Below are 72,089 nucleotides of genomic sequence, written 5' to 3' on the forward strand. Positions count from 1 at the left end.
GTCCCAGAGAATTAACAGCTGAAGTAGAAAAGGAATTGATAATTGTTGAGGAGAAATTATAGGAGGCACATGTGGATAGGGTGAATCCAAATCTTAACTGCATTCTAGTCATATTGCCTTCCAGAATTTCTCCTACAGGAATTTTAATGCAGGGGAATGATGTTATCTTAGAATGGATCTTTTTACCACATAAACCAAGTAAAAATTAAAAAAAAAACTTATGTGGAAAAAGTCTCTGAACTAATTATAAAAGGTAAATTAAGACTTCATCAATTAACAGGTACAGATCAGGCAGAGATTATAGTGCCTTTCACTACTGATGAAATAAAAAAGTTATGGGAAGACAATGAAGCCTGGCAAAGGGTTTGTGCTATTTTTTGGGGGGAGAAATTAATAGCAATTATCCCAAGAGTGATAGACTTAACCATATAAAGAGAACTTCTTGGATTCTTCCCCAAATTACATGTGATGCCCCAATAACTGGAGCCTGTACCTTTTATACTGATGCAAGTAAATCAGGGAAGGCAGGATACAAGTCAGAATTAAGTAAGGTGGAACAAAGCCCTTATAATTCTGTACAGAAGGCAGAATTATATGATATTCTCATGGTACTAAGGGATTTTAAAGAACCTCTTAATATAATTACTGATTCACAATAGGCAGAAAGAGTTGTCTTACATATTGAAACCACTGAATTTATACTAGATGATAAAGAATTGACTTCATTATTTATCCAGGCGCAGGACATAATCAGGAATAGGCTTTGTCCTATATACATAACACACATCCGATCCCATATGGGTCTGCCTGGTCCTGTAGCACAAGGTAATGCAGAAATTGATCAATTATTGACTTGAAGAGTGTTGCAGGCCTCAGAATTTCATAAAAACCTCATGTCAATAGCAAAGGTTTAAAGAAAGAGTTTTCTATTACATGTCAACAACCTAAGGAGATTATAAAGAAATGCTCTACTTGCTCTTTCTATAACCAAACACTGCTATCTGCAGGGACTAACCCAAAGGGTACTCAACGGAATGAAATCTGGCATATGGATGTGTTCCACTTTGCAGAATTTGAAAAATTAAAATATGTACACCACACCATTGACACTTATTCAGGTTTTCAATGCGCAACTGCTTTCAGCTCAGAAAAGGGTTATTCAGTAATCACACATTTATTAGAAATTATGGCCATCATGGATATATCTGCAAATAGATAATGGTCCAGCATACATCTCTAGGAAAATGAAACAGTTTTTTGCTTATTATAATATTAAGCATATTACAGGTATACCACACAATCCTACAGGTCAAGCAGTTATAAAAGATCAAATCAAACTATAAAGGATATGTTAAACAAACAAAAAGGGTGGTAAATGACCCCAGTAATAGATTACATAATGCTTTATTAACCTTGAATTTTCTTAATGCTCGTGAGAAAGGGATAACAGCAGCAGAGAGACATTGGGCCACAGAAGTCTTTGGAATTAAGTCAATCAGTTTATTTCAAGGATGTGTTGACTTCAAAATGGAAGCCAGGAGATGTGCGATGTTGGGGAAAGGGTTTCGCTCTTGTTTCCACAAGAGAAGAAAAACTATGGATACCATCAAAATTAATAAAGATTCAGTTTGAAAAGGAGAAACCTTGTGAAAAAGGGAAATGACAGCTCATCCACAGTGGTGACAACCATACAGATGGTAAGGAAACCTCATAAGGGTTGGGTCAGGGTTCTGTTCTTGTCTTTGCAGGAAAATATTCATCTTGGAAAATTAAAGAGACCCTGGATATTTTGGAAGGCAGCTATGCTCACCACTATACCACCAACGCGAGACCCTGGATATTTTGAATGCTGACAGATGGTAAAATAACTATCCACTAAGGATAAGTGAGAAAAGGAATCACAATTTTTGACATCAGGTAACTGATACACATACATTTAAACACACATACATATGTATATATATACACACATATATATGTATATATATACACATATATATGAACGACTCTATAGAAGTGGTTTTAAAGTTAGACAATGCTTATGTCCTTCTCTAAATCCAAGCATGCTGTTAAAAGAAAAATTCAGAGTTTCTGTCTCATGTCAAGAACCATATAATATGGGACAGAGAAAAAAGAATTTAGAAAAACTTTACATTTTTTCATATATATTTTTGTCTCTATTGTACCTTTTATTGAATAATATGTGTTTGTATCTGTCTATAATTAATGTTTACATTTTCCACAATGAACAATGAATTTTCCTGAAGTAATCTTTGAAGTTTCCAGGAAGAAGATGGGACCCCACAACAACAACTCCACCTGGTTGATATGATGTCATGATGCTGATAGTGCTACTACAAGACCTGTTTTTGGTACCAGCTGCTTAAGATGGTTCCAACTTGGTTAGCTGAAGTGGTGCACTTTTTTACAATGTTCTGGTCAGACCTCCCAATAGGAAGCTCAGAAAAACCCTACCAAATACTCAGAGACTATTTGCAATTATACTAGACAGTAATCTTAGAACTTAACCATCATTTTATTTTCACAGAATCCCATAGAAAGAGCATCCCCCCATGGCAGCTGGAAGTAATTCTAGAGGACTATGTCCCCTCTCTCAACAAAGTTTGTCCTCAGCATTAGGGACATCATTTAGGGGTTAATTATAATAGTATAAAGTTGGGGGATGGGGGAAGTTTTATAGGCTCGGGTATATCTTTGAAAAAAAGGGGGAATTGGATGGGATAATAGATTAGTATGAGCTTACTCACACTAATAATAATAATAATAATAGTGAGTACTAGAGTGAATACTTGTGAGTTATTATGTATAGGCAATTGCATTGGTATAGATTCCTGGCTATTGATACAAAGTTAAATTCCATTAAATATTGTATGCATGCATGCTTCTACCTCTGTTTAAAACATTTTTTATATATTGATATATATTTATTATATTGCAATGTACATTTCCACCTCTGATCAAGATACTTATATATTGTTTACATTTTGAGGACATTTGTTGCACAATTGTTTATTGTATAATATTCTAATATGAAGTATTAAGGATTGTAGATCAATAGTCATCTATGTTTGTCTTACTTAGACTAATTAGGTTCTTTAGATACATAGAGATTATATTCTGCATAGATTGGTAATCTTCAACCGCTTCAAAGAGCTGTAGAATTTGGCATTTAAATAACTTAGGGTTCTGTTGAAGTGAGACAAGATTGCTTCTGGCAGCACAGATCTACTCCGGAGAGAATGTCCATTTAGCTGACCTTTAGACAAAGAAATGCCCATGCCTCAACCACTGACAAGATACATTGTATCCAGAAATGGATAAAGAGGACTGTCAAATCTTTTCAAGACAGGCCAAATTTCTTGTCTCTGAAAATGATCTGTCAGTTATTGTAGACCTTATCCAAAGCTTCCACGTTGCAAATGAGACTTTGGGTGATTGCCTAGGTAGCAAATTGTCTCTGTTATTTGTTGCACATATTTGGAAGTTGCTTGATTGTACTTCCTGCTTACTCAAGGAATATTATTTCCCTTCTCAGATCTTCGATGGGGTTGAAGACTAGATCGTGTGGGACCCTCACCTCTATTCTCATAGATGCGAAAAGAAATTTCCTAACAAAATGTTTTAAAAATAGAAACCCAGACCAGTTTGCTCCCAGGAAGATAGTGGCCTTCCCTTCTCCCCCCGGAGAAATTCCAAGTACAAGGCCACCTGATAGTAAAGATGGCAGAAGCGACCTAGCCCTGGAAACAAAGAACAAGCAACTAGCTAAAATAGCAGGATAGGAAAGAGCAAAAGACTTTGCAACTGTGCCAAAACAACTCTGAAAGACTTTCTTGTAGTTTTTCCTTAAAATGATTAACCCCGTAGAAAGAGTTCAGCTCCTCCAACCTTGCTGCATATGAGGGTATCTGGATTGGCTCCAAACTGCAGTTTGATTTACGCTAATTAGCAGCAATAAACCATGCTTTTTCAATCCAATCTTCTTGTTTCTGCTTGCCTCTCAGGCGGGGGGGGGGGGGGAGTCTGGGCACAGCGGACAGTTGTGGTTACTTTCCTTTTATGACTTGGCCAAGTTATTTATTATACAAGACTTAAACTAGTTAGGAAATGATTGAATATATTTGTTCTTGTTGTACATAATTTTGTATTAGGCTTAGAACTCTCTTATTTAAACAAAAGGGGCAGGTGCTGTAGGAAGTCTTACAGCATGTGGTTACCCGCCCACTGGGGCATGGCCTCTTATACTATATATGTCAATGTAGAGCATACGTCCAGCCTCTTTTCTGACTTCTCTGTTCTGGTTGCAGATTTTGATTCCTGATCTCCATTCAGTCAGAGGATTCTGATTTGTGAGTCTACCCCTAAATAAATAACCATCTATTTCTCAATTCTGAGCTAGTGTGGGATTTCTTTTAAGCATCCTTCTTCAGGGTCTGAGTTTTGTTATGGAACTCACTATTGTTGTGTTTATCCATGCCGCATGCCGACACACATGTATATTGAATGGCCATAAAATACACTGCAGACAGATTTAAAAAAATCTTACTATCAAGCTATATAAATCTGAGGAGTCATTTTCACTGTCTCTGGGAATGGGGATGTGACACAATCTTCTTACAGTTCTTTTCCAATTCTGATCATTTCCACTCTGGCACAACCCCATGAGAGACACAATGCTAAGTCCAGAAGGTATGGCTGCTGCTGTTGTTCCCAGAAGTCCATGAGCACCTGAGCTGATAATAACCGAAGGGACTTTCTGGATTCAATCATACCATTCTCAGGACAGAGAGTTGAAAGAAGCAACAGGGAATATGTACAGGGCTTGGTCCCCAATGATGCTCTTCCTTTCTTTCCACTGCCCGTTCTTATGATTCTCAGGTAGGTGAAGTGAAGCATTGGTGCTCCAAAATCAAGGCTTAAGATTCTGTTATTAGCATAGAAATCCCAGAACTATAATATTGCAGACTGAAGAAGGAAAACGTATGCCTCCCTCTCCTCTTGTGTCCTCTCCTCTCTTTTTGTTTCCTCCCCGCTCCTTTCTTGCCTCCTCTTTTTCTTTTCCCTCCCTTCTTTCCCCTTTACTCTTCTTTATACTTTCTCCTTTTTTTCTATCTATTGCTCTTCATCTAAGAAGCATCACCTGCTTTCTGCCTCAGATATTTCTCAGAAAGAGTAGCTAATGAGACTATATTATGAATGCCAACTTTGTGAATACAATATCCACCTCCATTATTTTCTAAGAGAAATCTAGTATTTAGGATGCATCAAACGACATTAGCAAAGTAGTGTTCATAAAGGAGATGTAAGCCTAGAGGGCTAAGGGGAAGAAGGGAGATAGCACTGCTTATAATAATCAGCCATGTATCATAAACGATGGCACCTTCTGCTCATAAACCAGTAAAATGAGTTTTTCTTCAATATTTTTGTTATCAATTAATATCCTTTGTACAATATATTGAGTTTGCCAGTGTTTTTTTCTACAGGTCTATATCCTGTGCTTTTTTTTCAATACATTCTCCTTGAAACTCTTTCCTGCCCAATCCTCCTGTTTCCCTTTCTGTATCTCTCTCCCTCTTTCATATATTTTTCACATCAAGAAGTTTTCGTATTCGGACAATCATATGATTCTTCTCTTTCTGTGTTCGGTTTCCTTTGGAAGATGATTAGAATGTGTGTGGCTAATTATTATGTAATTGGTATATACAATGGGTCTATATACAGTTGTGGAATCTATATACAGTATTGGGTACTGGGGAGCTACATGCAAATTTTGAATGATAGCAGGCAGACTGGGTACCTGGAGTGACAAGGAAGAAAATTTTGAAGATTAAAACATCAAGTACTGACCAGAAAGTCTTATTTTTGGTCTTATAATAAGATTCTATTAAAGGTTTTAAATCAGAAAATTATGCTTTCATATGTACTTTCTAAGTGTCCTCTTTTAGAATAGAGGTGAATTAAAGAGATGCAAGAGGTTTGAAGAGGCTGTTGTCATGGGCTAGTGATGTAGTACCATGGATCTGAGGCAGGGGCCGCAAGTGGAATGAGGTGGAGACAGCTGCTGGAAGAAACACTTTGGGCCAGTAGTTTTATCGAGCATCGCCTGATTACCATAGTAGGCAGTGGAGAAGGTGTTGCCCAGGCAGTGTTTGGAACTGAGTCTCGGCTTTGGGTGTAATGGTTGTTCAAAGACAGAACCTCACACATGAAAGCAATGTTATTGTTCAGATAAGTGACTATTAATTCCATAGCTTTCAGAAATTAAGTACAAGTTGATTCCAAACTGTTAAGAATTTTTATGAAATTACCTTCAGTAAATAGTAATGTTCAGGGAGAAAAATTATGTCATGAGCTGAATGGGTAGAAAAATGAGAAAGAGATAGGAAGGGAAGGAGAAAGTGTAAGCACAGCTAATGAATACCTGGACAGTATTAGTATGAATAAATATTTTAAAAGACAGTGTCTTGCCATGAGCTTAATGATGTCCAGGACTTCCAGTTTCCTAATCCCAATCTCTGAGTGACCAGTTATGAGCCACTTCATCTAGCTTGTATAGCTATCTTTCTGACCATTTATCCCCCATCTGGATAAATGGATAGATAAACAGAGGTTCAGTTTCATTAAAATGTAGAGAGAGAAAAAGATCGTGTTCTGAAGAGTAAGTGTTTTGCCTCAAAAGAGGGCATAATAATTGAAGTCATTGAAACCAAGAATTTTATCTTGGTACTAGAAAAGCCAGTTTTTCAGTATATCAATAAGATGAGTTCATAGTCTCAAAAGTAAAGAAACGTAATAGACACTGGTGAGAAGAAGGGCAAATATCTATTTCCAGGTAAATTCAGTGGGACATGAAAGAGTTTCCAGAAGGTTTGTTTTTCGATGAGAAATAAACTTGAGTGCTATCAGAGTGAAGATTTCTCTAAATGACGACCTATGGGAAAGAAAATAATATTGGCCTCAGGCCATGCGAGAAATGCCTATTTGTCTTCTTTATAGGGCAGAAGTCTAAGCATCTAAAAGGGAGTCCCATGATGGCAGGTGAAGCCCACAACAGCTCTGGGTTGCCTCCCTTCATCTTGACAGGACTGCCAGGGCTGGAGACCTCTCAGCATTGGTTGTTTCTGCTCCTTGGCGTACTCTACACCATCTCCATAGTGGGCAATGCCCTGATACTTTTCATCATCAAAGAAGAACAGAGTCTGCACCAGCCCATGTACTACTTCCTGTCTCTGCTGTCAATCAATGACCTGGGTGTGTCGTTCTCCACACTGCCCACAGTCCTGGCTGTGTTTTGCTTCCACTTAAGAGAAATCAGTTTTAATTCTTGTATGTCTCAAATGTTCTTTATCCACCTCTTCTCTTTCACGGAGTCTGGAATCCTGTTGACCATGAGCTTTGATCGTTATGTAGCCATCTGTAACCCACTGCGCTACTCCACAGTGCTCACTGATGCCCGGGTGGTATGGATGGGCATGTGTGTTTTTCTTCGAAGTTGTTGCATGATTTTCCCATTACCTTTCCTCCTGAAGAGGTTGCCCTTCTGCAAGGCTAATGTGCTCTCCCATGCCTACTGTCTTCATCCAGATCTGATTCGCCTGCCCTGTGGTGATATCACCATTAATAACATATTTGGTCTCTTCATAGTCATCTCTACCTTTGGACTTGATTCTGCTCTCATTCTCCTCTCTTATGTGCTCATACTTCACCCTGTACTGGCTATTGCCTCTCAGGAAGAAAGGTTGAAGACCCTAAACACGTGTGTGTCACATCTGTGTGCTGTGCTAATCTTTTATGTGCCCATGGTAGGTGTGTCCATGGCTGCTCGTTATGGGAGGCATGCCTCACGGTATGTGCATACACTTCTGTCTCTTGCTTATCTGTTTGTTCCTCCAATGCTCAACCCTGTTATCTATTCCATCAAAACCAAGGAGATTCGTAGAAGGCTTTCCAAAATCCTGCTGGGGACCAAGTTTTGAGCTGGAGAAGGAAAGGTCAGTGTTGCTTACCCTGACTGCACTGCCTTGTTCTCTGAAGACATGCTTTGACGTGGATTTTTTGTTTGTTTGTTTGTTTGTTTTTGTTTTTGGAGACAGGAATAGGGTTTCTCTGTAGCTTTGGAGCCTACCCTGAAACTAGCTCTTGTAGACCTGGCTGGCCTGGAACTCACAGAGACTCGCCTGCCTCTGCCTTCCAAGTGCTGGGCCTAAAGGCTTGTGCTACAACCATCCAGTTTGACCTGGAATTTTAACCTCTGTCTCTGTCTCTCTCTGTCTCTGTCTCTCTCATATTTTTAATTGGGATTCTTGCTATCAGATGTTGTATGTATGATAGCATCATTGTGGTTACAGTTCACACCAACAGGCTTCTGATCCCAGCACTCGGGAGGCAGAGGCAGGCGGATCTCTGGGAGTTCGAGGCCAGCCTGGTCTACAAGAGCTAGTTCCGGGACAGGCACCAAAGCTACAGAGAAACCCTGTCTCAAAAACCAAAAAAAAAAAAAAATTGTCATAATGAGAATTAGATTGTTTTTCCCAGAGTTTAGTCAAGAGACATTAAATTTTTTGTTTCTTTTTTTCCTTATCACAATGCACACAAAATATGCATAAATATTTTATACAGTATGGCATCCATCTGGCCTTTAGGACTAGATAAATATTATTTCATATAAATCATATTGAAAGTTCTCACATTTAGTAATTTTGAAATTCAACTAAACTTTTTATTACTGTTTAAATCATATGTAATTTTATGTATGGTATCCATTAATAAAAGAATTGAAATGTTAAGAATGTTGTGTAACAAAATACATGCATTAAGCAGGATGATGATTTGATTTAGGAGATGACAAAATAATGTACTACTTTATGCTATAGATGCTTTAAAGAAGCTAATCAGTGGGTATGAAAAAGAGGAAAATTTATTTAGTTTCACCTTTAATAAACTTTAAGATTAGTCCAATTTCTAGAAAAGGCAACCCAATTTAAAATGAAACTTCGACATTATATGTCTTCCCATGCCTGCAATGTAGTGTGTGTGTGTGTGTGTGTGTGTGTGTGTGTGTGTGAGAGAGAGAGAGAGAGAGAGAGAGAGAGAGAGGAGAAACTGTAGAGAATATATATATATGTTTTATAAACACATATATACGTGGAGTACAAAGTGATATTGTTTCATCTCTCAAGTTGCTGCCCCTATTTCAGCCCCCTTAATAACATAGACTACATACATGATAGAATTAAAGTGCACCATGTTTTTAGAAATCTCTCAGTGTACTTTCTCATAATAGCAATATAGTGAAAGGTATGTGTAGGAAATTGTAGATTTAAAGGAATATCTCCTTCATAAACCTAGGCAATGTTTAGATGCACATTTTCCTAATTCATGATTTCTTGTTAAAATGTATTTTTAATTTCCCTGCAGATGATGATGGGCTGCTTTCTCTCAGTCTTTGAGTCTCTCACTTATCTCAATTATTTGTGACTTTCATTCTCCAAGTGGAAATTCTGTTTCTAAGGGGACACATATTGAAGTTATTTTTATCAGAAACATCCAAAAGCACTAAAAAGCATCACTATCATAAAGTGAGTAATTTTTGTTTTACAATATTTTATTAATTCTTTGAGAATTAATATATACACACAATGCGTTTTGATAATATTCATCCCTCTAACTTCTCAATATTCCCTAGGTTTTCCCTCTAACTCCTCCCAGATCCGTTCACCATCCCAACCCTCTCTCAACTTCATGTCTCCTTTAAAAACAGATTTTTATTTTTATTTGAGGATTTTTTACATGGGAACACTGTATTTGTATTATTTCCACCCTTCACCTTTCAATTCCTCCTGTGTCTCTCCAACTACCCCCTTTTGAGTTATGACCGCATCTACACACACACACACACACACACACACACACACACACACATATTGTACACATATAGGTACACACACGTACATACACTTCTGACTGAATCTAATTAGTGCTACTCTTGTTTGCTTTTGCTTTGGATTCATTGCTTAGGATTGGGGTCGCAACCCTGAAAACATGAATGCATACACAAATATTGGTTCTCTCTACCTCAGCTGCCATTAACTGCTTGAGGCTCTTCATCTACAGGAAGGTGAAAAAATATTCCTTCATCCAAGTTTGAATGTTTATACCTGTTGTCTTTTCAGGAGGTGTTTTGCTGGCAAATATTTTTTTGAGAATTCCTGAGAATGACTTGCCCGTCCAGCAAAGACAGTATTGTACAACCACTGCCCTTATACTCATTCACTTACAATATTTTCACCCCCTTTCTATGATGCTCCCAAAGCTTGAGCTGTAGCAGTTGCATCATCAATGTCCCATTTGACTCTGGGAACCCTATGGTCACTTATTCTCTGCATTTTGACCAGTTGTGTGGATCTCTCTAGAAATATCTATCTCCCTCAACAAGGTCGAGAACCAGCCTTGACAAATTACCACTTGCCAGGGTAGAGGTATGGGGATAGAAATACAAGTAAGAGTATGAAGACACAAAAATAATAAGTCAGAAAACATAGAATATTACTGGTAGAGAGTTTCAGTGAATACTAAGATTAACCACATTTAATTTCCAATTGCTTAAAATACCCCTGACCCCAAAGGTAGGAGTAAGATAAAAAACTGCATTCACATGATACAAGGAAATGAACAGACCAGTTGAAGTTTGTGGGCTACATCCATAGTTAAACATTCTGTTGCTAGAACAAAACAAGTCACTTTCACAACCTAGACCAAGACATTCTTTAGGCAAACCACTCTCTAGGTGGAATGCAATGTTATCTCCTTAAGGGAATTGGAGCTTTAGTTGGATCCTTAGATTTTTGTTTGAGATAGAAACGTATCTGTGTCTGTAAACCTGAAATACAAGGTCTGGATATTAGCCACACCTGTTGACAATAACCTTGAGAAAGCAGAACTCTCTGATCTAAATCTAGGTGGGACCTTTGTTTGAGGTAGAAACACAATAACCTTGAAGGACTAGAGGTAACTTTCAACTCTCTGACCTTTGGTCAAGGTGGAAATAGGCTCTCATTTTTGAGCCTCCTCAAACAAGATGCTTTTTTGATGAGAGGTGAGAATTGCAATTATCCATGGGTATAAGAATAAGTGTTTTGAAGTTAGTTGGAAACTGTATCATGTTGGTTATACAGTAGTTCTAGGTTTTTTTCTAGGGCCCATGGTCATTTTAGCTATGAGTTTGTAAATTTGTTGATTGTACCAGGCAGGAGTTCCCTCCAGTTGAGCAAGCAAAGACAGTTGTTGGTTGCACTGAAGATGCAAGTGCTGCTAGGTATATTTTTCAGGTCTTGATATGCTTGAGGTTTTCAGTCTTCAGAGGTAGCTAGCACCGTTGATAGCTTTTCTCACTTGACACCTTTCATAGCACCTTCCAAGTATTGTATGAGCTAGCCTTCAGGCAGGAGACTTCCAGATCAGTCTCAGCTTGATTTCTCCAACTCCTCTGCCTCAAGTAAGAAGTATCTTCAGCAATAATATCTTACCTTGATGTGCTGGCAGGCAACCAAGAACAACAGCAACAGTTTATATATTTTGGTGTGTGTGCACCTTGTAGTCTACCCTGATAAACAGCATGGACGGAACATTTTCTTGACCGATACTGGGTTTTTGTTAGATAGCCTATAGCTCTGTATCTATATGGTGTGTGTGCCTGTGTGTATGTGTGTGTATTATCCCACTGTGAGAACATAACTGTATTAAAACTGTGTATATAAGCTATAAATGTATTTAAAGTTAGCATGTAAAATAATATGTTTCCCTAGGCCTTTCCTAAGCATCCTTAGTGCTATTTATCCTGTTTTCTTTCATCCTATTATTCTCTTATTCTTCCCAGTTAAGAATCCCTTCATTTCCCAGTATTCCCTTTCTTAACTCCTTTTTCCTCACCTCTCCAGAGCTCTTCCCCCTCCCCCAATGGGCCTTTTCTCCTTTCCAGGTTTATGTAGTTACTCCAAGCTACACAAAAACCTAAAGATTCAGATCTAGGATCTGCAAATAAAAGATAATCTAAGACATTTGTCTTTCTGGGCCTTGATTACTTTATTCTGAACATTATTTTTAAGTTCCATCCATTTATGTGCAAATTTTATTCTTCTTTACAGCTGAATAGAATCCCAGTGTGTGTATATCCCACATTTTCATTATCCGTTCATCAGCTGACAGCTTTGTAGGCTGGTTCTGTTTCCATTCTCTTGCGAGTAAAGCAGCGTAGGCACTGAACACAAATGTGCAAGCACCAGGGATCATGAGGTGTCGCCTTTTAGGCACTATCTGAAAGCCTTGAGAAATGTGAATCGCTGGTTTATATTTCGATCCCCATGAACACAGCTTTCCTTTAGTCATTTTCTCTTGCTGTTGTTGCGGAAATAACACTTGTTTTCTCTTTGATTTTAAATAGGAAATAAAAGGAGAAACAACTCATTTTTTGTCAGTTCCATTCATTTCCATCTGCTATTGGAAATGAGAAAAAATCCCACTAATTAATTTCCAATGATGATAATAGAGAGACTTTGTGTAGACTGTTTACTTCCTTGTTGACACCTATACTTTTGAGTGGTGATTGTTCTATTCCTTTGACACATGTACTTTGTAATGTTATTTAATGTTGAAAGGAAAACAAGCTGTGATTTCTAGTGCCACAGGTTCAATTCAGTACATAAAACAACATACCTGTTCATTTGTACATTTTATTGATACATATTCATTGTACATACAGGTGAATTTCATAACGATACTTGTATAAAAGTAGGCCATAAGTGTATTTTGAAAATACTCTCTCCTCCCTTTTCTTTATGCTCCTCCATTGAGTCAATGCTCATTATTTCAGATTTGTCTTTAGTTTCATGTCCTATATACACATTTTATATATCTATACAAAATATATTCACAAACAAAAGAAAACATGATCATTTTATTTCTGAGATTGACTTAGTTTAACAGTCTATTTTTCAGTTGTATTAATTTTCCTGCTAATGACATATCTTCATCATTTTCTACAGATTAATGAAGATTTCTCCCTTCCTTCCTCCCCCATCTCATATATATCAATCATATTATCTTTATCCATTCATAGGCATATTCCATATCTTTGCTATTGTAAATAGGGATTCAATAAATAGATGTGCAATCATCTCCATGCTATGCTCATTTTGTCCTTCTAAAGGTCCAAACCATAGGAAATAAGTTAAATGTTCTTAAACATTAGAGGAGTACAATTTGGAAGAATGGGGTTCCACTTCACCCAGTCAGAATGACTGATACTAGAAAACAAGTAGCAAATGTATAAGAGGCTGTGGGGAACCCTTACATGCTTCTGGGGGGAGCATGTAATTTAGTGTAGGCACTATGGAAATCAGTACAGAGGTTCCTCAAAATATGAAATTTAACTATCAGGTGGCCTTTCTCTGCCACTCTTGGGTATACCTAAAAAACTCTAATTCAACTGCATTGTATAGCAACAGTCTTCTAAAAAAGTCAACTTTTGAGAAATTGTTTTTCAGATCTTCAATGATTTTTTTAAATTAAAAAGAAGCCATATTTGAAATTCTAATGGATATGTACTAAACTCCAGAAAGCAATGCATTAGTGAATGAAATTCTGTGGTGAGTGGACCAGTTCTGACCCTTTGTGATTACTTTCTTGATGATGTCCTTCAAATTTCATTTTAGTTCATATCAGTGCTTTTAGTTGTTGATAGTATATGTTTACTTATACACAGCCACAATTTTTATCTTAGATATAAATTTTATATTTAAAATTAAATTCTCAGGTGTAAGACAGTTCAATAGTTTTATAATTCCAATAAGGAAAATTTCATTATATAAAATTATATTTAAATATAATTAGCATAAAAGGGTTTAAAATACGTGCCTTTCTGTTACCCTAACTTCTTTACTGAACAATCTAGTATTTATCTTTTTTTTTTTTTTTTTTTTTTTGGTTTTTCGAGACAGGGTTTCTCTGTGGTTTTTGGAGCCTGTCCTGGAACTAGCTCTTGTAGACCAGGCTGGTCTCGAACTCACAGAGATCCGCCTGCCTCTGCCTCCCGAGTGCTGGGATTAAAGGCGTGCGCCACCACCGCCCGGCTCTAGTATTTATCTTAAGTGAAGAAAATGAATTCATAAGATTTCTTCATTGATGTATACTTGGGTGGCGTACATGTTTACTTCGTTGGTGTATGCTTGAGTGGAGTACATGTTCACTCTTTTATCCTCTAGCTCTGATAAGGGCATGGACAGTGAAGATGATTTGGATGTGCATCAGGATAATTTACATCCAAATCCTGATGTTGTAAATCATCATAATTTGCTATTCAGCAAACTTTTCAGCCTGAGTCTCTATTTCTCCCTTATAAAGTTTGGTTGTGGTATATGACAGCCCAGAACTCTTCTAATTTTAACACTTTCAATTAAATTTATGTCTTAGAAGTCAATCTGTGTTCAGAGAAAACTGGTCTTTCTACTATTCAGCTTCATTGCTGGGGAGAAAAATTAGCAAGTTTTCCAACAGTTTCAAATCTCTTGCTGTGTGATTTGGATTATAAATGCTCAAATCTATGGGAATTTGTCCTTCACTTTACAAATAAGAAATCCAAAAACCAAAAGAATTAAATAAACTTAATGGCATTAATTCAAGAAGGAACTCAGTTTTTAGAATGTATTTTTAAATTTATTTTTTTAATTTTCATTTTATGTGCGTGAATGTTTTGTCTGCACGTATGTACGCATGCCATGTGTGTACCTGGTACCCATGCACACAAGAAGAGGCCATTGGATCTCATGTGGCTGGAGTTACAGATGGTCATGAAGCTGCTCTATGGGTGTCGGCACTAAACTAGGGTCATTTTTAATTGCTGAACCATTCTGAGGAAGCTAGCTTTGAATATAGGTCTGGCCACATGGCAAAAAATTGTCAAGCAGATTCTTGTCTTTGAAGACTTAACAGTTAGTCAGGTGGCTGTCCAGACAGACTGGGAAGTTTTGTCCTGTTTCCTGACACCACATAACTAGACTTTTACTGGTCATGTTATTCCTTTCTTGAAATCTGTTTGAGTCATGGCACAGTTAACAGAAAAAAATCTCTCTTCTGAGAGTCAGGCGGAATCCATGGGTCTGGGGTTCTTCCCAGATCTGGTAGAGTTACAGGATAAACTGTTTCTGAGTCTCAGCTCCACCAAATGAAGAGCCGAACATGTGGATTGCTCCAGGATCACCCCGGCTTTTACTCTCAACTTCTTTGATACCTTTAGGTGGGAGAAACTACAGAGCACAGGGGAGCTCTGAGTTTTCACACTTCCGTTGCTCTGGCCAGCTCCCCAGGCTGTCCTAGCCAGGCCCAAGGGACCCTTAAGAGACAGCTTCATAGATCCCAGAGCAGGAAGTGAATCTAGACTAACACATAATGAAGAGCAGAGCTGTGTTCTGAGGATGTAGAGTGTTTGGCGTTGCTCCTCTGGGCAAGCATCTTGACCACCTCTTTTCTCATAGCTACTAGATAAACCCTGAAGATGAAAGTGAGAACCTTAGCCCTTCTCTCACAGGGATGCTCAGGGACTGCTTTCCTAACTCTGGGATCCTGATCTACCCTGAAGATGTAAGTGAGATTGTAGCCCTTCTCTCACAGGGATGCCCAGGGACAGCTTTCCTAACTCTCGGATTATGATCTCCACTGAAGATGTAAGTGGGGACCTTAGCCCTTCTCTCACAGGGATTCGCAGGGCCCGTATTCTGAAGTGACTAGCACACAGATTTCAGGAAAGGCTGCCAGTTCAGTATCTAGCTCTAAGAGATTGCGACCCCACTATTCTGTCCTGATTCTCCATTTACAGTACAGGTTCTCACATAGAGCCTCAGAGAGGCATCTAATTTGATTGTTGGGCATAAACAGTTTTGATTGGGATCAGTGCTTCAGTGTGAATAACTCCATTATTCTTATTAGGTGATTAGACATGAATGTTACAAAAGAAGAGAGCCTTTGATTGGGAAACTGGTAGGAATTAGGATAATAGTTTGGAGACAAGACCAGGTATTCTAACTCTCCAAGAATCTGGTTTCATTGCTACTTTATTATCTGTATTTATTCAGCATGTGACTTGCACTGGAGACCCAAATATTCACATTAAGTGATCTATTCTGTATTAATTTTCATATTATTTAAATGTAGAAACAATTTATTAGAAATTTAAATTTACAGTTGATATTTGGGAAAGTGAGTTCAGATTAATTTACTTGTATCAAGAATTTTACACTTAAAATGTAGGTGTTAATATATTGCTATTAAAGCAGTTTATCAATTTAATAATATTTTCAAAAGTTTAAAACTAGAACTAGTTATCTCTGAATCCTAGTTTGGGGATTTGTACATCAATTTACCTGCAGTGAGGATAAAATATGTGAGTGTACTCACACACATGCGTGTACTTGTGCGTATAAGCACAAATTTTATTATTCTATGAGGAAAAATAAAATTATGTCATTTTCAAGAAAATATATGTACTAAATACAATCATATTAAGTGAAATAAGTCACACAGGGCAAGGAAAATATTACATTATCTTTTTTAGTGGATTCCTTAGCCCATGTTGCAGGCTTTCAGATGCAACTGCTATGAATGTGGCCTGAACAGCATTTGTAAGCCCTTCAAATCAATACAGCATACAGTTCAGTTTGAGAATATTTGACCCAAGGAAACATATGAACATACAGAAAACAAAATCAAAAGCAACCAGGAGTGGCAGAGAGTGAGGATATTGAATTCCAGTGAATAAATGAGGGGCTCACACAACAGAGAGAAGATGAGTTATTGGGATATTTGAATTCAGGAGAAAGACAGACAGACAGCTTAGAATCTAGCCAAAAAGTGTCATAACTTTCATAGAAGAAAATAATTCAGCCTTAATGTATTAAGAACTGAATTCATTGAGCACTTGCTGTATGATAATGTCTAAAAACCAGAAGCAAAAAAGGCCAGGTCACACAGATGTAAGCATCTATATATAACCTGGCATAGGCAGAATAAAGAATAATGTTTTAAAAAGAGTCAAAGGAAGTCTCCTCAGAAAGGGAAAATTTCTTTCTACAACCTTCCTGGTGTTTGGTGTTGGAGTCTAGGCATCATTTCCCTCCTATCCTGAGACACTTCCTGGCCCCCCTCTTCACTTTTTCCATACCCTAATCTCACTTCACTCTGGTCTATCTCCCTACAGTTGTTGGGTAGCTACTCGGCAATCCTGATGAGGAGCTTCCAGACTAACACCTCAAGCACCCTTAGCTTCATACTCACGGGCTTTCCAGAGATGGAGAGTCTGGAGCACTGGCTGAGTGGCCTCCTGCTGCTGCTGTATGCTATCTCCATTGTAGGCAATGTCCTCATTCTCTTCATCATAAAGGAGGAACAGAGCTTGCACCAGCCAATGTACTACTTCCTGTCCCTCCTATCTGTCAATGACCTGGGGGTGTCCTTTTCTACTTTGCCCACAGTGCTGGCTTCTATGTGTTTTCATATTCCAGAGATTGCTTTTGATGCCTGCTTGGCCCAGATGTTCTTCATACACTTTTTTTCCTGGACAGAGTCTGGCATTCTGCTGGCCATGAGTTTTGACAGGTATGTGGCCATCTGTAACCCTTTGCACTATTCCTCAGTACTCACTGACGCTCGTGTGGCCCACATGGGTATGTCTATTGTTGTCCGCAGCTTCTGCATGGTCTTTCCACTTCCTTTCCTACTGAAGAGGCTGCCCTTCTGTAAGGCCAATGTTCTGACTCATTCCTACTGCTTGCACCCAGACCTGATACGCCTACCTTGTGGAGATACGACCATCAATAGCATGTATGGGCTGTTTATTGTCATCTCTGCCTTTGGTATAGATTCAGTGCTCATCCTTCTCTCCTATGTGCTCATTCTGCGCTGTGTGCTGGCCATTGCCTCCCGAGAAGAGAGACTCAAGACACTCAACACATGTGTGTCACACATTTCTGCTGTACTCATCTTCTATGTGCCCATGATTAGTGTGTCAATGGTCCACAGATTTGTAAAGCATGCCCCAGAGTATGTGCACAAGTTCACATCCCTGGTATATCTCTTTGTGCCTCCAATGCTCAATCCTATTATCTATTCCATCAAGACAAAGGAGATTCGCAGGAGGCTGCACAAGATGCTGTCAGGCACGAAGTTTTGATTGGAGATGCACTTTTTGGAATACCACATAGCTTAGGAATTTTTGTTTTTGTTGATGTTTGAATGTATCAAGATAGTCTGTGGACCTTTAAATATGTATATTTTTAGCTACATTTGGGAGTACGCATTGCTTACAAGACATAGCCTAGACTCAATCTGCAACTCAAAATACCATGTGACTAACTAATTAGTTCATAGTTTCCTGCAAATTAATTCTCTCCAATCAAACAAGAAAAAGGCTCTTGAATTAGATCTTGTTTGTTCCGATATACCACAAATACCTAAATTTTCCAGTAATATAAAAGTAAGTTCACTCATAAATATAATGTATACATACATACACACATATCTGATGTTATCTGGTAAAAGAAGAACTGTTTTGGATATCTTTAAACCTTAAACTTTCGAGTTATATAGTAGCAATTTGACCATGGTGACATGTGCTATCATCACTCAAGCATAACTAAGAGAACGATTAACTTTCTCCTAAGAAGCTAATAGGAACACTGAGTGGAAGATGAACTAATATTAGTGACTAGCGGATGAGGAAGTTCCCTTCATAAGCCACGGCAGTGTGGTCTACAGTCTACTGCCATATGTGTTTATGTTCTACAATGAGTAGTGCCTCCAAAAGACAACAGAGACCCATACAGATGCCAGGGAAATCACAGGATCACAGCGGTGAAAAGTCCGAAATCTTCTAAGATCCACAAATATGAGCACAATCCATATGACACAGGCACTGGTAGAATTAAGTACAGTGGGCTGGAGAATTCCACCAAACAGTGAACAGGGGATCTTGTAAGTCAAACTTGTAGAAGAGCAATGAAGAAATCAGATACTTTGGGAAGAAGTCTTTTAAAGGTAATATCTCTTTACATTTTCCTGGTAAGACGGTGAAATAAGTTTTAGAAAGCAAAGCTATGTGGGCGAAGTAATAGGACAGTGACCTACACAAAAGAGAGCATACACTTGCATTGTCCCTAAAGGCCCCCTTTGAATGCAATTAAGTGACAGAAATGTAAAATAAAAACCTACATATGACACAATGAAGGTAACAGAGATATAGATATGTTTATTTCCAACTATAGGCAAATATATTTCAAGAAGGAATTTGAGTAGAAGGATTTGCTACAGATTGATAAAACAAGGAGAGAAGCTTACTGGTTTCAAAGTCTCAGAGACATGAGATGTCTAAGTACTGTCATCATCGCCCCAAGTCTCTGCCAATCTCAAAGATGCTTATCAAATGAGCTCTTTTAAAAGAATGCACACTAAACCTGAAGTAAAGCACATTAAGTGAAAGAAAGAGGGCTCTGTGCAAGACAAAGAAGGCTCTGAAAGAGAGTAGCAGAAGAGTATAGGGAGTCAGGTAGAAGAGAGTGCTACAGTTTTGCAAGATGAAGGCTGGCTTGGAAGCAACAGCTGTAGATTAGGCTGGAGCAGAGATGAGGTGGGGCATCCTCCAGAGCACAGAACACATTCAGCTTGGACTCAGAAACATGCTACAGAAGAAACGGAAAACAAAACCAGCCAAAATTCTTCTCTCCCAAGAGTCTTTTGGGTCATTGCAGAAGCCAACTTTCTTAGTATTTGGAGAGAAAGAGGGAAAGAGAAGGCAATTCTATACCCATATATATGCATATATATACAGATCTACATATATACACATTTGCATATATACATGCAAATATGCAAAATGCCAAGGATGACAATGAACTTTTGGCTTTTAATTCATACTGCCAGGGTTGGTGTTCCCTCTTATCTCTCTTTCTGAAATTATGAACCATGTTTCTGAGTTCAGTATTTTTCAGATTTCTAAAGTTGAAATTTGTGACGAGCATGATGGTTTAGTAGGTAGAGGAGCTTGCACACAGACCTGATGACCTGGGTACAATCCCTGTATCCAACAAAGTTTGGTAGGACAGAACCAATTTCTGAGAGTTGTCCTCTGGCCTTTGTTCACCATGGCACTGATATGCTTGTGCTCACACACACACACACACACACACACATATACACACAAAATAAATACATAAATACAGGGAAAATAATTGAAGCTCAAGTTTATCTATGCAATTTAGTTACATAATAGGGCATAAGAATGATAAGTGAGTACTTGAATTATATTTTTATAGGGGAAGAACTGTATCCATATTGAGTGTGGAAAGTATTTGCCATTCATACTAAAAAATATGTATTCTGCTTTGCTACTCCTTATCAAATAAAAATCTACTCCATAAATAAGAGATTTTTAATTTTTTCCTGAATTAATATATTTTCTGTTACTAGCAAAATAAATATTTTATGTAGTGTGCCAACTTCTAAATAATTTAAGAACCATTAATAATATTTAACTGAGAAACTTCATTATTTTGAAAAAGTTTATGTCTGATAATAAATAAAACAATATTGTCCAATTTGTATCTGTTTTATTTCCAACAATACGTTTCTATAATTGGAAACATTTATATTATTTGTAAAAGGTTTTGTAGATATTTGGATTCTAAATACTGAGTTGTATTTCTTATGAAGCATAATGATAAATCTCCATTTTTGTTGAATAATTTTTGCATGAAATATTTCCAATCTACTATCTGTCACTCACTTTGGATATATCTGCTTAGGAGAAATTTGTTTATTTTTAAAAATTATTTTACTTACTTTTCTACATCTTCAAAAATTGGCTTTGTGTTAAGTTGTGTTCAGTATAAAAAAAGCCATCGGCCATGTATTAAGCTTTAACTTTGTCAATGTTTGAGGATCAGCTCATCTCAGTTAACAATAATAATAAGAATTGGATGTCAAGGCCGGGCGGTGGTGGCGCCCGCCTTTAATCCCAGCACTCGGGAGGCAGAGACAGGTGGATCTCTGTAAGTTCGAGACCAGCCTGGTCTACAAGAGCTAGTTCCAGGGCAGGCTCCAAAACCACAGAGAAACCCTGTCTCAAAAAACCAAAAAAAAAAAAGAATTGGATGTCAAGACCATAAAGACTGTGATGTAGTTCAGGAGCAGAGTTCTCATCTAGCATGGACCAGTCCCTGGGTTCAATCTCCAACACCCAGGAATCTTGTTTCTCTCCACTTGTATTTACCTTTAATATATAGTTTTTTGGTATTCAGCCTTTGTTATTCCTTCACATAATGTCTGTGGAGATTTACTTCACCGGTGACATCATTTCACTGAAGTTACTCCCAAATACCACATGTTCTCGCCTTATGCGGAATTTGAGGAAGTGACTCGGATGTAGCCCCCTCATTACTAGAGGTTGTGAAGGGGAGGGTGGGTAAAAGGCATACAGCAGGAATGCACTAAAATATCACATCAAATTGTATTACTATGTATAATTAATATTTGTTGATAAAAAGAGGAACATAAAAGAAAATAAGAAATGTGTATGTAAATAAATAAAAACTAAGCACTGGAGTAGTTGACAGACTGCATTCTTCCTCTAACTCTTCATGTAGGATCTTGCCCATCTTCCAATGACTAAGTCATATCGTCACAGTCTTCACACCAAACCTGGTACATTGTAGGTTTCAGTAAATATTATTGAGTGAATAAGTAATAGATGAGCTGTTGTATTCCTTTAAATGAAAGAACAAAGTTCATAAACAGTATACTTTACCCTCAGAATCCATTCCCTAGTCTCCATAGTGCTTTAATGCTGGGGTTACATGCAGACTGATAATTCATTTCTGTGCTAGAAAGAATGAGCACTGAAAAATCCTTTAGACAGAATTTTCTGAGCAACGTGCTGGAAGCAAATGATGTAAGACTCAGGTTGTCTGCTGCTCAGCTCTGCCTTTTGAACTTGTACTAACTGAGACTCTGAGCCTGCCGCCTGCCATGCCCCAGTGTTTGGGTGAGTAACACCTGCATCTAGAGATTAATAGAAGCTGTCTTGAGATTCTACTTTACATTTGAAGAGTGTTGGAGGTTTAAGAGAATTGCTATTTAATAGCAAGCCTTTAAGTGCTGCCAACTGGAGTGCAAGTTATACAAGTACAGATAAAAATCAATAAACTAAACATTCATTTAATTATTTCTTTTATTTTATCACATATATTTGATGAACTAATCCTCTGTATATAATGGAAAGAAAGGGCAAAACCTTTTTATTTAATAAATATGAACAAGATGCACAGGCAGCAACAGATAGATCCCTTCACAGCTGAAGGTGAAATAGGATGAGAGAGGATTCTGAGTTCATGACTCAGAAAACATATCCAGTTGGTGATGGAGCAGTGTCCGCTTGATGAAGAAATGCCCTTCAGGGGCCCCTAACTTAACTTGGAACATGAACCCGTTGTGTCCTGCTTTGTTTATTACCTTATAAAGCCATGGTAGTAAAGACTGCTTCCAGGCTAGCTGGACTGTGTCTGCAGCAGCAAAGTTGTGGTATCTGAGAAGAGCTAGTCAGATCTGCAAACCACTTCTTGACTCTGCTTCAGGTTACAAAGGAAATGACACTGAGAGTTAGTCACTGTTGGGGCGTGGCTGCTGTCTTCTTGTGAGAGTCATTTCTGAAGAATCTCTCCTTCCTTGAAATCCTGTGGAACTCCCTGCAATGTCACTTTGGTTTCTTATGTTCGGTGTTGGCTCTTATTTATCATAGAACTTTTATGAATCTTAACTATGAGGCACAAAGATCAAGAATCCTGTGCAAACATAATTGCTCCTCCTAGCTTCTGTTCTTATCGACCAACTCAATCCTTGCTATGGAGATGAGATATGTATCCATGAGAAGTCGGGATGGAAGCGTGACTCCCATACTTCCACATACTTTCTGTAAATTAGAAACTTGTCTTCTCAGTATTCTTAGTTTGAACAATGTCTAATATTTCATTTTCTTAAGTTAAAACTATGTCTAATGGGATTTTAAGAGAAGTAAAGGATTTGTCTTTTAAATATTTTTCCTGGGACTAAACTAGATATTTTGTTATTTCGATATGGAAATAAATGTTGGGTTCAAAGGAAACATTGCAGTAAAACAAGTATAAAACCCAGTGGTGGTTGGTTTAGCTCTGTTTAGGGTTGTAGTTGTGGGGGGGAGGGCTACCTGTGGCTTTGACAATAACTATATGAGTAGACCCAACATCCAAAATAAAGCAAAACAAAACTCTAGATCAGACAGCGAGCTGATTTTATACAATGTAGTTCAGACAGTGAACTGATTTTATACAATGCAGGTCAGACAGCAAGCAGATTTTATATAATGCAGATCATACAGCGATCTGATTTTATACAATGCAGATAAGTGAGATGTTAGTCTTTCATTTAGATGCTGCACTTGGGTGGGAAGCAAACATAAATTTAATCTCAAAGATTTATGTAACTCTGGGCAATTCATTCTCTGTGCCTTATGAGATTAATATGAACATTAAGGAAGTCAATGCACACAAAGATTTTAAACTAGAACATGGCACATTTAATGACTCAGTAAAATTAATTGTTACATTAGGAAAATTTGCTATCTTTATAAAAATAATTCTGAGTTTAGGCTAATCTGGAAAACATTACACAACTACTCAATTGCCTCCAAGATTTACCTTTCTGGGGGTGACACACATGTTAGCTAAATGCACTCATAGCTTTGCACCTTCTTATTTTATGTTTTAAGTTTTGTGTCTTAATTTTCCTGGTCTCATAGCTTTCCATGTTTGCACATCCATATTATACTTATAATTTTGATAATGCTCATGATGAAAATTATGATCATATTGATGACATCATCAGTGAAAACTCATAGGCGCTGCAATCATCAGATCCTAAAGAAAGATGTGAAAGTCACAGTTTGGTTCGGCGAAGCATTCTGAAGATGGCACGGCGTATCTCCTTTGTCTTGGCACTATAAATGAGAGGGTTGAGTACAGGAGGCACAAAGAGGTAGATATTGGACATAAGGACATGTATGTATCGTGGTGCATGCTTCCCAAAGCGGTGTACTGTAGAGACCCCTATCATTGGCACGTAAAATGCAAGTACAGCCAAGATATGCGACACACATGTGTTGAGAGCTTTGAGGCGTTCTTCATGAGAAGCAATGGCTATAACAGAACGCAAAATGAGCACATAGGAGAGGAAGATAAAAAGCAGGTCCATGCCAAAGGTAGACACAAGAACGAAGAGCCCGTAGATACTGTTGATGGTGATGTCAGCACAAGCAAGCTTCATCATGTCTGGGTGCAGGCAGTAGGAGTGGGAAAGAACATTGGATCTGCAGATAGGTAGCCTCTTGATGAGGAAGGGCAGGGGGAAAAGAGTGATGAAGCTTCGAGCAGTCACAGCTACCCCCATTCCAGCAATGAATTCATTGGTGAGCACAGTGGCATAATGTAAGGGATCACATATGGCCACGTAGCGGTCAAAGCTCATGGCCAGAAGAATCCCTGACTCCATCATGGAGAAAGAGTGGACTAAGAACATCTGGACTAGGCAGGCATCAAAAGCAATGCTGCGGGCATCAAAGCAGAAGGTTCTAAGCACAGTGGGCAGTGTGGCCATGGACATGGCCACATCACTGAAAGACAACATGGACAGAAAGTAGTACATGGGAGAATGGAGGCTGGGCTCCACTCGTACGGCCTGAAGGATCACAGTGTTTGCCCCAAGGGCCAAGGCATACATCACACAGAGGGGTCCTGCCAGCCAGGGATGGAGGGTCTCCAGACCAGGGATACCAGTCAGGAGGAAGGAAGCAGGGCGAGTGACATTGAACAGCGCCATAACAGGATGCTGTCTTGGGGTCAGAGCTTCCTGCTTGGGTAATTCCAAGAGCTGCGTTAACTGAAGGACAAGAAAGCAGGAATCAAGACATGCAGTGAGGAAGTCTCTACAGCTAACAGCTGGTGCACTCATGACTGGTTTGAGAGTAATGCAGGCACATTGCCTTTCTTCATATTTTATGATGAGGATAACATTTCCCTGCTTCCTGGATGCAGAAAAACATTGTATGTTACTTCAGAAATCTCAGTTAACCATGAGGAACATGTTTCCACCATATTGTTCACATTTTTCATGCAGTTTAAGAGCACCATTTGTGAGAAATATGTAAACAGTAATTCAAAGGAATCAATGTTGCAGAAGAAAATCAAGTATTGGAGTCATCAATAACTCTTGGAAGTGCTTAAATATTTCCTAGAAAACACTGTTTAGCTATCTGTCACTAATTAGGGGAAAATTTTCCCAGAGCCATATTTTTTTTACAATTTTGGATGTTTATGTATTTATATTTGTGTATATATATATATATATATATGTGTGTGTGTGTGTGTGTGTGTGTTTGCTTGCATTTGTTTATGTACAACACGTGTATGCAGGAGTCAATGGAAGCCAGAAGAGGGCGTTAGATACCCTAGAAAGAGTTACAGGGAGTTGTGAATTGAGATGTAGGTGCTGGGAACAAAAACTAGGTCCCTGTAAGAGCAGTTAGTGCTCTTAATGACTAGGCCATCTCTCTAGACTCCAGAAATAGCATTTATCATGGTGGATACTTAGGAGATAAGAGCAATAAGAGACTGAGGTAACTGACCACATTTGAACATCATTTTTCATTGTCACAGTTACTGAAATGGGATTTTTAAAAATAATGACAGGATTTTTAAAAATTTTAATAGAGCATGCTTTGGATGACAAATATAAACTTTTTATTTAAATAAGTTATATTAAGTATGTAAAATTTTTAATATAATTTGATATGATATATAGAAAAATAGAGCAATAATAAAAAGCAAGAAAAGTACCCATATATTTCTGAAAAGATAAAACAGATTCTGGTTCTGAAAAAATTATAAATTCTAAGTGTCTAGTACATACTCATCTTCAGAGTATAGGAGGGCATTGTTCCAAAAAGACACTTCTACACCTTGATATAGTCTCATAGACTCTCAAAATATTTGCTGTTCAAAAGACAGATTCATACCCTTCCACATTAGATTCAGTCTGACTTCCATCTCCAATGAGCACCCGTTCTTAACTCTCTTCCTCACAATCTTGGTTTCTTCGCACAATGTAGCCCCACATTCCTCCTCTATTTCAACATAGATGTGCACACATCTTATCTTGTTCATTATCTCAGTTTACCAGATATATAGGCAGCATTTACATGTGCAAATACATGCATGCATATTGATTTGTTTATTCACACTTCTGTCTACATTCATGAAGATTGTTTTCTCCAGATGTCTTAAGACCACTACTTACATGTTACCTGATTCTTATAGCTATCCTTCTCTGAGTGTCTTGTCTTATACCAATACTTTTGACATTATTCCATTTTCTTTTTTTTATTGATTTTTATTGAGCTCTACATTTTTCTCTGCTCCCCTCCATACCTTTCGTCTCCCCTTTTCGATCCTCCCCCAAAGTCCCCATGCTCCCAATTTACTCAGGAGATCTTTTCTTTTTCTACTTCCCATGTAGATTAATCTATGTAAGTCTCTCTTAATGTCCTCATTGTTGTCTAAGTTCTTTGGGATTGTGGATTGTAGGCTGGTCTTCTTTGCTTTATGTATAAAAAACAACAATGAGTGAGTACATGTGATAATTGTCTTTCTGTGTCTGGGTTATCTCACTAAAAAAATGTTTTCTAGCTCCATCCATTTTCCTGCAAAATTCAAGATGTCGTTATTTTTTTCTGCTGTGTAGTAAGACTAGAGAATGTTAGAAGACTTCTCATTTGGCTGACTTGGTTTATCTTGTAGGGCACCTTGCTTTGGGAGAACTCCAGAAATTCACGCCAAAGCTAGACTTAGGTTCCTTTGCTCCAGAAACCCAGGTTTATAACACACACACACACACACCCCAAAACAAAACAGAACAAAAATCCAACAGTTTCAGGGTGATCTAAGGAGATATGTCTTAGGCTCAGAGTCAGTAGTGATGAGGTGTGCCTACAGCTCTGGGAGAAACAAGTATCACTCTCTTGTCTTTTCTCTAGTTTCCAAATAAGTAAGATCAGACTATGCTTTGATAGTTCTCTTAGATGGGAGAGCATTAACACCTGACAGAGCTATGATTACAGTCTTTCCTTAACTGGGTGAGATTGTGACCTTCCTGAAAATTGGTGAATAAACAAACACCGACAAAGGAAAAAGAACATTTGTGTGTTGGCTATGCAGTGTGTAAGGTTCTCTGCATAGACCTATCCAAACGATTGCACATTTAATCCCTGAGATATGTGGAAACAGGCTAAGCAATGAATACTTGCCTTGTCAGTCATGGTTTGTAAGTGATAGAGTTTTCATAGAGATCTGTAGGACTGTCTTGTCTACTCAGGATCTTGAGGAATCATTAAAACATTATAGAGGAAGAAAAACAAACAGAAAATACACCTTTGTGTCTCTGAGAGAAGGAAGGTTTTCCAGGACCTTGTGATCAAGGAGGGTAAATGACTCAAGCAGACACAGGTAAAGAAGAGAACATCAAATGCATGGCTCTGAGGTCAGTTTCTTTTGCTTCTGGAAACCAGAATATGTATGTTACTGTAGCTGTATAGAGGCTAATGTGGTAAGGGGAAGACTCCTTTGACAGAGGTCAGACTGCTGTGGCTTCTCCCTGACTCTGATACTGACTTTGGAAAAACTAATCATTGTATCTAACATATGGCTGTTTTGTTAAAGCACACTTTAAATTCTTCCCAGCTTTTTAATATTACTTAATTAAGTAACTAATATCTATGAAGACTTTCATGGGTCTAGAAAGGAGTGAGAAATAGACAGAGTTGGTTTCCAGGAAGATTTGTTTACAGATTATTGATTTCAATCTATAGCACAAATGAGAAAAGACAAGAAATGATTTATGGTTCATCAGTAGGTATGATCATCTGATTTCTCTTATCCTTTCAATATCCCAGGGACTTTTAAAAAATCTTTCTGAAAGGTTATATTGTAAATTTCAGCAAAAATGTTTTCTCATAGTGTAGGATGTAAATACTATTTTTTTCTTTTAAATCAAGATTATAATATAATTGCATAACTTCTTCCTTTGCTTTTCTCCTTCCACCTCCCTATATGTCCCTTCTTGTTATCTTTCAGATTCCTAGCTTTTTTAATAAATTGTTCTTATACGCATGCATATAAGTATACACACACATACACACACACGCGCATATATATATATATATATATATATATATATATATATATTTATTCCTTGATATCACTTGCTTAATCAGTATAATGTTACCCATATATATGTTTTCAGAATGACCACTTGGTATTGGATAACCAGTTATCTTGGGAATGCTATCTCCCCACTTAGAAAGGAGAATGTTAAAGTGAAATTTAATTACCTGTGTTTAGGCTTTTGGGCCAACGCCAGTGGGTAGTCTTGAGTTCTGAGCCCTGCTTTGCTACCTGAACTTGTGGCAATCTTGCTAAACCTTAGAAAGTTTAGTTTTAAAACTCTGAAGTTGACCATGGGAAGTGAGCTACTTGGTGATGCACAGGGAATTCCAAAATAAGAGAGTGACAGCTCCAGAGAAAACACCTGCTTCTCATGTTTCTTTCATCTCTACTCATTCTACCAGGAAGCAGCAGTCAAGATGCCAACCACCCAGGCCGTTCCACCCTCATCTACTCTTACTCAGGTAAACCCTCTCTTAGCAGGGTTTCAGAGATCAGCCATCTCATCCCCTACAAAGTTTTGGAACTCACCAGAAGATGTGAAGATGAGAGGCACAATCAGAACATGCCCTTCATTTTGCTGAAGTGAATTCATGTTTGTTTTTTTTTATATCTCACCCTAATCCCCAGAGAGAGCACACTTTGTTTCTGGGAATTCTTCAGGGAGCTCCAGGTCTCCTGAGGTCTTTAAAGAGACTGGCACAATTAAATCATGTACTCTTTCAGTTGGAAATGAGCTCAGCTAATTCTCACACCAACATGGCACATTATCTGATGATTGGTGGTCAGACCAGGGAGGTTCAATACCCGAGAAATCTCAGACTTTTTTGTTATTTTTTTTTTCGAGACTGAGTTTCTCTGTGTATCCCTAGCTGTCCTGAAACTTGCTCTGTAGACCAGGCTGGCCTTGAACTTGCTGGTGTTAAAGGTGTACACCACCACTGCCCAGCATATCTCAGCTTTATGCAGTAGGTAATGTGTAAGCCCAGGAAATAAAGAGTGAAGAGAAAAATAAGAGTATATTTTTATTCTTATCTCTTTGAATGTGTCGAGTGGGGCCAGTTCTTTCTAAATCCTCTGTTGAAACTCAGTTCTCTCAATTTTGGGGATCATCTTCAGATAATACAGTATCCTCAGATATGTAGTTAAAATTTATGGTCTAGTGTAACCACATAACTACCTAGCATCCAGACTTACAGCCTTTGGTTTCCACCCATTCCTTAGTAGCTAACACCGATCTCTGGTTTCTTGTCAAGGGAAGAGAGAAGTTCCATGGTTTATTGGCACTTAGGTACTAAGTTCATCTATTGAATACTCAGGGATGATTTTTTTCATTGGGCAATTTTGTATTCAAAGAAGCTTTTCTTTATTATTTTATTATTCCGTATTTTATTTAAGTTGATGTGCTATTGGTATTTATGCTCATGAGTCCATCCATATCCCAGATGTCCCTTTGTAAGAACCATGTACTCATCTGAAAAGAGTAAGGTCAGAATCATGGTGTTCTCTCCAGGATGTGCCTCATCCATGAAACACAAGGTTTCCTCTGCTCCATGAATGCCTGATCTCAATGCTCCCATCACTTTCCACTCAACCCTGGGAAGTGGCAACTTGAACATTTATTTCGAGTTAATACATGCTAAGAGCACAGCATGTTTTGTTAATGGCTGGATTCAGATGTATGTAAGTCACATTCCCGGAAGCAACAAAATCAGAGTTTAATTATAGTTCAGTCAAAATATAAGAACCAAGGAAATTAATATACAGAATTATTAACCGTGTGGTGGAGAGCATGACAGACAAAACCAAGTTCAAAGGTAACGATAAAGGTAGCAAATTCAGGAAATGACTTCTAAGCCTCAGCCTGGATGGAGAAAAAGAGGGATTTGGGATTATTAAATGTTACAGTCTTGAAATAAGAGTGCCAAAAAGCTGAAAGTCAAGATTTTTAGGAGAGGCCATCGATTATGTGGTTTTGTACTCTCTAGAGTTCAGAGGAGAGACTGGTTGTGATTGATATTTAGTCTTCAGAGAAAGGGGTTGGAGGAGGTTTTTTCTGGTTTGTTTTGAGGTATTTAAGAACACATAGTAACTTGTTTTAAGAAGTGCTGAGAAGCTGCAAAGTGGAAGCAGCTAATGCTTCTGGTATTAGTTACTTGTGTTTGAGTGAGAAGTATGGCTGGACTAGCACAACAGAATAAAACAAACGTGGCCCTGCAACCCCCATCCTGGCCGGGTCCTTTGTGCCCTGTAGCCACATATCTTAGGTGCTGATTGGCAAAGAAGGGACACAGTTTGAAGTGCTTACATACAAAATCACAAACAACACTGAGGATGGAATTGAGAGATAAGTTACAATATAATGACCATAATAATTTGAAATAAATTTTATCCTGGAAATTGTTTCGTAACTGAGAAAGTGAGGAGCAGACAGTGATGCATCATGGAGATTTTGCAATAACCAATTGCAACTCCTGTGTAATGACGTGAGGTGCAATTATTAGATATCAGCAAAGGTGAACCCAAGCAAGGAAGTAATGGAAGAAGCATGATCTCCGTGAGAGACACCCCAAGATAAGCCTGGGCAGAGAGACTCTATCCCTCTGAATGCTTCCCACCAGCTGAAGTTATGTAAAAAGTGGCTCACATAGGACATTGGAATATCCCAAGAATAACAATTGAGCACTTGCTATATGGAGAATGGACATACAAGGGTACAGAGTGGATTCAGAGACATACAAGCTTGGCTAATTCATCTTACTCTGATTGTAATTCTAGTATTGTAGGATAAAGGATCTCCTAAAAGTTTTTATATTCATAATAAACACTATGCAAAGTACTATCTCAAGCATGGCCAAGTAACCAATGAGTCTGCCAACTTCTGAGAAATAAAGACCCTATTGTGCGTACAATTTTCTTTTTCAAAGTCAAAAAGATTTCTCCAGGAGCGACTTATTATGTATTAATGAGCCCTACTCTTGTCTTCAGAACATGCCCTGTCCACAGAGGAATGACGGCTCTTTGTTCATAGCACTGCCTATTTTCCATGAAAATATGGTCATGCATGGTTCCTATCCACTCCTGTGTCCATCCGTATAATCACTTACATAATTATCTTGCTTTTTGGAAATTTTTCAAACTTATGACAAAATTATACCTCCCTCTAAATGTGTGAGCATTTATATGATTTATTGCAATTCACTATTTTACATGGCTCTTTACTTCTTGCAAACATATAAAATGTGAATATTATTAATAACATAAGTGTCTGAGGATGTACCTGTGGGATCTCAGGATGACTATGGCTATGTATGTTTCCCTGCATCATATGTGTGCAGTGTGCTATCAGTCCCAGATAGTGTAGGAGGTTCTTATGTCTTTGTGTTGCTTTCATTGGTTAATAAAGAAACTGCCTTGACCTCACAGGGCAGAAATTAGGTAGGTAGAGAAGACAGAACCAGATTCTGAGAAGAAGAAAGCAGATTCACAGGATTGCCATGGAGCCGCCAGAGATAGACACTTGGAATTTTACCTAGTAAGCCACTGCCATGTGGCAATACACAGATTAATAAAAATGGGTTAAATTAATATAAGAGATAGCCAATAAGAAGCTAGCGTGAATGGGCAAAGCAGTGATTTAATTAATACAGTTTCTGTGTGGCTATTTTGGGGCTAAGTAGGCCCTCCTGTTACACTCAGCAAGGAAAATTGACACAATAGTGGGTATAGATGATGAAATAAAAAATGCCAAGGCCAAGAATGAGATCCCCTTGGGAGCAATTCTCATTTAGAACAGCTCCCTTATTCATTGATGTCACCTGCTAATTATACCACTTTCCTACTCTTCTAATTCATAAAGAGTTTTGGGATTTTGAGGGGTTTATAAATTTATGTCCTAAAGAGATGAACCAAGGCCGCTCTGACGGCTGGACCCACACCACAACACAGCACAGCACAGCACAGCACAGCACATCCGGCTACAAAGAAAGCACAGCTTCCTTGCAGTGAGTGCTCCTCCCTCACCGATCACAGTGATTCTCATCCAGACAGTTCTAATGCAGTCCTTTTCCTAATCTATGTATCCTCCCTCCACAGTGGACCAAATATATCTCCTTTTAAAGTCAGCGATCACAAGAAAATGCCAGGTTCCTACTATCTAAATCAAAGCTCTATTATCAGACCATGTGTTCTTAGGCTAAGAAGATGATACATCCAATTTATATTTTGTCTCGAGAGTCTTTACACACTTATTTTAAAAACCTGTATTTTGAATTATGATTTCCTGCACCCAAATCTTGTGTATGAAGCTACAGAAAACGAAAACAAACAGGTAAAACAAATCGCAGAAACAAACTTCCCATTCAACAGCATGTTTTCTAATCTTCGTTGATTGCTTGTTGACTATATAGTAAGAATATAATCAGTGAGGGTTCTATTGTGTGTCTGCAAATGATGGTGATTTGCTATTCCTTGCATGAGTATGTCTGGGAGAATGTATTTATAAGTAAAGTTGAGTATAGACGTGAACAGAGATTTGTAATGTATATGTAGCACCAATAAACAGTCATGATTTTTCCTAAGTTTTAAGGTACGGCAGTGTCAGACATGGCAAAGGAGGATGCAGTAGGCTCTGCGTACTCATGTCACATATATGGATGTGAAACAGTGACTATAAACGTTTGGACATACATGGTAGTATAAGCATGGGTTTTCTGAAGTGCTTGAGGGCTCTGGACATGTGCGTGCTACATCTTCTGACCTTCATTCTTAGAGGGGTTGCATTTGAGGGACATCGACTAACATACAAACAGATAATCAAAGAAAAAAACCACACCACTTAGAGTGGGAATTGCTTTTTCTGTGAAGTTTTCAGAGCTTCTTTCCAGACAGGGAGGTATGGCACCTTCCTTGATTCCTTCAGTTGACTCACCAGAGAAAAGGAAAGGGAACTGAATTTAGTCTATATTTTGAAAGAGTTCTTAGTATTCCTTGCAGTTGCAAAATTTTCCATTTCTTCTTGGCCCAGAGACAGTGTAAAATAAAAGCAATAAAAATTATCATATTTATATAGAGTGAATCTACAAAAACCTTATTAGAGACATCAATTTTCATCCTTGTTTGAAATTGCAAGAGAAGTTTGGAGAGAGACAAGCAGTCGCACTAGCGAAAGAGATGCTTTCATTTCTCAGAAGCCAAGATGTGGCCGTCCTCTCATGTCCCACACACTTCTAGGATTGTGACTAGTACGTTTCCTTTCTCCACACTCTGGTCACCACCACATCTCAGTGTGATTTTAAGGGTATTGAGAACAGAATGAAAACTCTAGAAATTGCAAACAATGTAAGGAGTCACTTTACTTGTGGACCAAAATAGAGCTTTAATTTTGGGCTTTTCGGCATCATGGAAGCATCTTCGGATAAAGACTTTTATGATATGGTTTCTCAGTGTCCATGATTCCATTATTTCATTTGTTGACATTCTCATGGCTGCTTAAAGACAAAGACAGAGAAAGAGGTTCTCAGGAAGGATACCCAAAGAAACTAATGTAGGTAGAAAATGAAGAAGCAGTTGTTAGGGAAACTGAGGGAGAGTAGACCTGGAGGAGAGGGGATCTGGGAGAAAACTGGGAAGAGTGAAATGGAGGAAACTGTGATTGGGATGCATTGTATGAGATAAGAATCTATTTTCAATAGAAAAATGGAGCAGTTTCTATAAGATGGAAGCAGCTTTAACAAGGTGAGTTACCAGCAGTATTGATTCTGAAGAAAAGTTCAGTGTACTAAGAACATGTTTTTGTTACATTTAGAAACAAAGAGGTCCTCCTAAAAGAAATATGCTTGGATTGGGAAAGGGTGTTAACCACAGTTCAATGAAACAAGCAGTACTAGCAGGTTAAGGTCAACAAGACCAATTCCCTGGCATTGAGAGAGACTCAGAAACATTTTGGGGAAGCAGACACTCAAGCAGATAACCTTCCCTGGTGTCAGGAGAGATAGGGAAAAAAAGAAAAAAAATTTAACTACGTGTGGGGAACAACCATGACTAGAGGAAGCTTGAGAGAAAGGGTATCATGTCTATATACTGGGTGCTTCTGTACACAGCCATTGCCTGAAGAGAAAGAGCCAGAAGAGGAACAAGATTGAAAGTCCTGTGCATCTGGAACAGGAGTCTGGGAGGAGCAGCAGGAAGGGAATCTAGTGGAGCGACTACCTTCAGAAAAGGGGGATTCTTGCTCCCAAACCTGAGGTAAGAAGAAATAAATGTGCAAATATCTTTAAAATTTTAAGCATCAATAATGATATATAATATATGAAATATAAAATATTATATCAATACACACATATATTTAAAATTCCAATAAAATGTTTTATTTCTTTGGTTTGATGGACCCAAACAGTTGGTTTGATTATAGAACTTTTTAAAGCATTTAGAGTTTTCTATATACATTTCAAAGAGAAGAAAAGCAAAGATCAGGGTAACTGTTTCAGTAGAGAGGATATCAAGAAGTACATAAAAAAGAAAAAGTTAATAGACAAATTGACCAGAAGAAAACAGAGCAATTATAAAGTTTCCTAAGTAATCACAAACATCAAATGGCAAGAGATATAGGAAGTAGAAGTCTGATGTTGAAATGTAATAAAATGAAATTTAAGATTTCAGAGGTAGATTTTTTTTGTGTGTGTACCATAGCATTGGGAAGTTGAGGCAAAGGTTATTGGAGGTCAGGTTTTGTGGCTACATGTAGCTTATTTATGCTACTAGATGGTGAGTTTCTAAAGGCATATTTCTGGTCTATCTTAATTTCTATTTTTCTCTCCAATTCCCAGTGTATGATTTCTGGAGTATATGTGGAAGTGGTAGAATACTGTAACAATGCTAATGGCTAGAGGCTTTTGCTCATGTCTCTGCCTTGTTGCTGTGTTATAGGCACTCATTTGATCACCAGCCTTTTGCAGATTGTCATAGGAAGTATGCTCTGCCTGGCAGTACACAAATTAAAGAACGAACATTCTAATGGGGAAGGTAGAATGTAGGCACACATATTAAATGCCTGACCTTTTGTGTTGGAGACAGGATATCTGAGAGAAAGGAAGTGAAGAACTCCCCTCACGTCCCCTCTTGACCTAATCCTCATCTGCATTCTCCCATCTGCCTGCCATGCTAGGCTTGAATGGCACGCCCTTCCAACCAGCCACACTCCAGTTGACAGGCATCCCTGGGATGCAAACAGGCCAAGCTTGGATTGCCCTGATTTTCTGCTTCCTCTACTTCGTCTCCATTTCAGGTAACCTCAGTATCCTTGCTCTGGTCATTCGAGAACCTCCTTTGCACCAGCCCATGTACTATTTCCTCTCTATGCTCTCCCTCAATGATCTGGGAGTGTCCCTATCTACACTGCCCACGGTGCTTTCTACCTTCTGCTTCAACTACCGTCAAGTTGGTTTTGATGCCTGTCTGGTCCAGATGTTCTTCATCCACACATTTTCTTTCATGGAATCAGGCATACTTCTTGCCATGAGCTTTGACCGGTTTGTGGCTATCTGTGACCCACTACGCTACTCTACTGTGCTTACTAATAGCCGCATCTTGGCTTTGGGCATGGGTATCCTTACCAAAAGCTTCACTACCCTCTTCCCTTTCCCTTTTCTTGTAAAACGATTGCCTTTTTGCAAGGGCAATGTGTTGCACCACTCATATTGTCTCCATCCAGATCTGATGAAAGTGGCATGTGGAGACATCCGTGTTAACAATATCTATGGCCTCTTTGTGGTCATTTTTACATATGGTGTGGATTCAGTTTTCATCCTTCTGTCCTATGCATTGATCTTGAGAGCTGTATTGGCCATTGCATCCCAGGAGCAGAGACTCAAGGCACTCAACACCTGCATATCACACATCTGTGCAGTACTAGCCTTTTATGTGCCTATAATTGCTGTCTCCATGATCCACCGCTTCTGGAAAACTGCTCCAGCTGTTGTTCATGTTATGATGTCCAATGTCTATCTTTTTGTACCCCCCATGCTCAACCCCATCATCTATAGTGTGAAGACCAAGGAAATACGAAAAGGAATCCTCAAGGTCTTTCATAAATCCCAGACCTGAGGAATGCTGCAGACACTGAGAGAGTTCATTTAGAGGAAGGACTAAGCCTTGTCTGTCAAGTTTAAGACTTTTGCTAAAACAGCATAGAGGACTCAAGTTCTTGATAGATGTGCATTTGGAGTCAATAAAACAATATCTAACTTAATACAATGATGTACTTAGCTATTGGACACCGACTGTGAGAATTGTGTGCTAGTTGCTAAGACTGTTATAACGGCAAGTATCACTAAATGAACAGATACACAGGTAAAAGATGTACAAACAACAACTGATACCCTGAAAAAACGTTGGTTGTTTTCTAGGAATAACAAAATCTTGCAGGGGAAATTGTCTTGAACAAAGAGAATTCTAAAATCACAAAGAATGAGCTGATAAATTTAAATACAGAAAAATGCTATGGAGGTTTGGTGTTGATTTATTTGTAGAAATAGAGACAGGCTATGTTGTGTGGCTAGGAAGTAGTTTATGAAAGATGGCAGAGGTTAGATAGAGTGTTTGCTTCAGGATGGCAGCAAGAAGGGAGGGTTAAATTCTTGCCAAAAATTACATTGCCTGAGATAAAATATTTAGCCTGAAAATTTAGAGCTTCAACTCTCCAGCTGTGGTCCAATAAGCAGCACAGCCACACTTCATAGCTTGATAGAGAACAGAACCTTGATCCCCACATTCACTATACCCAATGAGAACTGCATTAAACAAAAACTTGGTGACTATAGCTTATAAGTCTTACAAGTCTCTGAAGACATTCCAGGTACCAAGAGCTGTGCATTTGCTGTGGAGTAAGAGTGATAGGACACATAGTACTAAGTGTCTGGAAACAATTCCCAGACCGGCATTATGAGCCACACCTGGAATTTTGTGGGCCACGACAACTCCAAGGACTTCTCTCTGAGTTCGTGAAAGAGATTCTGAAGAGCAGACACAGCAGTCTGTGTATTAATAAACTGCCCAACTTATTCTGATACCTTTAACTCAGAATAATAGCCTTGGATATTTGGGGAAAGGCATAATTAATTTTATTCAATGAAGTTTTCTCTTGAGAAGCAGGGAAACAAGATCTAAAGAGATTATTCGATAAATAATTCATAAAGTTCATAAAATTGAGGGAAACTTATTCATCTCAGGAGTGTGGTGTCCACGGAGAAGCGAGCACAGACTTACTGCCATTCAGTCAGCATGAGATGATGGAGGTTAAATAAGCCTAGCCTCAGATGAGAGTTTGTTGAGCATCCTCCAGTCATCTCACGCTGACTGTCTCCTGATGTGCCTCCTTTCCCTCATAATCCTGATCACCATTTTCAAAGTCCACCTTCACTTATCATCGAAAAATCCAGATGGGACTGTCAAATAAGTAGATAGAACTAAAAAGATAAAGCAAGTTCGATTTTATGATGAGACGAGGGATCAGAGTATACCAGTGAGAATTCAGTGTGTACAAGCACCCTGACTAGGACATCTCCTGTGAAATCACACACTCTACTGTAAGACAGTCCACTTTTGCTCATGTATGTATGCATTCCTATATGTCTGTCTGGATTTTTGGATTTCTCCACTTAAGCTTTCACCTGGGAGGAACCCCTTGATTTCTTCACAAACACCTAAATTTAACACAATATCCATTTAAAATATTTTATTAGCCCATATTTGTTGTACTGACATGTAATAGTATATTACACTTAATAAAGTGTATTAAGTGCTTTGAACATATTTTCCCATTTCCCTCTCCCATTCTCTATCTCCCCTCTGCTAGATCCCTCCGCTTCCTAACTTGTCCTTCTACTATCTTAATGTTGTGTGTGTGTGTGTGTGTGTACATGATCTACACCTGAGAAAAAAAAACAACAAAGCTTTCTTTCTGCACTACTTTGTAGTGAGCACGTGAACTGGTTTTGATATTTTCATATGGGCATACCATTCAACACCTGTGTTCGCTCTCACAAACTTCCCCGTGTCTCCCTCCTCCCTTCTGTCAGGTTTTTATTCCTCTAAATAGTCCCCTTTTCCTGTCATATTACAAACATGTGCCCATGCACACACATATGTGCACAAGTGCATGCACACACAAACATGCAAACACAAATACAATCCTCCCTGTTGCCTTTTTACTTTCATATTATTTATACATTTCATCTCAATTCACATTTAAATCTAGATTCTGTATATGAGAAAAACATAATGTTTTTCTTTCTAAATCTGGATTATTTTACTTCACAAGTTGAACTCCAGGACAGCCCATTTTTCTGCAAATGACTTAATTTCACTCTTTTTCTAGCTGATTAAAATTTTGTCACATGGATATAAAATACTTTCTTTATACATTCATCTGTTGATGGGCATGTAGGCAGATTCTGTATCTTGACTATTATGACTAGTGCTGCAATAAACATGGATGTGCAAATGTCTCCCCACCAGTGACTGTTGAAATTTATAATAAACATTTTAAGTCAGGATTTGCAGTGATTTTATCTTATGTACTGCACTAATATTATAGTGTTATCACTACCTGAACAAATAATTATTTGTGATTTTTTTTCTTTATCCACCAACTTGATAGAAATAGCTACAGACTTTATAAAAGGACAAAAGGTAAAGATCACCAGCACCCCATGATTTTTGAAATCAGTTCTTTGATGCTACAAGATTTTTTTTTTACCTAAGTTCTTTTGAATTCCATATCTAGGATTCAAACTCATTATTTCAGCTCAATTAATAACCAGTGGTGGGAGCAGATATTATTCCCACTTGTTCCTCCACTACTGCAGAACTCTGAAGGAGAAAGAATCTCCTTGCCAAGCTCCATTTCCCTTTCCACTTGTATACACAGCCTGACAGAAAGTGCAAGCTGTTTCCCTTCCGTTCTTTCCTCTACAAAGCCTCATTCCACCAGAAACCAAAATGAAGAAGAGGTACACAAAATATTTAATGAGAATAACAGACACTGAAGAAAAAAACTACTGGAGATGGAAAATTGAGAGATGCCTCAGAGCTTGTGGTGAAGATATCACACACACTGCATTCAAATCTAATCAAACAGGCCCTTCACTTCTTTCCAGTTGAACACCTGTCTCATAGACACTTAGCTATTCTATGAAAAACAAGTTCCAAGTTGAAAGAAAGTTAATTTCTCACAGTCGGGAAGCAATCAGGCTACATGGGTAGGGTTCAACCAATGTCTATGTAAGTTTGGATCTCCTTCACACCCTCATATGTTTATTATAGAAGAGACCCTGAAGTTGTGGAAGTTGGTGGAGGGTTCAGTGGGAGATGGAAGAGCTGAGAGGGGAAGTGGATAGGGAGCAGTAGGGGCAAATGGATGAAGGTAACCAGGGACATAATCTCTATTGCTTAAATCATGAGGTTGCCCATGTTCTCTCCTTTCATAAGCTTTAAGTTTTGCCTGGAAACCGAGGCTCTTTAAAGTTCAGTATTCAAAGATCGTGCCTCTGGATTCCAGGCACAATTTGAACGCTGGCCTGGTTATAGTGCAGTGATTAGAGTTGTAGGTAGTGAGCCCAGAAATTCTTTTCTCTATCTCCATCTTATGCAAGGAGCTGAAATTTTTTTTTATCTCTGGGGAGAGATGGCAATACCTCTCCAAGGGAAATGGCTTTCAAAAGTTCTTGATTTTAATTCCCACAGTGAGATCTCACCCTCTCCATTTCCCAACACATCTCATCATCACACTGGAACAAAATAGAACTCCAAAGTCCTAGGCCTTTAGAAAGCTCTTGCCTAGATATATAAAGTCCATCTCCATTTTTGGCTAGTGGCTGCCTGAGGCTACTCTGAAACCACTGGGAACTTTGGTTACCTGTAAATCTAAGAATTTCTTCATAAAGTCCTCTCAGGTAATGTTGAGTCTGTGTTTTCTTGATGTGTATACAGAAGTGTGTTTTTATCCATCACTCTATTTGCTTTTCAGTCTTTATTATCATAGTCCTATATTTTTGAATTTCTGTAAATTCCTGTGTGTTTCTGAATAGATGCTATAGTTTATTTAGTCTATGACAAAGAGGTTTAAGAAAATCAACAAGTCACAAAACTTCACTGTTAGAGATTTTCTGTAGAAAGAATAATACTGGTTCAAATGCCCTATAGTTTTCCAGGTGCTTTCAGTTGGGATTGCCAGAGGCGCAGTTAGTAATACAGATGGTATAATAATCATAATAATAATCAATAATAATGGCCTCACAACAAGGGATAGAAACTAGTCTATGTCATGTCTCACACCGATGCACAGTCTTTAGAAATTATGTCACAAATGGAAGAAACCGTGATTGCCTGCAACCTCAGGCCTAAGGTCAGGCAGAGAGCTGCAAGGACCTGCAATCTCAGCTCAGCAGTGCTGCTAGCCCCTCTCCACACTCCCATGTGGGCTTATTCTGTCTTCACATATCTCTACTTCACACAAACAGTGTACTTTTGACTCTGGGAAAACATTTCTCTTATGAGCTTCAAATTACTTCCAGTGACCTCCACACTCACCTCCTTTTAGCCCTGGCCCTACTCATCTCCATTGTAGTCCCCTCTTGTTAAGGCTCACTATCCTGATTTTCTCCAAAGCTTCCCATGTGGCATGTTTTCATAAGTCACAGTTGGTTTGATAACTCTTTAGAGCATACATCACAGGACTCTCAGTTTTGGTTGAGCAACACATCTACATCTCTATTCTATTTATCTAGTTATGATTGTAGTTTTCCAAAAGCACATTTCAGAGTCAGTCACAGGAAATACTGTGAAGGGTATTTGACCAGGCAGAAATACAACCTTAAAGAGTCCATAGTCTAACAGGGAGGAGAGGACACAGTGTATACCAATCATTTTACTAGAAATAATTGTAAGTTGGTGGGTTATCGAGTGTATTTGTTTGTTTATTTATTTTTGAGACAGGGTTTTTCTATATAACTGTCCCTGGAACTTTCTATATAGACCAGGAGAGCCTTGAGCTCAGAGATCTGCCTACCTCTGATTTCCAAGTGCTTGGATTAAAGGTGTGTACTTCCCTGCTATGAAGTAGATTTTTTCATTGAATTTTTCAAGTTTTCCAAACACTCTCATTGAAGACATATTCACAAATTTCACCAGTCAGGATACCATAGCATGATGTAATACAAACGATAAAAAGATTCAGGAAGACTATTTTCTGGGCCTTACCCACCACCTGAGTATTAACTCTGTAGCTACCACAGAATTGCCTCTCAACTTCATACAAGACTGCAGTAAGTTTGGTAAATCTAAACCTGATACAAATAATGTGAAAAATACAATCCTCAGCACAAGAAAGTGGAAAAGAGTTTTTGGAACATTTCTGTTTGTGGAAATCAACGTACTTTTTAGAATAAAAAATCAATTGTAGAAAGCCATATTTTCAAACCAGTAGACTGTTGTAAGAATGATACAGGAATCAGTAAAGTATAAGGAGACAACTTTGAGGGAGAGTTATTTCATGGACAAAGCTACACCCAAGAATTTAGGCTTAAAATAAATACAAGAGAGTATTTGTTCTCAAGAAGAATTTTAGGTATGCTGCTGAACAAAAGTATTATAGATTATAAACAGTCAACATATATTAAAAATATAATTACATTCTGCCCAAGCTGAAATGTTACTTTTAACAAAATATCAAGTCTATAAAATATTATGAAGTTAGGCTTGAGGTAAATTTATATTTACGTATTATGAAATGCTATCACTGTGTAAACTGTTGATTCATGTTTCCAGAAGGAAGCTTGCCCAGAAATCCTGTGTGGAACTAAAAGTGAGAACTTTGAGAAGTAGACAATGGAATGTAGTATGAGCGATGTGCAGCTGGAGAAGGGATCACAAATTACCATCTCCAAGCCTTTCAGTTGTTGCTTACATATTCAATTACTTATGTGTTGAGTGTTTTATACAAGTTGGCTATATATTTAAACTTGGGCAAGCACTAGGAATTACTGAATAAAATAATTGTTCTCTTTTTTTTCTGACTGGGTTTTTCTCTAGGAGGAGGTACAGGTATTAAATAACAAATACACAGGAAAAATACACGCTCCCAAATTAAGATTAATATTTTCACAAACATTGAAACCAAGAGGAAGAAAGTCGCCTGTAAGACAACCAAGTATGATGCAGTCAGTGTTTGGGGGAGCAGAAAGCCTTCAATTATTGAGAGTAATTAAGTAAAGCTTGGATGACAATTTGGTGGCAAGATGTCATGGAGGAGATTATGGATAAATCATATAAGCAAAACTATCATATACTGAAGGTTAGGCAGATACAAAGTAACATGTAATAAAGACAAAAATATAACAGAAGACCATCTATTTCATTTTCTTTCTTTTTTAAAAAAGACTTTTTTTTTTACTTATTCAATGACTTTTTCACATTCATTTCCCTGTTTTTTTTCATCTGCCCTCTGCCCCTGTAACTCTCTCTTCCCCCCAAAAAGAAATTTAAGAGAAAAGAAGAAAAAAGAGAAAAATCTCATCATGGAAGCTTCAGTTTGATGCCGTGAATCATGCAGTAACCCCCTTTTCCCCACAAATCTTTATCTTTACTTGCAAATGTTCATTGCAAAGAGTCATTGGTCTGGTGTGAGGCCTCTGGTTTCTACTACACCATCGATGCTGGGTCCTCGCTGAGGTCCTTCATGAATATCCCATTGTTGCCCTATGTGGTGGAAATCCTGCAGCTTTGGGTCTGCGGGCCAGGTCCCTTCATATGCTCCAGCAGTCATAGATGGTGGATGTTGGGGCAGGCAAAGTCATGATCCTGATTTTGGACCTGGGCAGTTGCAGGTTGATCAACCTGCCATTTCTCCCCATCCTCTCCATTCGACAATGAGCAATAGTGAAGGGTTCACATAGACGCTGCAATTTGCATATCTAGTCTGTTGTGAATGATCAAACACATGACTGGAGCATCAGTCATTTTGGTGTCATTCCATCTACTGCTTACATTTCTTTAAAAATTTGTCTTGTTGCCGGGCGGTGGTGGCGCACGCCTTTAATCCTAGCACTTGGGAGGCAGAGGCAGGCAGATCTCTGGAAGTTCGAGGGCAGCCTGGTCTACAAGAGCTAGTTCCGGGACAGGCTCCAAAAAACCACAGAGAAACCCTGTCTCGCAAAAGCAAAAAAAAAAAAAAAATTGTCTTGTTATGCTAACTACCATTCATTATGTTACATTATATTAAGCCACATCACATAATTCTAAACTTTAGTATTTTTACACTACGATTAGTCCCTTTATGGCCGACAGAACCATTTTTGCATTTTTTTCTGTCCATGGATTCTGGGTCAAATCTCATTTTTGTAGCACTTCATCATTGATAGGTTTGCTGAACTCTGTTTTCCACTCATTGGTAACTTGTAAGTTCTCATTTTCATCTAGAACTTTCGTTTCCAGCCTTCTAAAGCCACAGTCTTGATTTATCTAATACAATGCTCCCTGCCTGGAACAGAGTGAGAACACATGCTTATGATTTCTTACTTCAGGGTTCTCATCATCTCATATTTATATCAACTGCATGATGACACTAACCTAGCTCAAATAGAGATTCACTTTCACCACCTTAGAGAATCAGAAACAAGAGCAATGAATGTCAAAATTCTCTACCTTCTACTCATTTAAATATGAGACTAGTATGCCTTCAATTTATAAGAGAACAAACAAAAAACAATCTCTCATAAGATCTAGAAATCTGAAATTCAACTTAGATATGCAACAGCTGGGCCATGGGGACTTGGGACCAGGAAGAAAGGTGTGAATGTCTGCTATGTTGCTTCACCCAGCACCTTTCTCACTTTTTTCAGGTGGAGGCTAACAGGCATGACTTACTGCTGTGGGCTAACTTCAGTTTGCTTCAAATGCAGGTGAAGACTTGCCTCTATTGTTGGTGTCATGGGAGCTGAGAACAATGGAAGTCTTGACCAGCTATCAGTCTTCCTGACAGGCATTCCAGGGCTGGAGGCCCAACATGGCTGGCTCTCCATTCCGTTTTTCATTATGTACGTGGTTGCCATTGTAGGTAACAGCCTAATCATGGCAGCGGTTCAGGCAGACTCAGCTCTCCATGAGCCAATGTACCTGTTCCTCTCCATGCTGGCCATCTCTGAAGTGGGAGTGTCTGTGTCCACACTGCCCACTGTCATGGGCATCCTTTGGTTTGGTGCCTACAGAATTGACTTTGATGGCTGTTTGGCCCAAATGTTCTTCATTCACACTTTCTCTGGCATGGAGTCAGGAGTCCTGTTGGCCATGAGTTACGATCGCTTTGTAGCCATCTACAACCCTCTGCGCTATACAGCCATCCTAACTCTCCCTCGGATCATATCCATGGGTCTGGGTATTACACTAAAGAGCGTTGCACTCATGGCCCCACTTCCAATTCTTTTAAAACAGCTACCATATTGTCACATAAATATCCTCTCCCATTCCTATTGCCTCCACTCAGACCTGATCCAGCTGCCTTGTGCAGATACTAGGCTGAACAGCATCCTGGGCTTGGCCATTGTCCTGGCCACTTTCGGGCTGGACTCACTGCTCATTGTGGTTTCTTATGGGCTCATTCTTTACACAGTGATGGGTATTGCTTCTGGGGAGGGTCGGAGGAAGGCACTCAACACATGTGTGTCACATATCTGTGCAGTGCTCATATATTATGTGCCTATGATTGGTGTGTCTGTGATGCATCGTGTTGCCAAGCATGCATCACCAGTGGTCCACACACTCATGTCAAGCGTCTACCTCTTTGTGCCACCAGTGCTCAATCCCATCATATACAGTGTTAAGACCCTTCCAGTTCAACGGGGAATTGCCTCCTTGTTCTCCTGCAAGTAGGAATGATCTGAATCACAGACTCAGGGGCAGGGATTATTATTGTCTCTATAAACTATGATTGTAAGCCTCCCACAGGTAAAGTTTTCAGGTAGATGTTTTGACAAGGAAGAGGAGGAGGAAATCAAAGCATAACTACACATTGATTTTGAATCACAAGTGACATACTCAAATGCATCCTGTCTTACATTTTATTGTTGTACACGTATCTCTGAATACATACACCCATACTTTTCTAATCACATAAATAGTTGAAGGCAGAGATAATAAATTTATCCTTTATTCCATCCTAACTCTTATCAAATAGAAAGTTAACAATAGTTTTGATATTTAATGATATCTGAATTAAAGTAAGTCAAAATTGTCATCTTTATGGGATTCCTAGGGATGAAGTGTCAACCTTAGTTAAGAAAGGTGATTTTGGAAATGTGCCTTTGAATGAGTATACTTTCCTGTTTGCCCCAGATACTCATTGTTTGAGTATTTTCTTCATTATGATAGAATCCCTTTTCACTCCAAAAATTCCGAAAATTGTCCATCCTTAAACAATAAGTTGTATTATCACTCACCTATAAAATCACCTTGCTATATAAGGAACTAATTCTTTCTCAAACATACCATGCAGTGGTCTCCACAACCAGAGTTTAAGTGTATTTAGGGACTCTGGGATGCACATTGACTGAATGATTTCAACTGAGGCATAAAGTAAAATATGAATAGACTCAGCTGCCTACCTGCTTCAGCATCCTGTCTTCCCCCTCCGTCCTTCCATTCCCTCGCTCTTCATCAGCTTCAACATGCTGGGTGGTACATTCTGTTCTCTTCCCTGACTCCTCCTCTCACTCAGTTCTATCAACACAGGTCTCACTGTTTTGCTCTCCTTCGGCCTGTGGTTTAGTAGACAGTTTCATTCAATAGGAATGACCACAGTCTCACCTCTGCAACTCAATTCTCTTTGTAGACTTGGTTTACAGGTTTAGTACCAAACCCTTAGCCCCTCTCACCTTAAGGCCCCCAATTACAATGACAATATTTTCCATTTGAGGCCATTCCTCCCTATTCATTTAGTTCACTGGTTACCTATACTCAGTAATTTTTTGAAGCACTTGTTTGGTTTGGAACAGCAATTATAAAATTTTGTTTATATATTCTCTAAGACAATAAAAAATATGTCCAGATTAAGTATTTTCAGGTTGATAGCTAATATTTTATAATAAATGTTTGTACTTGGTGAGAATTCATTTTCAGAGATATTTTTGGTTTATAATACTTCATCATATACTTAAATATTTTATGAATCTAAATATATGTCTTAATAATTAACTTTTAGTTATCTGAGAATATATTCTTTACAGATATTTACATAAACACATTTGTTGACACTAACTCACTTTTCATTTGTGTCACCAACAAAGATCTTGACTGTGAAATATATATTTGTGTTTCAAAATTGTTTAATGTTTATTCTATTCTAAATATATATGACAAAATGTACATGCATATTTAAACATGTGTTTCTGAAATAGCTATTCTATACTATTAAAGAGTCCAGGAATTTTAAAGAGAGCAGCAAGTCAGGTATACGGGAGGGTTTGGAGGGAGAAAAGGGAAGGGAGGCATAACGTAATTATAATCTGAAAATATAAAAGTGGTTTAAAAAGCTAAAAAAATGCATTTTGCATATAATTTATGTAAATAAAAATATTAAAAAATTTGCATTACTTGAATAATGTAGGTAGGAACTGATATCTTAACAATATGAATAGTTTTTTGATTGCAAATAAATATTCGTTAATAAATGATGCCTACATTGGACTATATTATTACTATATTTAGTTTCTGTTTTTCCTATAGAGGTTAATGCTGAAAAGCTTGATAACAGACATAAGAAGATGGTATTAGAGCTGCTTGACAACAGACTTAAGAAGCTGATATCAGAGTTATTCTCTTACTGTCTAGAGCCATTGCTTAGTGGATGCTTCTGGAACCAAATCACAATATTTAAGTGAACTCTGCATGAAATTAAGCTGTTTCTCACATCCCTATTTCCCCAAACTCTCAGTTTCTTAAACTTATTCCACTTCAGCTTTTGATACATAGTGTTCATTTGTCTTTCATGTAGCACCAACATCTCTCAATTATTCTTTCTTTAATTTGTCTCCTTGTCCATGGAGTTTCTTCCATTATTATGGGTTGAAATCACTTAAGAACTCATGTTTAATTAAATTCTAGTATCCGGTAATGAAAGAGGTATACAAAGGCTTGCTTCAGTGAATATGTTCATACATTATAAGAATTTTGAATTTGTAAAACAAAATCATATAAACACTGCAGAAGAAAGAAAAAATCATATATTTTGAAATTGGATTTCTTCATCTCAAAGGCATGTGGTTAGAGAAAACCAAACTGAAGCTTAAAAAAATATTCATTTTAATTTCCATAAAATAATGATGTCTCTTGTATTAACTGAAGGTATTTTATAAAGCATCTGTTCTTCGCATCTTTGCTGCATATTATTTATGGTATAAAATTTATGCTTAATTCTATGTTACATGCATAAGATTACTCCTTTCAATGTAAACTTCAGTCTTCAGTGCACCTTTCGCTGTAAGAGGAGACGAGTGATTCCCTGGCGGATCTGTTTGGTCTTTGCACTGTAAATGATGGGGTTCATCACAGGAGGTACCAACAAGTAGATATTGGCCATGAGAACATGGATCAGTGGAGAGGCATGCTTGGCAAAGCGGTGAGTCATAGACACACCAACCATGGGCACATAGAGAACCAGAACAGCCAACATGTGGGACAGACAGTTGTTGAGAGCCCGCAGTCGTTCAGTCCAAGTGGCTGTGTTCAGGATGCTTTTCAGGATGAGTGCATAAGAGAATACAATGAGCAGGGGGTCTAATACAATAATGAGAAGGACCAGAGCAAATCCATACCAGCTGTTGACTCTGATGTCTGCACAAACCAAGTGAATCATATCCTGGTGGAGGCAGTAGGAGTGAGAAAGAAGGTGGGAATGGCAGAAGGGCAAGCGCTTGAGCAGGAAAAGGGAAGGAAGCACAGCTAAAACACAGCGGCAAACGATAGTCAACCCAATTCTAGCAATGACCTCATTGGTGAGGATGGAGGCATAATGGAGTGGGCGGCAGATGGCCACATAACGGTCAAAGGACATGGCCAATAGAACGGATGATTCCATAAAGGAGAACCCATGGAGGAAGAAGAACTGGGCAAAGCAGGCCTCAAAGCTGATTTCCCGAATGTTAAACCACAGGAGCTGCATGACGGTGGGCAGTGTGGTGAGAGTGAGACCCAGGTCAGTGAGGGCCAGCATGGAGAGGAAGAGGTACATGGGCTGGCGGAGAGATGGTTCTGTGCAAATCACAGTGAGGATGGTGGTGTTGCCCATAATGGAGATGGTGTAGAGGCAAAAGAGGGGGATGGAGATCCAGAGATGGAGAGCCTCAAATCCAGGGATGCCCGTGAGGATGAAGTAGAAAGGCTTGTGAGTGATGTTAGTCACTTCTGACATGCCTGGTAGATTCAAGATGCAGAATCTGCATTCCACATTAAGAACAGTGTCAGTATGATACTGTAAGGGAGTCATTGTTCATTCAACCAGTAAAATCAAGAAGTATACGCTTCAGAGAGCCATTCAACAGCCAGAAGTTGAACACTGAGGATTCGTCCATAAATTTCTATTTAAGATAAATTCATTTCTTTCAACTTACATTACTCGTGCCATGTACTAAAATTTAGCTATTTATTTCCTCTGGTAACATGTACTCTGATCACTGTTGTATCTGTGCATATATACACGTGTACATATATTAACTGAAACTAATCTTACTAGGATTTTGAACAAGCAAACAAACAAATGAAACAAAAGTTTTGTTTCTGTTCTCTCCGACAGACATCACAGAAAGAGTACTTTGTATTATTTACGCAGATGAACTAGTATTTAAATTGAGAAGTATTGAGGTGATTTCCAGGTATCTTGCTTCAGTTACTGTGAGGACTATAATGACAATTATTTCCTTAGGGAGCATAGGAGTAGGATAGAACTCCTGGGGCAGCACCACAGGTTTATTTAGTGCGTGAAGAGTTTAATATTCATAGGGATAGTCCACGAGAAGTGTCAAGTAGATGTATAGTATGTAGGAACAGTAAGACAGGGAGAAATCATGGAAACTTATTATCATTTTGCAAGTAGCTGAGAATCTGGAAGTTAATATGATAACGTAGACCAGAGCTTGGGTAAGAAAGAAAGGAAGAAAGGAGAAAGAGTAGGAAGGAAGGAAAGTAAATATGTTAATATCAATTTATTAGGAAATGTAAAATTTAGTAACTAGACAAAAATGGAAAAAGAAGCAATGGGAATTGTATGCATAAAACTTTTCAGAGATTTTTTTTCTGTAAAAGAAACATTTACAAGGGCATTTCAGTGTTAGAGTAATGGGAAATGAAGCTAAGATGGAGTCATATGAAGGCGGAATTAATGAAAAACTTTGAAGAGCTTCGGTAATGTCTACTCAGAGGGCTCTATTCTGCCTCCTAGAGGATAAATGCAGGTCTTCTTTAAGTCTAAGGATGAATGACTCTTAATTTCTGGAAATGTTCTGAGAACGAAAACTGTGGCTATATTAATGAGGAAATCCCCAATATTTGATTATTTCCTGTAATTATGGATTGTTACAATCTAAGAGGTCTATAAATGCCATAAATTTACAACTCAGGGAATGCTCGCTCAAGAATTTGAACAACAGCAGCAGCAGCAACAACAACGACAACATAAAATTGGGAGAAATAGGAAACAGGAAATAAAAACGGAAGTTGATGTTTTCAGTTAAGAAAATAAAAATGATTAAAATATTTACAAGTTTTTCTGTAAATCAATATAATTTAAAACTTAAGAAATTTACTCTATAAAAATAAAAAAGGTAGATATTTAGGAATGGGAATTTTTTATAAGAAAGAAAATCCAGAGAAGTTACAGACACCAGTGGGAATGACCAACAGAACAGTAAAAAGGAAGAACAGCCAAGAACCATAGCAAAAGTCACGTGACCATGGCTAAGGCTATGAAGCTTCTGTGGTATTGATTATCAAAATTCTTCATTAGCAGATTTATCGTTAATACTTAACAACTTAGAAAATATTTTAAATAAAACCACGCTGACTGGAAAGGTGGCTGGTCACTTGTAAAACTGTAAAGGAAAGAAATCTGATGTAAATTATGCTGGTGCCTTCACTCCCAGCACTGTGCAATGACAAGATTGTTCACACAACCAGGGAATGAGCACAGCACAGTGCTCCTTGCGGCTGTCCAGCCTTGGTCCAGCCAGAGCAGCTGGCTACTCTGGGCTGACTGAGACACCCTTGAATAGAGTTTGGAATTCTATATTTCTTTCCTTTATTCTAGATGGTGGGCACACATTTTATTTTTAAGTGTTTGTGATCCTTCTCTCTTTCAATATTTCTACTTGTGTTGGTTTGGTCAGTGCAATAGCCAAAGAAGAACATATTTTATTTAGAATGATTTATGCTATGAACTGACAGAACTAGATGAAAAAATACTAAGGCTATATGGAGAGGACCATTGAATGCCAAGAGATCAGACCTATGTGCAATTTCCACACACTTCACGAACAAGCAAGTGGTAACACTATGAGATGATGGAAATTCTCACTTTTCAGTGAATACAACAGAAATAGTCCATCTCTCTACCCGACAGCATAGTGTACCTTACATTCCACAATGGTTTCTTTCTAAAACTGTCCATGTGACTTTCCAAGTACAGTTTTTGATGGTGTTGTAGTTGAGCACAACTCAGTCTCTGTGGTAAGTTGAGCATCACTGAGGATGGCATAGAGCAGGAGAGAACCATGGCAGTTACAGCCAATGACTGCCTGCACACTGCCCTAGAATGCAGTTAGCTAGTCTGAGACTGCCCTTCACCACTCTCAATAAAGGGCTAGCATTTACTGAAGAAAAATTAGCTTCTTTCTTTGAAAAACCAGGACATCATTTTTGTTGCTGCTGCTTAATTCAGCTAAAATGAAGTTTATTGAACGCTCGTGCAAAGAAACTAACTCAATCCAGTGATGAAGGCTCACATACACACTGCTGTGAATTTGAGTTGTTTCTTCTCTTTAAATTCTGTATAAAATAATGGTTTTTCTTATGACACATCCACATATTTGTGCACACCACACATTGCTCATGTTCACATCCTTGTATAACTCTTCCTCATACCAACCCTTTCTTGGTCCCTTTCTACTCCTTAAATACTCCATATATGTTCTACATGGGAGAGCACACAGCTGACTTTCTCCACACCACCGTTACTTTTTCTTGCTGGCTTGTTTTACCCCTTTCTTCACTTCATATTCCCCCTCAACTTTCATGTCATGCTTACACACACACACATGCACACACACACAGACACACACACACACACACACACTGGTCCTGGTTCTCTGTAGTTTGAGTAGAAATTTAAACGGGCTGAGAAAGGGTTAATAATGGCAAAGCAGCATAGGCTATGAATCCTGCTTGTAGGTCTGATGGGAACTGAACTGAAGCAGAAAGGAGTAAAAAGCCAGTGCTCTGGAGGGAGAATGGAGCTTTCACAAGGCCTTAAGCCAAGGAGAGACACCATTAGTTTTTCTTTTAGCAGAGGGTCTGTGGGCAGGGGGATCCCTGAAAAAAGTGTGAAATTAGTGGACAACACACTTTCTGAAGGTGAGAATGTGTTTGTGTGTTTAGAAACACGTGAGTGTGTGTGATACAGATATGAGTGAGTATGTGTATTTGAGCATGAGTATGCAGGTGCGACACCTCAGGGTAGACCTAAATCCAGAAAATATGTGTTAAGAAAAATAAAGAAAAAGATTGAAGCAAAGAAGGGAGTGAGAGGAGGAGGAGGAAAAGAGTGGAACTGGGCTTAGTACTGGTAAAATGTGGCATTGCCCTTCCTCTGCAGCACACACTAGCTTACAGTCTATTCTGCAGACGGGTCAATCCCTTAGCCAGCCCTGCCTTAGAAGGCCATGATGCCTGCATTCTTGTGGGATGGTTTATTTAGTTCTTCATACTCTTTGCAGTCCTACTTCTAGATCTCATCCTTGTGTGCTGAGGTCTGAATTGAGTAACTGGGAAACACTCTCAAAACTACTTCTTTACCATCGGATTGCCCTTAACTTACAAACGATCACTTAAGGGGCACTGTAATGCCCAATATCCTGATGGTGCTTGCTAGTTTCTGTCCATTCCTTTCATTTATTTTCTTGTTTCTCCAGAACCCACCTCTTTCAGAGACACTGGATAAGAATAGCAAAAATAGGAGCAACAGGGATATCATCCAATGAAAGCCATTTTCTAGGGCAAGATTCTGATGATACAGAGCAGAACACATAGTTCTTTGATAAAGGGCAGCTCTGCCACTCCTAACATCAGTGGGTGTGATAAATCTCTGCATAATCTGCTTCAATTTTGCTACCCACCACACTTCCCTTCAGCTCCTCTTTCCTTGGCCGGTTTCTGAGACAGGGCTGCTTACTTCCCCCTTGTCTCTATGGGGTAACTTCTGTCTCAATCACCAGCTTTCTCCTCTTTTTCCTCTCCATTTCGGGGGTAGTTCAGCCTCACCGAATACTCACTGTGTTGTGTTTGTTCAGTGCTCTTTGGTTTCTGTTCTCTGGCCCGTGGCTGCAAGGGGTTTTCATGTGACTGAAGATCTTAGACTGGAATGCAGAAGACCAGTGGGACTATCTCTTAAGGACTTTACAAGAATATGCAGATTGCTCTGAGACATCAGGCCTCAAGGGAGAGAACCAGGAAGCCTTTTTTTCTCAGGAGAGGAATTTGTATTGTGAAACTGGAAACCTGGGCACCCAGACCCGAGAGTACAGGATTTGGCTATGGATGGAAAGCACACCCTGGAAAATTAATGCCGAGGAGTTATTATATAAGAACAGGCTACCACAGGGGTCAATGGCAGAAGTTAAATTTTAAGTCTTTATGCCTACCAGGCAAGGATTATATTCATTTCTTAAGGAGAAATTCTACTGTCTTTTTAATTTTTATTTATTTTACATAACAACCATAAATTCCCACTCCCTCATCTCCTATTGTTCCCTTCCCCCCAAAATTTTACCATCTCAAACTTCAGATTTATGTTCAATTTATTGAAAAAGCTCTTATTCATCATCTAAGTCTAAATTTGAAGTGCTAAAATTATTTATGAGAATATCTATTTTGCCTGCTTGTTTTTTTTTTTTTAAAGATTTTATTTATTATGTATACAGTATTCTGTTTGCATGTGTGTCTGCAGGCCAGAAGAGGGCAACAGATCCCATTATAGATGGTTGTGAGCCACCATGTGGTTGCTGGGAATTGAACTCATGATCTCTGGAAGAGCAGACAGTGCTCTTAACCTCTGAGCCATCTCTCCAGCCCCCTATTCTGCTTGCTTGTAACAGCAAGTTTAGGGCAGAGATAAAATGGTTCGAGATAAAGATGTGAAGACAAAAAATAATATTGTTTGTCTTCTGTGAATGCAGACATCTAGTTTGAAAAAGGAAAACTAAGTAGTAGCAACAAACAGTATTGTCATCAGTGACATTTTGTGAACATTCTATGCTCATCAGCAATTGAGGAAGCTGACACTTGGGAATGTGCTGATCCTCTGAGGAGGAGAATGGTCTAACCCATATTCTAATGGAGGCTCATCTCAGTGATTGTTAGTCTTCTCATTCTGGGCTTGAGGACTGCCCGAAGTTGGAAAAGTCATGCTTTAATCAAACTCCGAGCCGAAGATTGTGAGAAGTATCCAGATCTCCTGGGAGATTCACAGGAGAATCTTTAGACAAACAGGCTGTTCCCTTACAATGGGCTGCAGGGAAGAGCTGTGACCTGGACACGCATTACTTTATCTCCAGGATTTCTCCTCAAGCACAAAGGGACTGCTTATATAAAGTAAAGATAATGATCACATAGTCTATATGCATTCAGAACAAGAGATAGTGTAATAAACTGAGAGTCAGCTTTGTCTTTGTCATATTAGCAAAACCCAGGACTATTGACAGCCTCTGGTCAGCAGATAAATGGGTGTGGCACCTTCAAAAACTGTAAGTTTCCAGAAATATTTTCACAGCCTTTCCATCTCCAGAAATTACAAACACATTTATCCACATAAAAATTGACACATAGATATGAGAACTTATGACTACAATGCTATTTCTAAGACTACATAAAAACAGATACCCTGGAAACCTATAAATAAATTATGATTAGCACTATAGACCAGATTTCAATGAATGAAAAATATATGGATGCAAAAATAAATGCCAAAGTTTTTCACATACAGGCTATGAGTGATCTAAAAGACATACATATACTATATTAAACATTGAATCAAGGACAGCACATGGTTCTCAATGGAAAACAGCATTACAGGCAAAGGAGTGTCCTTTTACAGTGATCTGCAGAAAATAGCTGTTGAATATGATGTACTCAATATCTTCCCAAGAAATGCTGGCTCTCTCCCTAGAGTGAAAAGGCTATAAGGAGTGTCACCTAGAGACATCTGACTTAGGAGTTTTGTGCAACTTTATCTGTTAATTATTTTTAGATGGTTCTATGTAGTACAGACTGCTCTCAAATTTACTCCATAGTTGAGGATGGCCTTGAACTTCTGCATCTCTTGATTCTGTTTTCTAAGTGCTAGAATTATAAGTTTGTACCACCACACTCCATTTTATAAGGTAAGGGAGATTATGAACCCAGGACTTCATGAACACTAGCTAGAACTCTACCAACTGAGCTATGTTCTCAGACATTGTGAAACGTTATATAGACTACATTCATTTCTCCCCATACAGTGGCAATCAGTATTGGTTAGATCATTATAAAACATTCTTTTGTTTTTGATAGATCCAGTATGTGCACAAATTATATGTCTCTTTATATAATTTATATAGACATAGATATATAAAAAAGGAAATATAATTATTTGAAGTACTTTTTGATGTTTGAAGAGATAGAACAGAATTACTGAAATGTAGACAAAAAGTAAATATGTTTGATATGTATCTATGTTAGGAGACTCAGAGTTTCAGTAGCCTTAGGTATTGAGGTATCTATAAAAAGGGAGAACAGTGACCATGCAAACTCCAGAAATGGAAGTGAGCTGCTAAAATTTTCATTTTTTACTACATTGCTTGACAACTTGATCCCACCATCTCCTTCGTATCCCACTAAATGTGGAACACTTTTTTCTGGATTCCCTAAAGATATCCTTTCTTATTTTCTTTGTCCAGAAAATAACCTCTCTCTCATTCCTCTGACCGTTTATGGGAAGGTCTTCCTGTGGGTTTGCTTGCTTGATTTCTCCCTACAACTCTAAATCACTGTTCTACAAAGTTCCACTGACACACGGTGGGTGTGAATCTAACCCGTTTTCTTAGGCAGCTATAAATTCTCAATTCAGAGTATATACAAACATGGCAAATGGCGACTCAGAGGTCAGGTCATATAACTTCTACAGGCCTTAAAATGTAACATGAAAGCAAGATTTCAAATGTTTCAAATCCATATTTGTCTTAGGCTTTCTGTTGCTGTGAAGAGACACCATGACCATGGCAACCCTCATAAAGGAAAGCATTTAATTCTTCTGACAGCTTACAGTTTCAGAGGTTTAGTTTATTATCATAATGGTGGGGAGCATGGCAGCATGCAGATAGTTGTGGTTCTGGAGAAGTAGCTGAGAAGCCTACTTGTTACAGGCAACAGGAATTGTCTGAGTATCACACTGAGGGAAGCTTGAGCAAAAGAGACCTCAAAGCTTATCCCCACAGTGATGCACTTCTTCCAACAAGGCAACACCTACTCCAGCAAGGCCATGTCTCCTAATAGCACCACTCCCTTTGGGGGTCACTTTCTTTCAAACTACTACAATATTCATAGGCTTCTTTTATTTTGTATTTATTCTATAATAGGTATTATAGATTCTGACTGAAATAGATTTTAAACTTCATTCCAGGTAGTACACATGTGGTAGAGACAGAAAATATGTGGTGAAAACACTTTCTCAGTGAGCTGAGCACTCATGAGTGAAGGACCTGATCCCTTATGTCATCACTCAGTCTTGATGGTCTAGACTTGTGCTCAGTGCATTCTATTTGGCTGAATTACAGTAAGAGCAAAGTGTTGCTCCTGACATGTGCTAAGCATTAATATTTCTTATTATGAAGTCTGGTCCAGCAAGATTGCAATAGTAGCTCTTGGTTCTATATGCTTGAACAAGACACTAAGAAGAAGCATTAGACTTTTATCTGAAGAATAAACACCATGTTAATGCTACCTGAGGCTTTGTGAGGAATCACTAAAAGAATAGTATATCAACTACATATTTGTTCCTCAATAATCTTGTCTTATAGAGTCTTAAATTGTTGCAAGTATTTGAAGAGTCATATTCAATCAGATAAAAGTGTTTAAGGAAGAAGCTTGTTTTCTGAATCTGTGTAGATCTTCAAAATCTTGTATGATGCACAAGTTTGTAATTTTAGATAACTATGTGTGGCCTTGGTGAAGCTGGATAAATGACATATCAGTGCCTGTGTAGAGGAATTTCTTTGAACTCCTTGGAACTCAAGTGTCAGTTTGCCTATTGTGGAATTCAGAGATTCAGGAGGATGCAATATAGATTATTTTTTTCTCTTCCCGAGTAAAGAAGTATAGGGGGTTCAATAGGTCTCAGGTAACTTTTAAATCGCAGTTTCAATTTCCTGATGAAAAATGAGATGTTTAAGCCGGGCGGTGGTGGCGCATGCCTTTAATTCCAGCACTTGGGAGGCAGAGGCAGGTGGATCTCTGTGAGTTCGAGACCAGCCTGGTCTACAAGAGCTAGTTCCAGGACAGGCTCCAAAACCACAGAGAAACCCTGTCTCGAAAAAACCAAAAAAAGAAAGGAAGAAAGAAAGAAAGAAAGAAAGAAAGAAAGATGAGATGTTTAAAAAAACAACTTTTCTTGCATTACTGACCCAACTTTACAAACAAGCATGCCATACAACAGGGCATAATATCATTGATTTTGTGAACTGATCTATCACAAATAATACATATCTACTTGTCATTACATCGTAGTTTATTACCAGACTCTAATTTCCGTCTACTGGACACTGTTTGTTAAAGAAAGATTTTTTGTTTTAATTTTGTGTTTGTGCACCTGTGTGTACATGCACATGCATGGCATGCATGCATTGAAGTACAGGTGCATATGGAGGCCAGAAGAGTATAATCACCTTTGATTTTGAGGTGAAGGCAAACGTGGGTGCTGGAATCAGAACATGGGTTCTGTGTGAGAGCAGTATGCACTCTTTACCACTGAACAGCTCCACAGATCCTAGACAGTGTATTCTAAGCTTGCATCAGTTACAGAACATAAAGTAGGATGACGTGTGACTGTAGAAAGCAACTAAAAACCCCTCTTTTTAGCATTGTCCACTAAACTCTGAGCCTCTTCTCCGAGAGCATTCGGATGATGCCACGGCGAATCTCCTTGGTCTTAATGCTGTAGACAATGGGATTGACGACAGGGGGCAAGAAAAGATAAGCATTGGCCATCATGGTTTGTAGCAGAGGAGACACATGATGTACAAAGCGATGTACCATAGACAAGCCAATCATAGGTACATAATAAGCAAGCACAGCACAGACGTGGGAGCCGCATGTGTTCAGGGCTTTCTTCTTCCCTTCTCCTGTGGCAATGCCCAGTACAGTGTGGAGTATAAGCCCATAGGACACCACAATGAGCAATGAATCTAGCCCAAAAGTGGAGGTAACAATGAAAAGTCCATAGATATTGTTGATAGAAATGTCTCCACAAGGTAAATGGATAAGGTTGGGGTGGAGGCAATAGGAGTGAGAGAGGGCATTATGGCCACAGAAAGGAAGTCTCTGTAACAGTATAGGCAATGGGGCCATTAGTATAACACTTTTCAGTCCAATGATAGCTCCTGTACCAAAGATGCAAGGCGGTGTCAAGATAGTTGTATAACGTAGTGGACTGTAGATGGCCACAAAGCGGTCCACAGACATGGCTAACAACACAGCTGACTCCATAATGGAGAAAGAATGGATGAAAAACATTTGGAGAAGGCATGCTTCAAAGGTAATCTCACAAGTATCAAAAAGGAAGACTCCTAGCACTGTTGGTAGAGTGGAGGCTGAGACACCAACCTCAGCCAGTGCCAGCATGGCAAGAAAGAGATACATGGGCTGATGTAGGGAAGCATCTGTTCTGATGACATGAAGAATGGTACCATTCCCAAGGAAGATGATGGTGTACATCATGCAGAAAGGGATGGATATCCAGATGTGCTTTGTCTCCAGCCCTGGGATGCCAACCAAAATGAACGTCGTAGGTAAGAACCCCAAAGAGCTATTGGAATTCTTCATGTTGGCATCTAATCCTGGGTGGGTGGCAGTGCCACCTCAAAGGTCAGAAACAAGCTAGTGAGGCTGCATTATGTTGAAAAAATTTCACTGGGCATGAAGGAAAGAGAAGAAAACAAACTTTGATTCATGTGACCAAAAACCTCGTTTTTGAAAACTGACATATGATTCCCATTAAGATATTTTCATTGTGAAGGATTTTCTGTTTCTGTCTTGAAGAAGTTATAGAAGAAAGAAAGCATCCATCCAAACTGCAGTGGACCTTAGATCAGCTAAGAGGTAAATGACTATCATGTCTTGGTGTGGACTCTCCTAGCTTTAGAAAGCTGCTAGGGAAATAAACCTATACACAAACCCAGAATAAGGTATCGACTAATGTTTTTAATAGACAGAAGTTATTGATAAATATCTAAGTACAATACAACAGCTTTAAAATTCCTAATAAGCTGGTAATAACGGAGGACCAAGGCAAGGCTGAGATCTTGACCATGAATGCAGCCTGGAACAGATTGCTAGATGGACTGTGTGCAAAGAACCAGATGACTGAGAAGGAATCAGACCAGGTTGGCTGTTTTCTAAAAGACTTCATGGTCCCTGAAATACTGTGATGACCACCCCCAGAATCTTTTGAGTGATAATCTTAAAAAAAAACTCCTAATCTTACTCATTAGGATTTCTTTGTCTTAGACATATCTCTGACCTCACAACAGCTGTAATACTAAAAACCTAAGCATTCAATAAATGCTTTCTTGTCAGAAGATTAAAAAAACATCTTCCTAGAATGAGCAGAGTATTGTCTTGGCCAGCACAGTAATACAAAAGCATCCTGGACAGGAAATATAAGAAGGACTTCTCATGGCAGGTCTTCTATCATGAATCAATGCACCCCTGTGCACATTCCCCCACCCACACACCCTGCTTACCTATCCACACAGGCCCAAGCCCAATGTTCAAATTCTCTGGTACAAATTCTTTTACAGTCACTGCAACGGAGAACTCACTATTCCACATTGGGAATTATTAAGTTCTCTCTGCCTTGCTGACCTATTGACAATTAGCATTTTTCTCTACCAATCCCATATATGATGGAGGAAGCAGAGAGTCCTGGACTTACTCAGAAAATCTCTGCAACCTTTAACCATAAGACACAGAGATCACATGTGCTTCTGATTCTGCTTAGACATGGTCATTAAGGATCCTGAAGTCTTCCTTGCAGTTACATCCTAGGATGAAAAAGTTCAGGACACTATGAAAGGATCCTAGAAAGGGAATTTGATTTACTTTTAAAGCCAGAGGAAATTTTACTCAGGAAGTATCATTTTATCTCAGACATGAGACTCAGCAGAAAGATTTTTGGTGAAGTGGAGAAGTTAGGTGGATCCTGCAGGGGTGTCCAACCTGCTGCCCGAGGGATACATGAAGCTGACAGTAGCTATGAATGTGAACCAACATGAAATTATAAACCCACTTAAAATACTCTGAAAATTTCCTCATAAGTTAATTTTGCAGTTCCTAATTGTGAACTTTGTAGTTGATGACATTGTGTGCAATGTCAAAAGTTGAACACACACCTGACAGGAAAAAATATATAACTGCTGCAGTGTGTAACATAGTGTTTTCCCAACACTGAATTAAGTCATTGAAAAAATAAAAATTGTGAATACACTCAGATATTAAAAACCATGGTCTATATAAGCTTTTATGGAAATATCAAAGACAGTAATGAAAAAGCACCCCTCTCATTTCCCTCCTGCACATAAGACCCCTGGTATGTATTACTCTCTGATGCAGTTTAACTCCGTAGATAGTATATTTGGGAAAGATCTGTATGGTGGGCTGTGGGGCAAGTTAAGTTGGAGAGGGTCCGGAGCAAATTACTGACCTCAGGGACAAGGATCACACATAACAGAGTGTGTTAAAATGCAAGCCTCCATGTTCAGCTTCTTTAGTGGATTTCAATCTCCCCGACTAAACAGCTCCTTCTAACTTGCTTAAGTGACTCGATCCTTCTGAACCCATATCTCGCTTGCCACACCTCAAGAAACTTGACTGTGAAAAGAACAATCCTGGAAACAAGAGACCCTCTTTCCTTATTCATAAGACCTTTGTTCTCTGTTGATTTTGTTTTCTATTATTCTTGCGTGTTTGCTTTTCACTCATCGCTGTTTTCCCATCTCCACAGCCATGTAAGAGATTTTAACAGTTTTCTCTTGCGTTTAGGATGTGTTACAAAAGTTGGGAGGTGATTAAAGGGGTCATTTAGCTGTGAAGATTGAAGATATAGCACAGAAGAGAATATGGAAACTTTCATCAGAAATGCACTGAAGTCTACAGTCCTGAAACTGAACTGAGTGCGAACTAATTCCTAATCCACGTGCATCTTCACCTGCTGTGTGTGACTTGTTTCCTTACTGGTAAAGACAGCAGTGTTGCTATCTCCTACAGGGTCTGAGCTTTTAGCAACAAGTACAGGTTAGAATTTGTTGCCCACACTCTCCTCTTAAAGGCATTCTCTGAAGAATCAAGGTAATTTATCCACAGTTTCTAATTAAACTGCCTTACTGATATCCTCACAGCACCTGCTAAGGAAACAAGAAAACAACAAGTTCCTATTAATATATCAGCCTCTGAAAAGATGCATGGCTTGCATGGGAAACTACAAGTGATCCATCAGAAAACTATTTCTAGAAATTATGACTTCTGATACTATTTTGTTAACTTGCCATTTTTTCAGCCTTTGGAAATGCTTTCCCTCATTCTACCTCACATTTTCAGGAAACTAGAAAGGCATGCCTATTAGTAAGAAGAGATCTGCAGAGCTTTGACCTGGGATGGAGGTGGGACTCTCTTTGAAGCTGCTTTAAAATGTAGGGCGGGGAGACCACCTTGAGCACTCACCACTCAACATCTGTTTCGACCAAGGACACTCATTTTGGCAAGTCCTTCACCCATGCCATCCTTATCTGTGGCTAGAATGATGCCTTCCATCTTTTTAAAGTTAATCAAAATCTCCAGGAGTGGAGAAATAGAGACAGAGTCAGGTTCCCTTAGGAGCAATTAACAAAGTAATGATACAGCTTTCTCAATATTAGATGTCTCTAAGGAAACTAAACATGTATATGAAAGTGAATGTGGATATATTCATCTTGTATGATAATTAAATAAGTAATATATAAAATTACTTAGAACATTTTACATCCTTACAATGTAAAATTAAAGCAAACAGTTGGAAATATTGTTATCTGATAATAGTCATATAGAAATTAAAGTTGAAAAAAATTACAAAAAGTTAAGCAAAACAAGGGATGATGAGAGGAGCTTAGCCAAATACACAATTTTGCAGTTAAATAGGAAGAGCAAATTCTGGTCTTCTATTATTGCATAATAGGGTACTATGGTTACCAGTAATACATTGCATTGTCTCTTCTAAAATGGCAATAAAATTATCTTGAATACTATCATCACACAGAAATGCTAACAATCTAAAGGATGGATATGCTACATTATCTTGACCGAGGAGGACATGTGAATACACATGCCTCCCATTTCGAATTCCCAAGCTGACCGAGGAGGACATGTGAATACGCATGCCATTTGCTCTGCTTCGTCCTCTCAGTGTGTATCTGCAATCAATTTTTTCGGTGTCCTTTAAAATAGTAATTTAATTTAATTTCTTGAAATTTTTACTCATTTATGTAACACATGTTGATCATATCTATCCCCAACCCTTCCTCTAACTCCCTTCAGGTCTCCCCCAATACATTTCTCTCTCAATTTCATATCCTTTAAAAAAAACAATACCCCACAGAATTCATTTGTGAGGCCTACATTTGCATGTAAGTAGGGACATTCACTGGGTTACATGCAACCTACTAGTGGCCCCAACTTCAAAGAAAAGTGACTCTCCTATCTCCAGCAGTCATTGACTGCCAATAGCTCTTCAACTAGGGATGGGGCCTCTGAGGCTCTCCCCCATTCTGCTGGGATTAATTTTGTGTGAGTAAGCATAGGTGCTATGAGTTCATGAGTGTGGAAGCCGTGTCATGTCCAGAAGACAGCATTTCACAGTGCTCTCCCCTGTCTATGATTCTATCTTCTTTTCTGTCCCCATTCTTGGTGTTCCCTGAGCCTTGTGGTGGGTTTGATATAGACATCATATCTACTTCTGAGAATCCACAGCAGCTCACCCTTAGAACTCTAATCAACTGAATCTTTATATAAACCACTACCCCATGCAAAATAAAGTTTTTCCAAACAAGGTTGAGAGCAGCACTAGTCTGTGAGTATAAAGATGGATATTTGGAAGACAGACTGTCAGCATGACACTGTTATTAAAACAATAGTAGGTTCTTTTCCCAGGGCCCAAGGCCTCTCAAATCACAGGGCTCTGACCAGCTTTATATGAATTTGTTCCTGTGGAGAGGCTTCAAATATGGCTAGAAAGTGGTTGGTACCCCCATATGCATAAGTCTTTGCAGGACAAATGACAGTTATTTTCTGGTATTTGGAAACCTACAGATATCTGAAATGCTTTGTGCTTCTGATTGCTCCAAGGTTTATGTAGGTTTCTTGTCTTTATGTGGATGGAGACGTTACATAGGTTATGAGGAAATGCACACACAGTAACAAAAGAAATAGTTGAATAACTTATTATTGAAAAAAAAATAGAATATATGTAAAGTGTTATTTCTGTTTGTTCTCTTTACTACCATAGAATAATCATAACCATAAATTTAATGTGTTACAAAATAAATACACAAATTGACTAAGGTATCATTTTAAGTATTTATGCATATATGTTACACATATAATATATATATATAATATAATATTTGCGAATTTTGCTTAATTCTTGAGCACCTATCATCTTATCATTTTGACTAATGCAGAATGTTCCATGATATAGTTAAATCCTAGTGATTTTTTTTAATTTATCCATTTATGGCTGGTGAAGTTCCTTTTTGTGTTGAAATTTTTTTCATACACTATATTCTGATCACGTTTTTTTCCTCCCAAAGTTCCTTCTAGCTCCTCCCCACTTTTTTACTCACTCAACTCCACAACTTTTCTTTCTTTCACTCTTCAGAAAACAAGCAAGAAACCCGAACAAGCCAGAATCTTTAAAAAAAGAAAAGAACACTAGATTACTTTCATTTTAGAAAGACGATAGCGTTTATTTATTTTATTTTGTGTGTAATTGAGTGCTTCAGATTCTTACAAAGTCTAGAAGAGCTCACCAAATTCCCTGGATGTTGGATGTGAAGATACAGGTGGTTGTGAGCCATTTGATATGGGTGCTGGGAACCAAAATTTTGTCCTTTGGTAGAGCAGTATTCTCTCCCCCCCCCCTTCTCTCTCTCTGTTTCTCTCTGTCTCTCTCTCCCTCTTCATTACTTTATTTTATTTTTTAAAAGGAAAACAAGCTTTTTCCCCATTTATTTATTTATTTTTAATTAAAAATTTCCACCTCCTCCCCTCCTCCCATTTTTCTTCCCCTCCCTATCCCCTCCCCTCTCCAGTCCAAAGAGCAGTCAGGGTTCCCTGCCCTGTGGGAAGTCCAAGGTCTAAGAAGGTGAGCATCCAAACAGATTAGGCTCCCACAAAGCCAGTACATGCAGTAGGATCAAAATCCAGTGCCATTGTCCTTGGCTTCTCAGTCAACCCTCCTTGTTCGCCACGTTTAGAGTTCGGTTTGATCACATGCTCCATCAGTCCCAGTCCAACTGGCCTTGGTGAGCTCCCATTAGATCAGCCCCACTGTCTCAGTGGGTGGGCGCCCGCCTCGTGGTCCTGACTTCCTTGTTCATGTTCTCCCTCCTTCTGCTCCTCATTTGGACCTTGGGAGCTCAGTCCAGTGCTCCAATGTGGGTCTCTGTCTCTAGCTTCATCCATCGCCAGATGAAGGGTCTATGGTGATATGCAAGATCAGTATGGCTATAGGATAGAGCCATTTCAGGCTCCCTAGCCTCAGCTTCCCAAGGTTCTAGCTGGGGACATCTCCAAGGACACCTGGGAACACCTCTAAAGTCAAGTCTTTTTTTTTTTTTTTTTTTTTTCTATTTTATGTACCAATCTCAGTTCCCACTCCCTCTCCTCCTCCGATTCCTTCCACACAGGGACATCCGCTCCTCAGACAGGATAAGGCACATTGCTTTGGGGAAGGTCCTAGGCCCTCCCTACTATATTTAGGCTGGGCAAGATATCCATTCAAAGAGAATGGGTTCCCAAAAAGCTAGTACAAGCAGTAGGAATAAATCCTGGTGCCACTGGCAGTCGCCCCTCAGTCTGCTCCAGCCATGCAACTGTCATCCACATTCAGAGGGTCCAGTTTGGTTCAATGCTGGTTCCTTCCCTATCCAGCTGGAGTTGGTGAGCTCCCATTAGCTCAGGTAAACTGTTTCAGTGGGTGTACCCATCATGGTCTTGACTTTTTGCCCATATTCTTACTCTTCCCACTCTTCAACTGGACATTGGAGCTCAGTCCAGTGCTCCGCTGTAGGTCTTTGTTTCTGTTTCTATCAGCTGCTGGATGAAGGTTCTGTAGTGACATTTAAGATATTCATCAATCTGACTATAGGCAAAGCCAGTTCAGGCCCCCTATCCTCTATTGCTTAGGGTCTTAGCTGGGGTCATCCTTGTGGATTTCTGGGAATTTCTCTATTGCCAGGTTTCTTGATAGTCCCATAATGGCTCCCTCAATCAAAATATCTATTTTCTTGCTCTCATCTCTCTCCTTCCTCCATCTCAACTATCCCACTACCTCAAGTTCTCCTCCCCTTCTTCTACCTTCTCCCCTCCTCTTCTCTTTCTGCCCCCACTTCTCCTCTCATGCTCCTAATTTTGTCAGATGATCTTGTCTATTTCCTCTTTTCCAGGTGAATATATATATATATATATATATATATATATGTATGTATATCTCCACCTTATTACTTAGATTCTCTAGGGTCATGGATTATAGGCTTGTTATTATTTGCTTTACAGCTAGTATCCACTTATGAGTGAGTACATATCTTGTTCATCTTTCTGGGTCTGTGTTGCCCACTCAGGATAATTTTTTTCTAGATCCACCAACTTGCATGCAAATTTCAAGATGTCACTGTTTTTACTGGTAAGTAGTGTAATTATATCACATTTTCTTTATCTATTCTTTAGTTGAGGGACATCTAGTTTCCAGGTTCTCTTTATTACAAATAATGCTGCTATGAACATAGTTGAACAAATGTCCTTGTAATATGATTGAGCATCCTTTGGGTATATGCCCAAGAGGGTATTGTTGGGTCCTAAGGTGTAGACCGCCTTGATGGGTTACTCTGTCTAGGGTTTGTAACCTGCCTGGCTGGTCAGTTATTCCAGGGTCACGGAGAGGCACCACCTGAAAGACATAGGCTAATAAGGGGAAGGAGGCTAGGCAGATTTGTCGAAGCCTCCGTTTATTAGAGTCATGGTTACAGCTTATATAGCCCCTGGATGAGGAGCTTGGGGGGCTGGGGCACAGGATCTTGCCACATGGTCCATGCTGGTCACGTAGTCCAAGAGGTTACAATCGGTCAGGTCACGATTCCTCTGCCAGGAGTTCACAAGTTGACACACCTAGTTCTCTAGATAGTTTGGAATGTGAGGCAGGTTCCGCTAACAGATAGCTCTCTATTAACAGTTAATTTGGGTGTGGGATAGGCTTTGTCAATAAGACTATTCTCAATACAATTGGGAAGTGAAGCCCTCTGTAAAACTCCTCACGGCGGTGCTTCCTGTAAATTTTGGGGGGACACGGCTCCTGACACTAAGGTAGGTTGATTCCCAATTTTCTGAGAAATCTCCATCCTGATTTCCAGAGTGGTTGTACAAGTTTGAATACTCACCAGCAATAAATGAATGTTCTCCTTACTCTACATCCTCTCCAGCATAAGCTATCATTGGTGGTTTTTTTTATATTAGCCATTCTGACTGGCATAAGAATGGTATCTTAGAGTAGTTTTGATTTGCATTTCCCTGATGGCTAAGGATGTTGAACAATGTAGGGATAGCCCAGCCCAATGGGGGGCGTGTTTGCCTCACGCTAATGTTTATGTATAAATCTGGTGGACATGAGCCCCGCTGGTCTCTTTTTTGTATTTCCTGCTCATCGCTGGATCCCTGGTGTTGTAAGCTATCCCTTCATTAAAATTTGCTGTTTCATATTAAGCTAGCCTGGTTATTACACCATTTACAGAACAATTTCTTAACTGTCTTTCAGCCATTTGAGTATCTTCTTTTGGAAATTCTCTGTTTAGTTCTATACCCCATTTTTAATTGGGTTATTTAAATTTTTGATGTCTAATTTCTTGAGTTCTTTTTATATTTTAGAGATCAGTCCTTTGTCTGATGTGGGGTTGGTGAAAATCTTTTCCTATTCAGTAGGCTGTCTTTCTGCCTTATTGACTATTTCTTTTGCTTTACAGAAGCTTCTCACACTCTGGAGGTCTTATTTATTTACTGTTGCTCTCAGTGTCTGTGCTACTGAGGTTATATTTAGGAAGTGCTCTCCTATGCCCAAGCATTGAAGGCTACTTCCTACTTTTTCTTCTGTCAGGTTTAGTATGGTTGGATTTATATTGAGGTCTTTAATCCATTTGGATTTGAGTTTTGTGCATGGGGATAGATATGGATCTATTTTCATTCTTCTACATGTTGACATCCAGTTATGCGAGCACCATTTGTTGAAGATGCTTTCTTTTTTCCACTGTATAATTTTAGCTTCTTTGTCAAAAATCAGGGGTTCATAGGTGTGTCGATTAACATCCAGGTCTTGGATTCAATTTCATTGGTTTTTGTGTTTTTATGCCGATAACAAGCTGTTTCATCACTGTAGCTCTATAATAGAGCTTGATGTCAGGGATGGCGATACCTCTGGAAATTCCCTTATTGTACAAGATTGCTTTGGCTATCCTGGGTTTTTTGTTTTTCCATATGAAGTTGATTATTTTTCTTTCAAGGTCTGTGAAGAATTGTGTGGGATTTTGATGGTAATTGCATTGAATCTATAGATTGCTTTTGGTAGGGTTGCCATTTTTATTATGTTAATCCTATCTACTCAAGAGCTCAGGAGATCTTTCCATTTTCTGGTATCTTCTTCAGTTTCTTTCTTCAAAGACGTAAAGTTCTTGTTGAACAGGTCTTTTACTTCCATGCTGTGGAGCCATCTATTCCTGTCATACGGTAGCTTTAAAGCAGATTAACTCAAACAGAAAGTTCTTAGTGCTCTAGAGGAATATGGTGGATTGCATTAATAGATTTTTGTGTGTTGAACCATCCCTGCATCTCTGGGATGAAACTGACTTGACAATGATGGATGATTTTTTTTGTTGTGTTCCTGGAGTTGGTTTGCCAATTTTACTGAGTATTTTTGCATCTATGTTCATGAGTATGATTGGTCTGTAATTGTCTTTCTTTGTTGAGTCTTTGTGTAGTTTTGGTATCAGGGTAACTGAAGCCTCATAAAAGGATTTTGGCTATGTTTCTTCTGTTTCTATTATGTGGAACACTTTGAGGAGTATAGGTATTAGCTCTTCTTGAAAGTTCTGGTAGAATTCTGCACTGAAATCATCAGGCTCTGGTATTTCTTTGGATGCAAGACTTTTGAAGACAGCTTCTGTTTCCTTGCAGGTTATTTAAATTGTTCACCTGGTCTTGATTTAATTTTGGTGTGTGTGATACCTATCCAGAAAATTGTTCATTACTTTTACATTTTCCAATTTTGTGGAGTACATGTTTTTGTAGTATGACATAATGATTCCCTAGATTTTCTCAGTGTCTGTTGTTATATCCCTCTTTTCATTTCTGGTTTTGTTAATTAGGGTGTTCTCTCTCTGCCTTTTGGTTAGTTTGGATAAGGGTTTGTCTATCTTGTTGATTTTTTTCAAAGAATCAGCTCTTTGTCTCACTGATCCTTTGTATTGTTTTCTTTGTTTCTATTTTATTAATTTCAACCCAAGATTTGATTATTTCCTGTCTTCTACTCCTGCTGGGTGAGTTTGCTTTTTTTTTGTTCTAGAGCTTTCAAGTGTGCTGTTAAGTCACTAGTGTGAGCTCTCTGCACTTTCTTTATGTAGGCACTTAGTGCTAAGAACATTCTTCTTAGCACTGCTTTCATAGTGTCCCGTAGGTTCGGGTACATTATGCCTTCATTTTCATTAAATTCTAGGACGTCTTTAATTTCTTTATTTTTTTTCTTTGACCCAGTGGTAGGGGGTTCAATTGAGCATTGTTCAATTTCCATGAGTTTGTAAGCTTTCTACAATTAGTGTTATTGTTAAATTCTAACTTTTAACCAGTGTGATCTGATCAGATACAGGGGGTTATTCCAATTTGTTTTGTATCTGCTGACATTTGCTTCATTCCCAAGTATGTTATCAATTTTAGGGACGGTTCCATGGGGTGCTGAAAAGAAGGTATATTCTTTTATGCTTGGGTGGAACATTCTCTAGAAGTCCATTAAGTCCATTTGAGTCATGACATCTGTTAGTTTTCTTATGTCTCTGTTAAATTTTTGTCTTGTTGACTTGTCCATTGGGGACAGTGGGGTGTTTAAGTCTCCTACTATTAGTGTGTGGGGTTTGATGTGTGATTTAAGCTTTAGTAATGTTCATATATATGTAGGCCCATATTTTTGTATTGTCTGAGTTGATCACGTAACTTTGTAGACAAACTGTCTCTCTTTAACAATACCCAGGATGTGTTGCTCCTGGCTTCTTTTGTTAGAATGTGGATTACCTGAGAAGAGATGTTGGCTAAAGCTGATGACTTAAGAGTTTAGAGGTTTGGTGCTTTCTCCCTTTGTAATTTGGAGGATGTCTTATAGAGATGCTAATTTATGGCCTATCTGACTGTTAGATGCGGATGTGACTTGAGCCGAGGCACCTGGTTGCCTAGGAAACAGCCTAATGTGTTTTCGCTCTATTGATATGAGGTTATATAAGATGTTTGGAGAATAAAGGGTGATCTGGCTTTTTTATGATGACCGTGTAACTGTGTCAGTTTTATTCCTCACGACTCCGTTTTAGCCGTGTTAGGGAATCTGTGTTGGACCCTCACGGGCTTCTCCATTAATGGTGATCTCCATTGCTGGCTATAGTAGTCTGGGCTTACATCCGTGGTCTCTTAGTGTCTGTAGCACATCTGTCCAGGATCTTCTGGCCTTCATGGTTTCCATTGAGAAGTTGGGTGTAATTCTGATAGGTCTGCCTTTATATGTTACTTGATGTTTTTCCTTTGCAGCTCCTAATATTCTTTCTTTATTCTGTATGTTTTGCATTTTGATTATTATATGGTGAGGGGACTGTTTGTTGTTGTTGTTCCAGCCTACTTGGTGTTCTGTAAGTTTCTTGTGCCTTCATGGTGATATCCTTCTTTAGATTGGGAAAGTTTTATTCTATGATTTTGTTGATTATGTTTTCTGTGCCTTTGAGTTGGACTTCTTTCCTTATTCTATCCCTATTATTCTTAGGTTTGGTCTTTTTATGGTGTCCCAGATTTCCTGGATATTTTGTGTTAAGAATTTGTTGGATTTAATGCTTTCTTTGACCGATGAATCTGTTTCCTCTATAGTATCTTCGACACCTCTGATTCTTTCTTCTATCTCTTGTATTTTGTTGGTTATGCTTGCCTCTGGGGTTCCTCTTCATTTACCCTAATTTTCCACATCCAGAATTCCTTTGTTTTGTGTTTTGCTTATTGCTTCTATTTTAGTCTTCAAGTCTTGAACTCTTTAACTGTTTTATCTGTTTTCTTGGGTTTCTTTGAGAGATTTATTGATTTCTTCCAATTTTTTTGTTAGTCTGTTTCTCCACTTCTTTAAGGCAAATTTTCATTTTCTTTTTAAAGGTCTCCATCATCTGCATAAAGTTACATTTAAAATCATTTAAAATTACATTTTCTTCTGCTTTTTCTAGGTTAGGATGATCATGTCTTCCTGTTGTATGCCCACTGGGTTCTGGCTTTACCATGCTGCTCTTTAGGTTGTTGCATGAGTTCTTATTTTGTACCTACCCATCTCTTCTTCCAACTGGTGATGCCAGTCTTATTTACCTCTTGATCCACTTCTTACAGTGGCTGTCTGTGTCTTTGGGAACTGTTCTTGGTCTGCTCTGTACTGTCGATGTTTGTGTCTCAGGAAGCCACTGAGATTTCCCTTGGTGCTCTCTCTTGGTCTGCCCTCTTGGCCCTCTCTATGTAGTTGCAGCCTGTGCTGCAGGGATTCTCTCTTGATCCTCTCTGTGTAGGTGCAGTTTATATTTCAGAGTTCCTCTGAGGTTGTGGGGGCAGGGAAAAGAGGGTTTGGGGACAGAGTGGGACTTGGAGCTTGCAGGGTCGGATGGATGCAGTGGGAGTCTTGGAGCAGCCTCCTTGCGGGGAGCTTGCCTGCTGGCTGGTTAGAGAAGCTGAAGCAGGTGACAGAGGGACCTGGGATTTTGCCCCAATATGGATGACCTAGAGAGGTAGGGTGGCCCACTGGGTGGGTGGTTGCTCACCTCTTGGTCCTCTCTGTGTATTTGCAGCCAGTCTTTCAGAGTTCCTCTGAGGTTGCAGGGGATAGAGGGGTTTGGGTGTGAAGTGGGGTTTGTAGTTTACAGGGTCTAATCAATGGGATGGGGATGTTGGATCAGCCTACCTGCAGGAAGTTTGCCTGCTGGCCGGTTACAGTATTATTAACATGCAGCATCCCTAGGTTTAACATGGACAGCAATGCTATACATCACATTGTATCTTTCTTCCTGGTTGGTATTCCTGGGTTGGAAAGCTTTCACTGCTGGATCAGCATTCCTATCTGTCTCCTGTTTGTCCTGACCTTGCTAGGGAACAGCATAATCATCACCACTGTCAAGTTAGAGCCAAGTCTCCACCAGCCTATGTATTTCTTCCTTTGCATGCTGGCAATGAACGACATGTATCTTACCTGCTCTGCAGCTCTGCAGATGCTTGCCATCTTCTGGTTTGGTGCACACTGGATCAACTTTGATGCCTGTCTAACACAAATGTTTTTCTTTTTTTTTTTTTTACTTTTTTATTTTTTATTTTTTTTAATTAAAATTTCCACCTGCTCCCCGTTTCCCATTTCCCTCCCCTCCTCCCAAATATTGCCCCCTCCCCCCACTTCCCTCCCCCTATCCCCACTCCTCTTCTCCTCCACCCACTCCATTCCCCCTCCCTCTCGATACTGAAGAGCAGTCCAAATTCCCTGCCCTACAGGAAGACCAAGGTCCTTCTATCTACATCCAGAAAGGTGAGCGTCCAAACAGGCTAAGCTCCCACAAAGCCAGTTCATGTATTAGGATCAAAACCTAGTGCCATTGTCCTTGGCTT

At 38.8% G+C, this 72,089-nt stretch overlaps 7 protein-coding genes across 7 annotated transcripts; 4 read left to right on the plus strand and 3 right to left on the minus strand.

Annotated features, from left to right (window-relative positions):
• Positions 1-7,052: 7,052 nt before the first annotated feature.
• Positions 7,053-7,997, plus strand: LOC130880270 (olfactory receptor 51I2-like). The gene has a single exon (XM_057779226.1). The coding sequence runs from the start codon at positions 7,053-7,055 to the stop codon at positions 7,995-7,997; it is 945 nt and encodes a 314-aa protein (XP_057635209.1).
• A 9,296-nt stretch (positions 7,998-17,293) lies between these two features.
• LOC130880196 (olfactory receptor 51I2-like) lies at positions 17,294-18,238 on the plus strand. Its single transcript, XM_057779132.1, has one exon. The coding sequence runs from the start codon at positions 17,294-17,296 to the stop codon at positions 18,236-18,238; it is 945 nt and encodes a 314-aa protein (XP_057635115.1).
• A 5,789-nt stretch (positions 18,239-24,027) lies between these two features.
• On the minus strand, positions 24,028-24,966 carry LOC130880165 (olfactory receptor 51I2). Its single transcript, XM_057779096.1, has one exon. The coding sequence runs from the start codon at positions 24,964-24,966 to the stop codon at positions 24,028-24,030; it is 939 nt and encodes a 312-aa protein (XP_057635079.1).
• A 10,556-nt stretch (positions 24,967-35,522) lies between these two features.
• LOC130880247 (olfactory receptor 51I1) lies at positions 35,523-36,467 on the plus strand. Its single transcript, XM_057779196.1, has one exon. It carries the CDS (start codon positions 35,523-35,525, stop codon positions 36,465-36,467), a length of 945 nt encoding a protein of 314 aa, XP_057635179.1.
• Positions 36,468-44,348: 7,881 nt separating this feature from the next.
• On the plus strand, positions 44,349-45,287 carry LOC130879969 (olfactory receptor 51I2-like). The gene has a single exon (XM_057778782.1). The coding sequence runs from the start codon at positions 44,349-44,351 to the stop codon at positions 45,285-45,287; it is 939 nt and encodes a 312-aa protein (XP_057634765.1).
• A 2,587-nt stretch (positions 45,288-47,874) lies between these two features.
• Positions 47,875-48,834, minus strand: LOC130880586 (olfactory receptor 51Q1-like). Its single transcript, XM_057779697.1, has one exon. The coding sequence runs from the start codon at positions 48,820-48,822 to the stop codon at positions 47,875-47,877; it is 948 nt and encodes a 315-aa protein (XP_057635680.1). The 5' UTR covers positions 48,823-48,834.
• An 8,963-nt stretch (positions 48,835-57,797) lies between these two features.
• On the minus strand, positions 57,798-58,751 carry LOC130880601 (olfactory receptor 51J1-like). The gene has a single exon (XM_057779717.1). It carries the CDS (start codon positions 58,749-58,751, stop codon positions 57,798-57,800), a length of 954 nt encoding a protein of 317 aa, XP_057635700.1.
• Positions 58,752-72,089: the final 13,338 nt, after the last annotated feature.

This window comes from Chionomys nivalis, chromosome 8 (assembly GCF_950005125.1).
Source record: "Chionomys nivalis chromosome 8, mChiNiv1.1, whole genome shotgun sequence".
NCBI classification, from domain to species: Eukaryota; Metazoa; Chordata; class Mammalia; order Rodentia; family Cricetidae; genus Chionomys; species Chionomys nivalis.

Excerpts from the sequence above, each read along its gene's own strand:
- LOC130880196 (XM_057779132.1), top strand. The coding sequence starts at position 17,294 with ATGAGGAGCTTCCAGACTAACACCTCAAGCACCCTTAGCTTCATACTC.
- LOC130880247 (XM_057779196.1), top strand. The coding sequence starts at position 35,523 with ATGCTAGGCTTGAATGGCACGCCCTTCCAACCAGCCACACTCCAGTTG.
- LOC130880165 (XM_057779096.1), bottom strand. The coding sequence starts at position 24,966 with ATGGCGCTGTTCAATGTCACTCGCCCTGCTTCCTTCCTCCTGACTGGT.
- LOC130879969 (XM_057778782.1), top strand. The coding sequence starts at position 44,349 with ATGGGAGCTGAGAACAATGGAAGTCTTGACCAGCTATCAGTCTTCCTG.
- LOC130880270 (XM_057779226.1), top strand. The coding sequence starts at position 7,053 with ATGGCAGGTGAAGCCCACAACAGCTCTGGGTTGCCTCCCTTCATCTTG.
- LOC130880601 (XM_057779717.1), bottom strand. The coding sequence starts at position 58,751 with ATGAAGAATTCCAATAGCTCTTTGGGGTTCTTACCTACGACGTTCATT.
- LOC130880586 (XM_057779697.1), bottom strand. The coding sequence starts at position 48,822 with ATGTCAGAAGTGACTAACATCACTCACAAGCCTTTCTACTTCATCCTC.